At 49.3% G+C, this 70,239-nt stretch overlaps 1 protein-coding gene, 1 long non-coding RNA gene and 4 other non-coding genes across 9 annotated transcripts; all 6 read left to right on the top strand.

Moving 5' to 3' along the window:
* Positions 1–35,488: 35,488 nt before the first annotated feature.
* ACADM (acyl-CoA dehydrogenase medium chain) lies at positions 35,489–50,261 on the top strand. Of its 2 annotated transcripts, none has more exons than XM_086630618.1 (12): positions 35,489–35,521; positions 36,801–36,897; positions 37,719–37,816; positions 37,923–37,992; positions 40,265–40,365; positions 40,451–40,531; positions 41,318–41,448; positions 43,359–43,467; positions 44,348–44,488; positions 44,565–44,660; positions 45,512–45,760; positions 48,730–50,261. In XM_086630618.1, exons 1-12 carry the CDS (start codon positions 35,498–35,500, stop codon positions 48,799–48,801), a joined length of 1,269 nt encoding a protein of 422 aa, XP_086486744.1. In that variant the 5' UTR covers positions 35,489–35,497; the 3' UTR covers positions 48,802–50,261. The 2 variants fall into 2 exon arrangements, with proteins under 2 accessions (XP_086486744.1, XP_086486743.1); XM_086630617.1 differs by having other exon boundaries at positions 36,798–36,897.
* Positions 50,262–52,007: 1,746 nt separating this feature from the next.
* LOC147526018 (uncharacterized) lies at positions 52,008–60,550 on the top strand. Of its 3 annotated transcripts, XR_015222974.1 has the most exons (6): positions 52,008–52,041; positions 52,702–52,841; positions 55,472–55,540; positions 56,807–57,018; positions 58,515–58,654; positions 60,198–60,550. It is a non-coding gene; the product is annotated as an uncharacterized LOC147526018 (long non-coding RNA). The 3 variants fall into 3 exon arrangements; XR_015222976.1 differs by lacking the exon at positions 55,472–55,540; XR_015222975.1 differs by lacking the exon at positions 56,807–57,018.
* LOC147526022 (small nucleolar RNA SNORD45) lies at positions 52,229–52,313 on the top strand. The gene has a single exon (XR_015222979.1). It is a non-coding gene; the product is annotated as a small nucleolar RNA SNORD45 (small nucleolar RNA).
* On the top strand, positions 53,001–53,083 carry LOC147526021 (small nucleolar RNA SNORD45). The gene has a single exon (XR_015222980.1). It is a non-coding gene; the product is annotated as a small nucleolar RNA SNORD45 (small nucleolar RNA).
* LOC147526020 (small nucleolar RNA SNORD45) lies at positions 57,207–57,291 on the top strand. Its single transcript, XR_015222978.1, has one exon. It is a non-coding gene; the product is annotated as a small nucleolar RNA SNORD45 (small nucleolar RNA).
* On the top strand, positions 59,157–59,241 carry LOC147526019 (small nucleolar RNA SNORD45). Its single transcript, XR_015222977.1, has one exon. It is a non-coding gene; the product is annotated as a small nucleolar RNA SNORD45 (small nucleolar RNA).
* Positions 60,551–70,239: the final 9,689 nt, after the last annotated feature.

Here is a 70,239-nt window from a genome sequence, read left to right as displayed (position 1 = left end):
AGGCTACAGGAGTCCCATGTGCAGTTAGGGAGTGCCCAACTCTCCCAACTCACTGTACTTGTGCCCAGGACAAAAAGGTACTGGACTGTTTCAACTCACTGCTCCAGCAGATGAGATCAGAAAGTGCGAGGTGGTCTCAGCCCACTGCACTTGCAGTTGACACAAGAACAATGTTGGCTGATGTTGACATCTCAACGTGGCCTGGGGGCAGGGTTTGTACCACCACATCATCTTTAGTTCTCCATATCCTTTTACTAGTTATCACTTTTCCTACTAGTGTGATTAAAACCATCATGACTAGGATTTCATTGTCCAAGTATAGACAACTATGACAGTCCAAGCAACCTGGACCCCACGTCCCACGTACCTTTACAGTGGCTGTCAGGATCTTCCATATGTCCTAGGTCATATCCTTCAATTCCATGCAGATGTCTTGGACATCTCAGAATACCAAAATAATGCTAAAAGCCTCTGTTTAGCAACTGAATCCCATCTTTGGTACGGAACTCTTTCCAAATATCAGAGAAGAGAGAAGACCATAGTTCAGACACCTGTGCCAGGAGTAGCACGTGTTGGTCTACCCCTCATCTCCACATGCAGGAGAGTTATAATCACTCTCTCAACCGTGCTAGTTCCTGATCCCTGGAGAGGGATTTGTGCCCAGGCATTTAAACATAAGGCACTAAATTTAGGTGTATATAACGCAGAGACAAGAATCAGTTTGAAATTAAGGGACCTGCATTTAGTGACCCAAATGTAGCTGTCTACAAGATAATGAGCTGTCTAAGCCCTTCTCATAGCCGGTACTGATTTGTGGCATGATTCAGCTGTTTAAACAGAATGGTCTAGTGTCATCCAAGCCACCCACATAGAACTGGCAGATACAGCAAAGAAGATTCACTTACAGGAGAGTCACGTTGCTTTGCAGTGAAAGCTGAAGGCCACAACAGATGTTATACAGCATATTTTATGACACTAGCTGTCTGTGTGTGTGGTCAAACTGAAAGTGGAGCCTGGAGAGCTAGTGACCTCGCTATTCAGGTGTCTACAAATAAGTGTCTATTTGGTATATCAGGAATACCTAAGGCATCACATGGAGTTGGCAGATGTGAGACAGAGCCTATAGAAGACCTGTGCCTTCCTGGATGGACAGCTTGAGGACTAGCAAGACACTGCAGTGCATTTAACATGACACGAAATTAGTGTATTTGTGAGCAAGTGAATTGATGGTTCATTCTATTTTATATTACTGGCTGCCAAATGAGGTTGGATGTTGTGATAGGCTCGATGCCAGATTTCAGAAAACTACGACACCTCTGAAAAGCTCTGTTGAGCTACCATGAATCATGAACCTGAGAACTATCCCACTCTCTCCTCCTCCACATGAAGTAAATTCACCATTGTGGTTCAACCCCAGCCGACAACGAAGCACCACACAGCCACTTGCTGGCTCTGCATGTGGTGGGGTGGGGAAGAGAACTGGAAGACTAAAACGGAGAAAACTTGTGAGTTGAAATAAAAATAGTTTAATAGTCAAAGCAAAAGCCACAGGGGCAACCAAAGCAAAACAAGGAATTCATTCACTGCTTCCCATGGGCAGGTCGGTGTTCGGTCATCTCCAGGAAAGCAGAGCTCCATCACGTGTAACGGGTACTTGGGAAGACAAACACCAGTACTCTGAACGTGCCCTCCTTCCTTCTTCTTCCCTCAGCTTTTTACATGCTGAGCATGACATCATATGATATGGAACATTCCTTTGGTCAGTTGGGGTCAGCTGTCCGAGCTGTGTCCCCTCCCAACTTCTTGTGCACCCCCACCCTACTCACTGGTGGGGTGAGAAGCATAAAAGGCCTTGATGCTGCATAAGCACTGCTCAGCAGTAACGAAAACATCTCTGCATTATCAACACTGTTTGCAGCACAAATCCAAACTAGCCCCATACCAGCTACTACGAAGAAAATTAACTCCATCCCAGCCAAAACCAGCACATTCACCTTCTGCCCAGTGGAGGCACAGATTTCATAGAATCATAGAATGGCATAGACTGGAAGGCACCTCAGAGATCATCTAATCCAGCCTCCCTGTCATGGGCAGGGACGCCTCTCAACTAGACCAGGCTACTCAAGGCTCTGTCCAACCTGGCCTTGAACACCTCCAGGGAGGGGCATCCACAACTTCTCTGGGCAATTTATTCCAAAGTCTTACCACCCTCGTACTGAAGAATTTCTTCCTAAGATCTAATCTAAATCTGTTCTCCTTCAACTTAAACCCATTTCCCCTTGTCCTGTCAGTGGACACTCTTGTAAAAAGTCCCTCCCCAGCCTTCCTGTAGGTTCCCTTCAGGTATTGGAAAGCAGCTATTAAGTCCCCTATTGCATTTGTATTTCAACTTTATTGCCAACCATCACCTAGCCAGAGGTTGTTACTTATACCTGGAGGCCACAGCCTACTTGATAGAAAACTACTGTCTTTCCTAGGATGGTTTCCCCATGCTGAAGATATCCCTGCCACGGTGCTTTCCATTCAAGGGACAGCTTCCTCCCCAGTGCTGTGTCTTCTGCAGAATTCTTTATCCTGTTAAAAACATAATCCCTCTTGATGGGATGAGCTTTGGCTGGGATAGAGTTAATCTTGTTGGTACTAGAAACCTGCAGAGAAGAAAGAGTGTCTGATGACTTCTCTAAAAAGTCGATCATGTAACGTCCCAGTTACACCAATGACAAAATAATGATTTCACAGAAATCACGGCCCTGTAGGATTTCATGGCGTTCTGCAGGAGACCTAAGTGAACTCTATTTAAAATCTCTTTCAAAACATTAACCTTGTCATCGTTCTGAATCAAGAATATTCCAGGGAGGGGGGAGAAACCGAAGATCTACAAGCCGATGGCACAAGGGCTGTGTGAATGTAAGCTTTGAACCACACATTGAAAAACTCATAAATAAGTAACCCAACTTTCAAAGTAAAAAAAGTGGTCTTCTATCTCACTGAGAAGTTCCAGAGTATTGAATGAAGTTGTTTTCTACTGAGATAAATTTCCCTAAAATGAAGGAAATTATTTAATTTTTTTAGACATCTACCATACAATGAGTTGTGTACAATCCCTTGACTTGCATTACAAAAGATGAATTCAGGAATTCAGATGTCTGCAGTGGAAGTGTCAAACCTTGACATAGGAATCCGGTCCATTTGGATTAGAATAAAGTACGGATTTTAACAGTGACAGTAAGATGTATATGGAGCGATTAATTTCAGGATACTGCTTCACTTCTGTTTTTTTCTAGATTAGGCAAAATTAAACATGTGGGAATGTGCCCAACAGATTCATTTCAGTGAATGTGCTAGACATGCTGAAGTTGGTGAGAGCATTTCTATAGCACAGTAATTTTAGTAGTATATAGTGTATAGTGTGCAGTGCTGTATTCTACTCCTCCTTCATCCTTACTTGTAGCAACATGTCCCAGATATGCACTAAGAATTAGTGGCCCAGACTGTGCCACATTTTGTAATCTTTCCTGACAGAAACTGTTCTCCCCACCATTGCGTCTTCCCCTGAGTCACACAGATGTCTATAACTTTACTCAAGCTTTTGTTTGGCTTCTCCAGACTACATGACCCTGCTCCACTTTGTCTCCCTCAGTGTTGCTCCTCCAGGTATATGATGTCTTCTATTTTATGCATAACCTCAGCACTGGGAAAGTAAAAGCCTTCTTCATGTCTTCCTGTAATCGTAACCATCTTCACCACCACTTTTTCATATATTCCAGGGGAAGGAGAATCCATCCATTCCATGTTCATTTTTTTATGCTGTGCTTGCTCCATCATTGACCCTCAGATCCGAAGTTTGAGGAACAAGGAGGTGAAGGAGGTTTGAGGAACAAACTGTTGTGTACATAGCTAAGTCAGTGCATAGGCTGAGGAGATGCAGGTTAAAGTGCATTGGGGGAAAACAAATATCCCTTCTGGCAGTATAGCTCAGTAAGACCACTATGACTGTTTTGTATTTGCTGGCTCAGACCCCCTGCTTGAGGGTCTGCCAGCTTACTGTTTTCGCAAGGAGGAATCTTCTATCTCATTGCTTTTGTGTAAAAATGTATCTTTCCTATTCGTAGGGGTGCTCTGATGAATAAACTATATGCAGCATACAAAGACTGAGGGACATTTTTCATGTCAGTCTTGCGGTACCTATGCCATACCTGTTAGCCCTGCATTCACGTGGTCTTATGTTTGTCATATCACAGGTGTCCTGGGACAGAGTTATTTCTTCTTTTTAGCCACTAGAAGAGCTCTGTGTTTCGGTTTGATTCTGGGACTCATTATGAGAAGAGTGTTGATAGTGGGTCACCAGGTGGTGAGCAATGACACTGTGCATCGATTGTTTGTATATATTATTATCATCATACATATGTATATATTCATATATTAGTAGTAGTATTAAATTGTTCTTATCTCAACCTACGGGGCTCTTTCCCTTTTCCCCTTTAATTCTCTTCCCCATCCCTGGGGATGGGGGAAGGTGAGCGAGCGGCTACGTGACGTTTAGTTGCCAGCCAGGCTAAACCATGACAGCAGGATTAGTGATAAACTATCTAGCTCAGTTGGACCAGGAGATCCAGTATATGGATCCTATATACTGTCAAGATATGTGGGAGGAGAGGGTTTTCTTTAAGGGTATCTGGCCAAGGGCCTTTTCAGTGCAAAAGGGGATGACAAGAAAAGGAAGAAGTCATAAACAAGTACATAGAAAGACAGAAATTGAATTGATTGAAAATGATAAGGGAGGCAGTAACAAGCAGTAAGGAGAACCAATCCTGCTCAGTCACCCTAAAGTCCATGTGGAATGTGAGAATATTTATTTCAGTAAAATTATCTGATTGAGGATCTGATAAATGGATACTAGGGAAAAGGGGGAAGGCATAACCAAAATACACAGAGACACAAACCTCACAAAGACAGGAAACAAACCTCATCAGTCACACTGATTGACAAGCTATCATAGAAACATAGAATGGTTTGGGTTGGAAGGGACCTTCAAGACCATCTAGTCCCAAACCCCCTGCCATGGGCAGGGACACCTTCCCCTAGACCAGGTTGCTCAACACCTCACTCAACCTGGCCTTGAATCACAGAATGTCAGGGATTGGAAGGGACCTCAAAGGATCATCTAGTCCAATCCCCCTGCCGGGACAGGACCACCTAGATCAGACCACACAAGAACACGTCCAGGCAGGTTTTGAACATCTCCAGAGAAGGAGACTCCACAACCTCTCTGGGCAGCCTGTCCCAGTGTTCTGGTACCCTTACTAGGAAGAAGTTCTTCCTCATGTTTAAGCAGAACCTCCTATGTTCCAGCTTGTATCCATTTCCCCTTGTCCTGTCATTGGATGTCACTGAGAAGAGCCTGGCTCCATCCTCATGACAGTCACCCTTTCCATATTTATAAACATTAATGAGGTCCCCCCTCAGTCTCCTCTTCTCCAAGCAGAAAAGACCCAGCTCCCTCAGCCTTTCCTCAGAAGGGAGACGCTCCACTCCCTTCATCATCGTCGTGGCCCTGCGCTGGACTCTCTCCAGCAGTTCCTTGTCCTTCTTGAACTGAGGCGCCCAGAACTGGACACAATATTCCAGATGCAGCCTCACCAGGGCAGAGTAGAGGGCGAGGAGAACCTCTCTTGACCTACTAACCACACCCCTTCAAATACAGCCCAGGATGCCATTGGCCTTCTTGGCCACAAGGGCGCATCGCTGGCTCATGGCCATCCTGCTGTCCACCAGGACCTCCAGTTCCCTTTCCCCTGTGCTGCTCCCCAACGGTTCAGTCTCCAACTTGTACTTGTACGTGGGGGTTTTCTTACCCAGATGCAAGACTCTACACTTGCCCTTGTCGTATTTCTTGAGAATTTTAATAATATATTAATCTTTAATAATTTCTTATTAAACCATTTCTTAACTATCTTTCTGCATAATCTCACTCTCTAGCCTGTGTGTATGTGTGCTGCAAGGTCCAAGTGCCAGCTGCTGGGGACACCAGCTCGAGGGGCCTGGGTGCCAGCTGCCAGAGTTCAGACCAGGGGTCTGGGCACCCCACAGCCTGTGCTGTCAGCTGCTGGAGCCAGTGGGGTCTTGGTGCCAGTAGCTGGAGGGGCCACAGCTCCCTGAATGTAAGGAGGGTCCTACAGACGTTGTGTCCAGAGTGCCAGCTACTGAGTGGGCCAGCGTGAGTGGATATGGGATCAGTTACTGGAGTCAGACTGAGGGTGTAGGTGCCTTTGACCCGTGGTGCAGCAGCTGGAGTGAGTGGAGTCTCAGTTCCAGTTACTGGAGAGGGAGGGCGTCTCTTCCACCAGTCACTGAGGTGGGAATGGTGTGTGTCCCAAAAACCAGCTACTGGGGGGGCAACATCAGCGTGAGTATGTCTGTGTGTGTGTGTGAGGTCTTATATCAGCTAGTGCAGAAATAGTTGTGAGTGGGTTCGTCAGAGTGGATTCCAGAGTGAGTGTGGGGGTCTTTACCTTCCAGCCACTGGGGTGGGAACAGTGTGAAAAGGCATTGAGAAGGTCTTTGACCAGATGCTGTTATAGCAGCGGACGCTCTCCTTCCACATGCCCTTACGGGAGGGCTCGGTGTGAGCGGGGCACGCGAGGGGTTCCACGCTGCTGCTGCAGCGAGACCACCGGCCGTAGCCCATACGCCTGGCACTGGCTGCTGCTGGGACAGGTGTCTGTATCTCCCCAGAACTGGGTGTGCATGTGTGTTCACCAGCAAACTTCAGGCTGGACAAGCAGGCGGGCCTCAGATCTGGGTGGGGGTATATAGGCAAGCGGAGGGTCCCGTGCTGGTACCCAGGGTGTGTCCGTGGGACGGGGGTGCGAGTGCTGAAGGTTCGGCGCATTATCTCACTGATAACAACCCTCCAGCCCCACCTGCTCAGTCAGTTCTCCTCACTGTCTGCTGAGCTCGCCCATACCTAATCAGCTTGTCTACAGCGATGTTATGGGAGACAGTATAGACAGTATAGAAAGCCTCACTGAAGTCAAGATAAACAACATCCACTGCTCTTGTCTAACCCAGAGAAACAGCGCTCTGCACTGTATGATACAATTCGTTTTACAGAGTAAGACAGCTACACAAAAGTGTCTACGTGAACATATCTTTGCATAAGATGTTCCACCTGAAGGTTTATGCCTAAGGAGTAGGCTCACTGCCCTCAAAGCTGAGGAGCCAGATGCTCTTTCGGCAAAAGCATCCAGGCCAACTGACTCAGAACTTTGCAAGACCAACAGGAGGAGGTGAAGAATTACAGTATTGGGCAATTCTGTTTTGTGGAGAACAGAGGCACCTGTCTGCTGACCTCACCTGCTATCTAGACAGGTTTACTGCTTGCTGAGGGCCCAAATCTGTGATGCTGTGGAGACACAGCTGAAGCTTGTCCAATCTTCTGACTACTAACGCCTGCTGTTCTTCCATGTGAACACCAATGGTACTGACAGGCACAACCTTGCGAGCGTGAGAAGTGACTGGAGAGCTCTGGGGATGATAGTGGGGAGTACAGGGGCCCAGGTGGTGTTCTCCTCAGTCCTGCCAGTGAAGGCAAAGGCTGTGAGCAGGAGGACACTCGTATTGCATGTCAGCAATTGTTTGCATAGCTGATGTCAGCAACAGGTTTTTGATTTCTATGACCATGGGAGCCTATTCGAGGATCAGTGTCTGCTTGGGGGAGCGTGGAATGCAACTCAACGAAGGAAGCAAACATTTCTTTGCCGTGGCTGACATGGTAAGGAGGGCTTTAAACTAGAAATGATGGGGAAGGGAGAAGTTACCAGCAGCCTTCTGAGAGAGTGATATACAGGGTTGACAAGAACAGGATCTGGAGGAGTGTGAATGAAAGGGAACACAAAATCAACAAAACAGGGAGTAAGTGGGGTCACGTCCAGTGTTTGCATGTAAACAAGGAAGTGCCTACAAGGCACTACTAGAGGGAAGTCTCCCAAAACCTTTCTGGGAAATCTGCACACTGGGGTGCCACTCTGAAATATCTGTACGCTAACACACACAGTATTGAGGATAAACATGAGGAGTTAGATGTCTGTGTGCAGTTGCAGGGCTATGAACTTACTGAGATCATGGAGACGTGGTGGGATGACTCCGTGACTGGTGTGTTGCAATGGAGGGGCGTAGGCTCTGCACGTAATAAAGGCTGGGAAGATGAGGAGGGAGAGTTGCCTTCTATAAGAAGGAAATGCTGGAATGCATGGAGCTCTGTCTGATGATGTGTGAGGAGCCAACTGAGAGATTATGGGTGAGGACGAAAAAGCAGGCAGGTAAGGGTCACGTTGCAGTGGTTGTCTGCTATAGGGTGCCTGACCAGTAAAAATGACTGGATGAGACCCTTGTCCCAATCTGATGTCGGGGAATTTAAATGTCCCGATCCGATGGGGAATTCCATCAGAATTTAGATGTCCCGATCTGAAGTTGGAGAAGGTTTCTATATGATCCTGAGAGTGAGATTAAGACACAAACAAGGTCAAGTTCCGTATACCAGAAACAGCTTTTATTATCAAAAGTAAAAAATAATAGTGATAGGGTAGAGTAGAAGAAAAAGGCAGAAATCAAGCAAGCATTCGAGGTGGAGTTGCAAGAAAAATCACCACCACGGATCCACAGTGTCCCCGGGGTCCAGAGTTTTCGGTGTTCTGGTGGTGGGTGATCGCAGGAGAGAAAAAGAGAGCAAGAGAAGAGAGAGGGGCTTTGTCTCAACCATCCTTTTAACCCTGTGGTTTCTGATAATTCCCATGGCAATGGAAATCCCTGCATTACTGCACTTGGACGCAACTCCAGACGACCCCAGCCCCGCTCATCATGCGACCCCTGCATGATTCAATGGTGCGTGGCTCCAAAAGTTGTTCTTCACAAGCTGGACACTTCCGTAACCCTGTGACCTTTAGGCAGCAGTCAGAGACAGACAATCTTTCTCCACAACTCCGTCTCTCACACAGGCAATCTTTGAGACAAATGTTCAACCATGCAGTCTCTCACACATATGGTCCTGATACTGAGCCATTCTACTTGGGGATGGCCAGTGATGGCCTTTTAGTTCCAGGGCTGCCAGTACTGCGTGTGGAACACAGTGATCTTTTGTCCCATAGTTAATTTTTGAGTTTCTTGGATCAATAACACTGTGGCAGCAACTGCTCGAAGGCACGCAGGCCGTGCCTTGCTTGCTTCAGCCAATTGTTTCAAGAAATATGTTACAGTTCTTTTCCAATCCCCAAGGTCTGGGTGTCCTGGTTCCAGCTGGGACAGAGTCAGCTCTTCTTTAGCAGCCGGAAGAGCTCCGTGTTTGGTTTCAGTCTGAGACTTGCTCTGGGAACGCTGGCAGCGCACTGGTGTTTGTAGTTGGCACTGAGGTCTCAAGGTCTCTTCAGCTGCCGTGTTCTTGCCAGTGTGCAGGAGCACAACAGGATGGGGGGAGCATGGCCGGGACAAGGGGGTCCACGACTCTCCTTATGATTTGTATTTAGACTTAGATCGAGGGCCAAACTGGCTGATGAAGTATTCCATATCATGCATCATCACGCCCCGTATAAAAATGATGGTTAACAAGACAGAAGGGCCTTTCCTCTTCTGGGGCTCTCACTCTCAGACGGCTCTCTCCGTCTCGCTCTCTATTTTCGGGCCTCTCGCTCGTCCGGGATTGTGGTCTCGGGACTTATCTGTTTTGGGATCGTTAGTTCAGGATGAGACAGACTATGGCCAAGGGGTGGTGAGCATCACACCGTACATCACTCGTTTGTATATATTTATCCTTGTACCTATCTGTACATACATATATTGGTAGCAGTAGTAGTAAATTGTTCTTATCTCAACCCATGGGTTTCTTTCCCTTTTCCCGTTTAATTCCCTTCCCCATCCCCAGGGGGTGGTGGAGGATGAGCAAGCAGCTGTGTGCAGTTTAGTTGCCAGAGACGCCTAAACCACAACACTGGGTCAAAATTAATGCAAAAAGTTTGGTCAAATTTGGCAGTCCTAAAGCAGGAGCTTTCACTAAAGTCTTTTTGATACCATCAAAGCCTTTCTGGCCCTCTGGTGTCCATTCCAGGGCTCCTCCAGGTCCTTTTATGGCCTTATACAAAGGTTTGACCATCAGTCCAAAATTCAGTATCCACAACTTGCACCATTCTGCCATTCCCCAAAATCGCCTTAATTCTCTCTTTGACCAGGGGGCAGGAATACGACATATTGCCTCCTTTCGTTCAGTTCCCATCTTCCTTTCTCCTTGGGAATTTTCAAATCCTAGATATGTAACAGTCTTTTGTACCACCTGTGCCTTTAGTAAACTGGTAGCTGCTTCTTTACACTGTCGTCTGTATCGCAAAAGAGTAATAGCAGAATTCCTACCTTGCCCGTGTTCCAGTTCTTCAGCCTATACGTTACCGGACAAGGTAGGACTATTGCAACAGCAATAGGACTATTGCAATGAGCAATTATAAAGTAAATATAATTATAATTTAATTAATGTATAATAATGCAAATATAGAATTATAATGTAAATCAAATAATTTACCTTTCTTTCTAGTCTCATGATCATTTTGCAATGTATAAAACTAATCCACACAGGGTACTACTTCCCACTTACCCATTCTTCGACAAAACAGTATTAATTGCAGAATAGCATTATAATTTAAAGATCCCAATTCAGGCCATTTTCCCACATTATCTAATTCATACAGTGGCCACTATTGTTTACAATAACCCTCCAAATTTGTTCCAATGTTTCAGCATGCATCCTAATGGAGTAAAAGGTGGTATTTCGGTAGAGAAATCAGATCCCATATTAGTTGGCTATCGTATTAAAGTCTCAGACATCAGACTGCAGATTAATTCTGCTGTACCATAAAATTTTGGTGAGAGACTTAAACCTCCTTCTACAGGGGCTTTATGCTGATGAGGCCACCCATCACCAAAAGCTGCAGTAATCCAGTTTGCATGCAATGTGTCATCTGATTAACCCCTTTATGTTCTATACTCCAGGTATCCCTGTATTAGCGTATAGAACTTCCAGATTCCTGATATCCAGAGCTCCAAATATAACTCTCTCCTGCAGGACTCATGTCGCACCTTATGGAGAGGATCTTAACCTATAGGATACTCATAGTATACCCAGAGACTGTGCGACCAGAGTTACCGGACCAGAGGACTGCAGGATCTCCCCAAAAATCCTTCAGTGCACGCTGGAGACCTCTTGATCCCGCAGATTTGTCAAGTCTCAGGAGCAGAGTCCCATCTGGGTCGCCAGAAAATCCGCACAGAAACTCTCTAACACAGTTGGTAGTGTTAGGAAGCAGGCGTTGCTTCATGGCGGTACTGGGTGCATGGGTGATATCACCACCTGGCACGCACACCTGGCCCCTGGACAGAAACTTAGTATACACTGCAATCACACTTATCATAACATATTCCTGAAATTGTTAGCATATTCACATATTCATTGTTACTATCTCTCTCTTTTTACAGGTAAATTATTTTGCATGCTCAGTTTCCTACTTCTATTGTTTGTTTTTGAGTAGGTGGTATGATTAGGGTAGGTGGGCAATGATCCGGTGATCTGCCTCTGCCAGAATTACCTCTCCTTTACCTTGGCATTTCCATGATGTTCTTTCTGGTTTGCTGACCACACTTGGTATTTACCACTTAGAGAAGCTTTTTGTATCAAACAAATCACGTTGTTTAGTACAAACCACGTTTCCAGGCGATCTGCTATTCACTTTGCTGTTCCAGGTAAACCATTGCCTAAGGATGGGGCATCTAAAGGATGGGGCTTTACAGAGGTCCCAGCAGTGAGCACAAACTAAAAGCTTCTGTTGTGTCAGCAATCAGGGTCTTGATTTTAGGCAACACTCCCAGCTGACCTGCCTTGGCCTCCCTCTGCCAGCCGTTCTCCAGGGACAGGGCACCGGCTGGTGCACAGGGCACAGCTCCTCAGGGAGGTTCCTGGGGAAGAGCTGCCCCCAGCCCGGGCAGAGGGCAGCTGGCCTCTCCCTGCACAGCCCTGCCATGCTGGCCATGCCACAGCCCACCTCACTGCCCCACGTCAGCCGGCTCCTGGCAGGCTTCACACAGCCCTCCAGGGCTGCTGGAGCTGACCCCGGCCCAGGATGCAGCACCCCCGGAGCCCCAGCAGCGCTGGCAGCAGGGGCCGGAGCCGGGACGTCGGGGTGACACAGCAGCAGCAGCTGGGGCATCGGGGCGGGCATCGGGGCGGGCATCGGGGCGGGCAGCGCAGCGCTGCCGGCTCGCGCCCAGCCCCCGGCTCGCAGCCACGCTGGTCGGAGCAGAAGGTCGGATCCGAAGCTGCAAGGGTTAAACAGCGAGGTTTGCCTGGCTGTGCCTAGGAATGAGTCACTGGAGCAACTCGCAGTAAAGAGGAATAAAGGGGCTGGATCACCCTGGGGGAGAGAGAAGGGGGCAGGCAAGAGGAGCAAAGGGAAGGGGCACCAGGCACCCAGACCTCGCCCAGGCTGTCGGTGTAATTGTCCCTCGGAAAGCTGCCCACTGGAAGTGCCCCAGGCTGTAACCGGGAAATGGTGCAGGCACTGGAGACCCCTTTCTGGGGGGCTCCTGGGGAGATGGACCTGTTGGGTGAAAGGGAGAGCGGCCCAGTTAGCAAAGCACTGACTGAGGGCAGGACTTCTTGTCTGCAGTAGGAATCCTGTTTCACCAGCGAGTGTTTTTGAGGGACCCCATAACACAACGCGTGTGCTTGCACATTCATGTTCCTGCCTTCCATCAAATCGGGCTCTGAATTCATGAATGTTGGGACCTGTGTGTGCATCTTGTTGGGAACTCAGACCTCAGCCTGCACGCCCGTTGCCTTCGGCCATCATGAGCCCAAGCGTGGGCACCATGTGAGCCGATTTCCCCAAACCACTTCCCTTTTTGCACTTTTTACTGTTTGCTTGACCGAGGAGATTTTTTTTTTTAATTTTGTGTTGGTTGGAGTTTATCCAGGGTTGGCCACATTGCTGGATATGTGTCTCAAGAAATATTCACATGGCAGGAAAAGTGACAATTACCTGGCTAGGTCTGTGGGTTTGAGTATTTGCCTTAACCCTTCACTCTCTGGTGTCTGTGAGACCCGCCCCACACGGCACTGGGTGGCATCTGCCAACAGGGTGTCCCGGGTCTGGGTCACTGGTGGTTTTTTTGCAGCTGGACTGATTGCAGTGAATCTGTGGTGTGGACCCCCCTGCCCCACACTGTACAGAACCGCACGAGGTGCAGTGCATGGGACTGAAGGCAGCCCCCACTCCTCCACGCAGACACTGTTTGACAAATTCACCAGTTTGATTCTGCTGCCCCAAACTTGGGAGACAAGCCCTGCAGCAAAAGTGGAAGGCTCATGAGGAAGGGTGGTCGCTGCAAGGACCAGGAGCACATCCAACAGTCTGGCTCTCTGGGGGCTCAGAAGCAACTGAACTCAGAAAGCAAGGAAATCTGGAATTAGTTCTTACAAGAAACACAGTTAAAACTCCTCTGAAGTCAGCCTGTTGGAGAAACAAAGTCCTGGACAGTGTGTGTTTGTGTGAAGGCAGCCCGGGAAGTGCACAGGCAGAACAGACCAGCAGCTCCCACTAACAGGATGGTACTGAACAGTCTGTGGGTGACTCAAGGAGACCAGTCCCTGGAGGACCAGCTGCTCTAAGGGAGCAGATCCCATCTCTGCAGGCTGTGAGGCTTATGTCAGTCACTGCAAGTGGGCAAAGCTGAAAGGCAGTAAAAAGGCAGCTGTGCCATTCGGACCCTGTGCTGTGCCCCAGGGGAGTCACAGCGTCTGCTAACAGGGAAAGATGGGCAGGTAGAGAAATGGCTAAAAGAAATCCAGAGACTAAGGGAGGAGGAAATTCCCAAATTAGCAGAACAAAACATCATCTTAATTAGAAAAGAGGAAGACTTTCCAGCTGAAGACAGAGTCTCAATTTACAAGTTGCTCAATTAGAGATGGAAGTTGGAAAAGAACCAGATTTAGAAATGGAGGATTTTAGCAGGAGCTAATGACAGCTAGCACGGCAGCTCAGCTTCTGGCAGAGCAACACAAAGCCACGGAGAGAAGTCAGGATCAAGGGAACGCAATCGTTGCAGACATAAGGGAAAAACTTCACTTGCATGAAGGGTTAATAAGCTGCTGTGAAAGCAGAAGAAATTCCCGATGTTTTCCTAAACCTTTAACCTTCTCGCACAATAATTTGTTCTGAACTCAGGAACGCTCTCCCAAAGATGCACTGCCAGAGGTACTGAGGTCACGTCCGCCCAGGAAACAGACAGGCCAGCAGGAGACACACGGCTTTGGCTGGGGCAGTGGTCCTGACCGGGGGACCACCCATCGGACACGCAGGACTCGGCCACGCACATGGCAGCCAGCCCGGGCAGCTGCAGGGCACTGCTGGCACTGCCGCGCAGAGCCCTCGGCCGCGGGACAGCCTGGGCAGCTCAGCGCAGCACAGGAGCCTGTGGGCAGCTCCCGCTCGGCACCCTGTCCGTGCCTTCAGCTGGCAGCGCAGCGAGGAGCTCCTGTGAGGACATCCTTTCTGGTAGACTGTAGAAGTGATAAATAGAGCTGTTTCCTTCCAATAAAGTCCTGTAACAGCTCGGATGACCGAAAGAGGACAACCTCTGCTGTGGTTGGGGTTTGCACCGTGTGCTGCGTGTGGGCTGGAGGTGCGGTCAGTGCCGCGCCGCCTGGGGCTCCCAGCGTCTGGGGGGACAGAACGCTCACTGTGCCGGTCTCTTCTCGCAGCGCTAGCTCTAACCAACAGCAGCCAGTGATACCTGAAGGAGTCTGAGTGTCTTTCTTACTGGGATTGCAACAGACCAGCACCTTGAAGTGCACTACAGTCATAGAATCATAGAATCATAGAATCATAGAATGGTTAGGGCTGGAAGGGACCTTCAAAGGTCATCTAGTCCAACCCCCCTGCAAGGAACAGGGATATCTCCAACTAGATCATGTGTGTGAGGTCACTTCTCCCAAAGGACCTGATCCACCAGAAAGAAGTCTGTGGCTTTGCTTGTGCCTCTGAGGTCACTCCTGCCCCAGGACATGGCAGGCCAGAAAGAAGTTCAACAAGGCCAAGTGTGAGGTCCTGCACCTGGGTACCAGCACAGACTGGGGGATTGTTGTGGTTTTAGGCTGATCCAGCAACTAAAACTCACACAGTCTCTCCTTCTCCAATAAAGTAGAGAGGAGAGAAAAAAAAAAACAAAAACAAAAGGACTGAGGGTTGAGACAAGAACAGAGGGAGCACCCACCAACCATGGTCCTGGGCAAAACAGGCAGAGCTTTTCTCAAAGCAAAACAGTTTATTAATGATTACTTAGAAGGACAAAGGGAAATAAAAACCGATTACTTGAGAGGACAGAAAGAAACAAAACCAGATCTTAAAACCGACACCTTCCCCCCCCCACCTTCCTTTTCCTCCCGGCTCTACCTCCTCCCCCCAGCAGCACAGGGGGCAGGGACTGGGGGAGTGCAGGTCGGTTCATTCCGTGCTGTTACTGCTGCTTCTCTCTCAAAGGAGAAGGAGTCCTTACACCCTTTTCCCCTGCTCCAATGGATCCCCTACCCACGAGGAAAAATCCACAAATTTCTCCAACGTGAGTCCAGCCCACTGGAAACAATCCTTCCCCACAGATTGCTCCGGTGTGGCTTTACCACAGTCTCGGGTACTTAGGGAGCTGTAGCCACTCGCTCCGGCGTGGGTCGTCACGCAGACTCCAGATGCCTCTCTGCCTTGTCGTGCGTCCCAACACGACCATCCTCAGGCTCAGGCATCTTCTCCCCACGGGCTGCGAGTGGGTCTCTGCCCCACCGAGGCCGTCCTGGTTGCAGGGGGGCCGCCTGCCATCTCACCATCAGCCGCAGGGGAAACAGCTCCGGCACCTCCTCCCGCTCCATCCTCACTGACCTGCTGTCGATGCGGCTGTTCCTCTCAGATCTCAGTCCTCTCCAGGTGAACTCAGCCCAGTGGGCACCCCGGGAGTGGGGTGCCCCCGAGTTCCCCAGCCGGCTCTGCCGCCGCCATTCTCCGTGGGCGGCGCCGGCCCGACGCAGGCAGCTGCCCGGCCGGGAGCCAGGGAGCGGGGGCAGTGCCCTCCTCCCTTCTCTGGTCGATCCTGGGCAAAGCACCTTGTCCGGTTCCTTTGTCCTGACTTAAATAGGGCAATTCGCAGAGGCGCCCTATTGGCTCAGCCCCGAGGGGGATGGGGGTCCGATCTGGTGGCCAGAACTAAGCCTAACCCGGATCCAAAACCGGGGAGGTCGCAGGGAGCAAAATCCCTCTCCTGCCACCAGAACCACCCCCCCCTCCACATCAAACCATGACAGGGATGAAGGAATTGCGAGCAGCCCTGCAAAGCACTTGTGGATATTGGTGGATGTAAAGTTGGACATGAGCCAGCAATGTGCACTTGAAACCCAGGAAGCCAACCGTATCCTGGCATGCATCAAAAGCAGCGTGGGCAGCAAGTCGAGGGAGGTAATTCTGCCCCTCTACTCCACTTTCCTGAGACCCTCTACTGCATTCAGCTCTGAGGTCCCCAACACAAGAAGGACATGGACCTGTTGGAGAGGGTCCAGAGGAGGCTACAGAAATCGTCAGAGAGACTACGGAGACAGGCTGAGAGAGTTGGGGTTGTTCAGCCTGCAGGAGAGAAGGCTCCAGGAAGACCTTCTAGCAGTGTTGCAATACTTAAAGGGGGCTTACAGGGAAGACAGACTTTTTACCGAGGCCTGTAGTGATAGGACAAGGGATAACAGTTTTAAACTGAAAGAGGGCAGGTTTAGGTTAGATCTAAGGTAGAAATTTTTCACAATGAGGGTGGTGGGACACTGGAACAGGTTGCCCAGAGAAGCTGTGGATGATCCATCCCTGGAAGTGTTCAAGGCCAGGTTGGATGAGGCTTTGAGCAACTTGATCTAGTGGAAGATGTCCCTGCCCATGGCAGGGGGGTTGGAACTAGATGATCTTGAAAGGTCACTCCCAACTCAAACCATTCCAGGATTCTATGGCTCTAAGTCCATGGACTGAGGTAAGTGCTTCTGAGGTCACTCCTTTCCTGATAGAACAGCAGGTGAAGGGGGTGGTCAGGCTCCTCTCAGACGGTCTTGTGAAGAAGTTGTAGGAAAACCCTAAAATAGCTCTGATGACCAGAGTGGGGTGTGGGACTGTCCATCACAGTCACAGCACCGCTCTGTGCCATTCTCGGGCACAGCGGCAGGATGGTCATGCCTGGCACAAAGCAGCCCGTGGCCACCTCCAAAGCGTCATCCTTCAGGGCCCACTACCAAAACCCTGCTGATTGCACCCAGTGCAGGCACCTGCAGACTGGAGCCCCCATCCCACCCCAAGACAAGTGTGTGCCCATTGCCAACCGAAGCTTATACTGGAGTTTCATACTGGAGCTCCCTCCTCCCCACCAATAGCTGCCCCTGCCAGTCGCCCACCGGAGTTCCCTCCCCTCCCTCCCTCTCCCCTTTCGTCTTCCTTCCCGTCCCCTCCCCTCTCTTTCCCCTCCCCTCCGGTCTTCATTCCCTTCCCCGCCCCCCCCCCCCCCCCCCCCCCCGCCTTTTGGAAGCACTGGGGGGCTCGTGGTGAGTAAGTTCACATTATGCTGGGTCTGCCCAGAGGTTGGTTTGGGGAAACTGATGTCGCAGTCGCGCTTGCTGAGCACAGGTGTGCACACTGAGGGTCAGGGGGTGCTGTGGATGGAGGTGGCCATCTGTGTGCTGGAAGGGGTCAGCCAGAGACATGGCAGCTCAACATAAGGCAGAAGAAGGAGGAAGGAGAAGAAGCAGGAGGTTACTAGTGCTTTTCTTTCTTCTTCTCTGCCTGCTCCCTGGAAAAGGTGCAAAGAAAGCGCCTCCAAAGAGTGAGAGCAGATCTCAAGTCCCAGGGAAAGGGAAGAAGGAGAAGAGCCCAGTGCCATCCTTGCTGGGGGGGATGGCAGGAACCTCCTCCTGCCATTGTCCTACTTGCCCGTTTCAGGGACTGTTGCCATGATTCCTCCCTTTCTCCTGGGGTGCTCTATGCCCTGCCCTGTTGATCAGGTGGGGTGAGTTGTGGGGCACTTATCTCCACTGCATTGCCCGAGTAGAAGGGGTCACTGCAAAAGATATTTTGAAGGACATTTTCATTTGCCCTCCCTGAAAATGCAAGCTTGTTCTTTTTTTTCACTACCCCAGTTCCTGGTCGGAAGGGGTGGAAGGTTGGACGTGCGTTCAGAGAGTCCCAGCAAAGAAGCAGAGGGCAAGGAGCTCGGGCCGCTCTGTTTGCGTTTGGCAGGGGTTAAGCTGCAATCCCACACTTGCCCAGGGCACACGTGCTGTTGACCATGGGCTGTTTCTTCTCCCTTGACCCGTGTGACTCTGCCTTCGCTGTGCAGGCTGGCAGCTCTCCCGAGGGACTCTGCTCACAAGGGGCTGTGCTTGACCAGGCAGAGGGCTCTGAATCCCAGCTGGGAGGGATCTGTTCACCTCTCGGCAGTATGGCCAGGCAAGTGTCCAGGAGCCCTGAGTGGGCTGGAGGAGATGCCCAGCACAGCACAAAGTGAGCCTGGACCTCTGAGACAGGGCGAGAGGCGGCTCGTGCTGCAGCGGGCTGTTCCGGAGTTCGGTGCTGGAAAAACCGCAATGCCTCTAAAATGCAGTTTTTGTCTGTCTCCCCTCTGCCCTATGGGGTGCAACCTTCTCGTTGTGGCGAGGCTTTCTCGTGGCATTGGGCACTGTCAAAGCACAGTCTGCCGCCCTCGGCAGCTCTCTGCTAAATTGGAGCAGCGGCAGCAGCTGCCTGTTCCGCGGCACTGTAGCTGCACCGCCACGGTCAGCAGTGGGACTGGCGAGGAGTATCGGGCACCACTCTGCGTCTGTGTGCCCGTCCGTGTCAGGGAGAGAGTTCCCAGAGTTCGCTCCCCGGCACCAAGGAGGAGTGGTGAGGAACACCTCGACAGCACAAGCGTGTCAGATGCGAGCACAGTGCAAGAGAACAGGTTTGTTGTGCTGCTCCCAAGTGCAGGGATCGGGTGCGGGGCTGGTGGTGGTGCCCCCGAACAGCATGTCCGCCTGGACTCGGCCAGCTGTGGCTCTGAGTGTTCTCAGACCTGCTCAGATACGGCCCCTCAAGGGCTGTATCCCACAGCCAGCCTTCCTCAGGCAGCTTCTTGCCACCACACCAGGGCACTGCGCTACTGCCATTCAGCCGGTTTTAAATCCATCTCACTGTCTGCTTTTCCAGCCAATAGTCATCGCTTTGTCTAAGTGATGTTGCAGAAGACAGTGTCAAAATCCCTTCTGAAGTTGAGCTAAACGACATCCAATGCTCTCTCCACATCCACCGAGCCACTCATTTTATCAAAGACAGCTGTCAGGCTGGTCAGACATGATTTGCCCTTTGCAAATCCACGCAGAGTACTCCCAGTCACCTTCCTGTGCCTCCTGAGTTCAGAAGTGGTTCCTGGGATTATTTGCTCCATCACCTTCCCTGGGATGGAGGTGACTGACCAGCCTGTAGTTCCCTGGATCCTATTTCTTGTCTCTCTTGAAGATAAGGCGACATTTGCATTCTTCCAGACTGCAGGAACCTGCCCTGATTGTCATGACCTTTCAGAGATGATCTAGAGTGGCCTTGCAGTGACACCAGTCAGCTCCCTCAGCCCTTGTGGGTGCATCCCGCCAGCTCCATGGACTTAACTATGTCCCGTTTGTTTAAACATTCCTCAGCCTGATTCTCTGCATCAAGGATAAGTCTGCCTTGCCCTGGACTCTCCCATTGGTCTCAGGGACTTGGAATTACTGAAGGCAAGTCTTACCAGTGAAGATCGAGGTGAAGAAGGCATTCAGTACTTTGGACTTCTGCATGTCCTTTGTGACCAGGTCCCTACTTCCATTCAGCTGCAGGCCCACATCTTCTGAGCTGCTCATTCTGCTGCGGATGTACCTATAGAAAGCTTTCTTGTTGCCCTTCATGTTCCTCACCAGATTCAACTCCCGTTGGGCTTTGCCTCTCCTAACCTGACCCTTGCATGCTTGAACAGCATCTGCATTCTTCCCAAGCCACCTTCCTGTGCTTCCACCTCCTGTATGCTTCCTTTTCATGTTTGATGGATGGTTGTTGAGCTTGGAGGAGGTGATCCTTGATTGTCAGCCAGCTCTCCTTGACCCCTCTTCTCTGGAGGACAGTCTCTCATGGGATTCTTCCATGCAGATCTCTGAACAGGCCTCTCCCTCTCCTGAAGGCCAGGGCTGTGATCTGCTACTTTCTCACACAAAGGGCAAGCCCCCATCTTGCTTTCCCAGCATGTCCTCCCAAAAAAGCCTGTATCCACTCGTTGCAGCACCAGGGTCGTATGAGTTATCCTGGTACGACTCTGTGATCCCAATGAGCTACTCAAGCCCTGTGACTGCACACAGACCTCCAGTTCCTCTCGTTTGTTCCCTGTCCTGCACCGGTGTAACAGCCTCCAGGGCCGGCCCCTCGCTGGCCACGGGATGTGCGCGTTGTGGGTAGAGGTGGGATTTGTGACCATCGCTTTCGGGCGATGGCCTGGTGAGGTGTGTGCCTCTGCCAGTGCACCGCTGTGCATCGGTCATCGCAGCTGTGACAGGACCTGTTGTATTCCCGATCTGCTGTGCCTGCAGGTTGCGGTGGCTCCAGCTCACCAGTGTCTGCTGCGGGGACCTGGCTGCAGTGCTGAGCACCAGCCAGAGCCTGTGGGAGCTCAACCTTAGTGAAGACAGCCTGGGAGACACTGATATGAGGCTGCTCCATGAGGGGCTGAAGCATCCCATCTGCAGGCTGGAGAAACCGTGGTGAGGGAGCCAGGGCTGCTCAGGGCACTTCTCCTGGGCAGCACTTGATGGGGCTGGGGCCAGGCAGCAGCTGCCTGCAAGGGGATGTGGAGAGGCTGCTGGAGAGGTGAGCCTGCAGCACCGAGTTCCTGCTCATCCCATTCTCCATGCCTGCCCGGGGAGCAAGAGGAGTATGTGAAAGAGGTGTCCCTGCAGGCATCTTCTTCCCCTGCCCTGGGTCCTACACCCTTGAGGTGGCTTCCAGGTGTACCTTGTGGGGTGCAGTGGATGGATTTTCACTTGATGCCCAAAGATGTTCACTCAGAGCTCTAACTTTGCTGTTGCTTTGGTCCAGCCATGTGCAGTCATCTCCCGGCCCTGTCAGCATCCTAGCATGGAGAGTCGTGTCCCATCTCTAGAACTGCCACTCAGATGTTTAGTTCTTTCTTAAGGTTGTTGAGAGGGTGAACTGCATTGCTGTTTCACAGTGTAAGATCTGAGGTTGGCCTTAGATGGTTGTCCTGTCCCCAGCCAGCAGGGAGCAAAGACTCCGTGTCTCCAACACTGGGAGATCTTTGCGTTGCGAGAGTGGGTAGGTTGCGTTTCTTCTCAGCGAAGAAGGGTTCTGTTATGAAGGTCCTTATTCTGAAGGAAGGCCAGGGTCTGTTCAGACCACGCTCATTCTTGGGATGCTGATGGAGTTTTCCCAAGGCTGCAAGGTCTTGCACTGTGCTGTTCTGGCTGGAGAATCAACTAAGGTAGGCACCCTGCTTGTTTCCACCGAAGCACAGTTGAGTCTCAATTACTTGCATGAAGGGTGTGCTGATTGTCGTTTGCGTGCTTCGAACAAAGAGGAGTGGCATTGGTGAAGGGTCTTCAGGGGAGCAGAAATCCTCAGACAAGCTCGGCCTTTTAACCTCCCCACTGCCCTCCCCATGACAGCTCCTGCGCAGGGAGAGCAGCAGGTGGGGAATGGGGATGGCAGCAAGAGAGGGCTCTGGCAGGCACTTGGGAGCAGGGTCGGGTGAAGCAGAGGTGCCACTGGTCCCTGGTTGTGCCATGCACGGGGGTGTCAGGTGGTGGTTAGTATCAGGCACGTTTAACAGCTCTTCTCTGCTTCCCTCCAAAGGTTGATCAGATCTGGATTAAATGAAGGAGCACAGCAGAAGGTGGCTCCCTGGAATAGGAGAAGCCCAGGTGGAATCAATGTCACATTTCTTGAGCAGGGCAGTCGGCAGAGGAGGTCTCAGGCCTCATGATGCTCTCACAGAGACAGGCTGAAAGTTAAAAACGAATCAAGAACGAGGGGATGTTTGCTGCAGTTATGGCCATTCCCTTTAATGCCAAAAACTGGTGTGTCTGGTTGGGACGTCACTGCAGGCTTGGCTGACTGTCATGACAAGGGTGGGAGATGCTGCTGGGGGCCGAGCTCTGCTCAGGCATGACGGCGGCTTGAAGGGGTCTGCCTGGCTCTCCATCAGGGCAGGAGGGGAGCAGAGGGAGTTAGGGTAGAGATGCAGAGAGCAGCACGGGGTGTATGAGCATAGACCCTCCTTGAAGCTCCTGAGCGCCCTGTACATAAGGGCGGGTGTTTTTCCTGTTCCAGGGCTCACTGAGGAAGATTTTGATAGTTCTGGTTTGACAGCTCCAAAGGAGGTTCCTTCTGCCTCTTTTGTTTACCTATGCTTTCATCCAGGAGAATTTCTTCTGATTTTGCATAAAAGGCCTGACTTGGGATCTGCTCAGGTTGGGACATTTCCCTCCCCATGGCCGGTGCCAGGCTCTGGACTCTCCTAGTGCCAGACAATCCCCAGGAATGGCACCCAGGGAATCCATCCAGGCTCTGGTCTTCAGTCAACAACAAACAGCATCACAGTGGCAAAGTAGGAGTTCCCTGAGCTGCAGAGACGTCCTCTTCTTTTAACTCCCTTGGACTCGCAGTGAGTCCCTGTAAATACATGTCCACGTTCTGCCTCCTCCTGCCGTGCTCTTCTGTGCACGGAGTGACAAGGTTCTGCTGCAGGGGGACTTTGGCATGAACAGGCAGCAGTTCGTACCTGTCACCACGTAGGTAAGCCAGGCGTGCCTGAAGGTGCCTGGGGGAGGACAGGACTTCCAGGAACACAAAATCATGGAATAGCTGGGCTGGGAAGGGACCAAACTCCCTGCTCACGCAGGGTCAGCTAGAGCAGGTTGCCCAGGTCAGGTCCATCCAGTTGCTGGATTTCTCCAAGGATTGAAAATCCACAGCTGCTCTGGGCAGTCAGGTCTGATAATCGCACTCACAGTAAAAAAAAGGTTTTTCTTACGTTTTCACAGTCCGGAAGTGCAAAGCCCATCCCCTGGGGAGGCACAGCCCCGTGCACCAGTACACGCTGGGGCAGGCTGTCGGAAAGCCGCGTCTGAAGCCCCCTGCGAGGCTGCAGGCTGGGATGGGGGAAGTGGGGGTTGTGTCTCAGCTGGGACTGGTCCTGGCACAGGGCTGCGCCGCGGGTGGGCCGAGCAGCAGGAGCGGGGAACGGGCAGGCAGTGCCCGCCCTCGGCGGGGTGCCCCGGGCTGCCGGGGCACACGGGGTGGGGAAGAGCTGCTGGGCTCGGAGTGCCGGTGCGGTGCGGCCGGGCAGCGGTGCCGTCTGACGCCTGGAGCTGCGCCAGCGGGGCGCCGGCCTGGCGCGGGGGCCGGGGCAGCCAAAGCGGGACCTGCCGGAGCCTGCGGGGGCGAGGGGATGGACCCTGCGCTCTGCTGCTCCGTGGGCGTGGGTGGGACACACGGACAGACACACATGGACACACAGACAGGGCACAGACATGCACAGACACACGCGCACAGAGACACACATACGGACACAAGCACAGGGCACACAGACACACAAAGACACACAGACACACGCACACACAGATGCGCACACACACAGAGACAGACACACACATGCACAGAAACAGAAACACGTGCACACACACACAGGCTTGTGCAGACACACACACAGACACACACAGACACACGCACAGACAGGCGCACAGACGCGCACACACACACACATGCAGACACGCACACACAGACACACACACGTGCACAGACATGCACAAACACACGCACACAGACAGACACACACGCACACACAGAACACGCACAGGGCACATAGAGACACGCAGAGACACGCACACAGACACAGGGAGACACACACAGACACGCACAAAGACAGATGCACAGATACACACACAGACATGCACAGAGACACGCACATGCACACAGACACATGCAGACACGCACAAACACACGCGCAGAGACGCGCAGAGACACACGCAGAGACACACACACAGACATGCACATGCACAGACACACACGCACAGACACGTACCAGGCACACAGACACACGCACATGCACACACACACACACAGAGACACACGCACAGACACAGAAACACGTGCATGCACACACACAGACACATGCACAGACACACGCACAGACACATGCACAGACATGCAGACATACGCACAGATACACGGACACACGCACAGACACATGGACACGCACACACACACACACGCTCGGGTCCCCCAAGCACCAGCACAGCCCCTCTGTCACCCAGACCCCTGCCCAGCCCCCGGCCCTCTGACCCACCTCACTGCCCCCAGCTCACCGGCTGGCCCAGCTCGGTGCTCACTGCCGACAGCAGCACTCGCCCATCCATCCCACGGGCTCCCCACGCTCCTGGGTCTCCCCAGGTACCAGCACAGACCCCAGCCTGCCTAATACCCCAGCCTGGAGCCGAGGCCTCCTTTCTCCCAGCTGGTCCAGCATGAAGTTTGCTGGTGAATACCCATGCACACCCCCGCACACCCAGTTTGGGGGGACACAGCCTCTCTCCCCCCAGCAGCCGGCACCAGGCACACAGGCTGTGACCCGCGGTCCCGCTCCGGCTGACGTGTGGAGCCCCTCACTCATGCAGCCCCCCAGCAGCTGGTTTTGAGGACACAGACTGTTCCTGCCGCAGTGGCTGGAGATCAAAGATGCCCACTTCCTCCAGCAGCGGCACTGGGAGCCCACTCACTCCATGGCTGACACCACAGCCCAGGGGCACCCACACCCCTTGTAATAAGTAATATATTAGAATTTGCCAATCAAATAGAAACCACCATCTCTCAGGAACTAGCTAAGATATACATTAGTTATTGTTTAAATATTAAATACTAACCAATTATCGTTTAAATACTAACTGTTACATCAACTGTTGTATGGATTATTGCTGTAAAATGTTAGAAGTTGCAAAGTGCTGGTCCCTGCTGTAAGATACGAGCTGCCCAGGAGGAGGCTGGTGAGAAAAGACCGATAAGACGGACTCCAGCAAGGCTGTGACTCACGTCTCACACCTCTGCAGGGAAGAAGGGATACACAGAAACTCACCCATGTAGGAAAGATTAAGGACTAACAAAAACTGACATTTGTCTTCAGATAGTGACAGGTAACGCGATCAGATGCCCACTCAAGGACTTTGAGGTGTGGACCTCAAACCACTTTGGCTCTGCAAGCTCAGCCAAATCAGGGATTTTAGGGAAGAGGTGAAAAGTGCACAGTGAGGAAGACCTCCGGCCTTCATCCTGAAGACCCCTGCCCACGACCACCAGAAGGCGTGTCGAGGAGGAGCCTGAGGCGGATCCTGAGGCGGGGACTATGGAAATGATTTCCTGGGAGAGACTGACCTTTTGGGGGGGGGGCTATGAATGTGTCTGTATAAATACAAGAAAACTGCCACGGCGGGGGGGCGTCTTGGTGGAGCGGAGACTCCCGGCGCACCCAGCGCTGTTTGCTTGCTTGCCCTAAATAAATTTTAACTATTAATTTTACAGTTATTGGCTGTTGAGAATCATTTTCTCACCAAACTATTGAAATTAACCTATAACAATTTGGTGCCGTGACTCGGATGCGGGTTAATTTGGTTTGAGATCCCCTCTCTGGGAGGGCGCCCCCGTCTCTAGACGGCCCAGGGTGAGGTCCCTCAATGCCAAATCCCGTACATTCGAACTCGATATAGGGTAAGCAAGCAAAGGAGAAAAGCCGGCAATATACCCCGTAATATTTGTGCACAAAGACCGGATATTGAGTATTCCAGGAAGAGAATACAGGTATTCCAGGGAGAGAATACTGGTAAAATATTCGGTTGGGGTACCATTCGGTATTAGGAGTTCAGGCAGAAACTCCGAGGCTCCAGGCAGAGGGCCTGATACCGACTGGCCACGGGACGATTGCGATAAATCGTCAGTATTCCAGGAAGAGAATACGGATAAAACATTCGGTTGGAGTACCATCGGATATTAGGAGTTTAGGAAGAAACTCCGAAGCTCCAGGCAGAGGGCCTGAAACCAATTGGACTCGGGACGATTGCGAGGAATCGTCAGGAAAAGGTTCTTCAGTAAGTGAGGAAAGGCGACTTCGGGTAACGAATCACAGGACCGGAAAAACGGAATCGGGTAAGTAAATGCGTTTCTGCTCGGATTTATTCGGAACCAAGGTGCGAATGAGTGTGTGTGTCTGAGACGTTCACCGGACTTAGAAGTCCACCGGACGAAGCGAGTGTGGACCTCCTAGTAGTGCGGTTCCCATCGCCCGCGAGGGACTGGGCCACGAACGGAGGGAAGCGAAAGGTTATTGTGTGCAAGAAGGCACCTTTGGAATATGGGACAGAAAAAGACTAAGGCTGCCAGCCCCTTAGAGAATTATAATGCTAGATTACCAGATATTCCCCCAAATAGCCCTCTGGGCCTAATGATTGCTCATTTGGACAACTGGCCATCTACGCAGGGGAAAAGTAGAGAGAAAATGGTACATTATTGTATGAAAGTTTGGGGTGGACAACAGATAAGAGGAGACCATTTGTACTGGCCTGTTTTTGGATCCTCCGCAGACTGGATATGCCAGGCTCTGAATCTGTATGTAAACAGTAAAGAGCCTTTCAGTCAGGAGGAGAGTGAATATGCTAGTTTATGGATTAGATCAGATACCCGTACACATATTTTTACTCTGAAGGAAAAGAATAATAGAAAAAGAGATAGGAGGAATGAAGAGGTCCTTTTATCTCCCCCTCCCTATGTTCCCCCTCCTCCTGCCCCTGCACCCACTGCTCCACACCCAGATTCTTCTCCAACTCCTTCACCCCCAGATTCCCCTCAGGAAATGAGGAGGATCACTAGGAGTCAAGCTAAAAGGGAAACAGCAGATGCACTTCTGTTTCCTTTAAGGGAAATAGCAATGGGGGGAGCCCAGCCTGCTGTGGGGTTCGTATCTATGCCATTAAACCCCGGAGATGGGAGAGAATTCAAAAAAGAAATGGGCAATCTACTAGATGACCCCTTAGGGGTTGCTGAAAAATTGGATAATTTCTTAGGGCCAAATATTTATACTTGGGATGAAATAAAAGCGATTTTGAGAATATTATTCACAGTAGAAGAAAGAGAAATGATTCGGCAGGCAGGAATGAGAAATTGGGATTTACGACACCAACAGGGACCGGCCGCAGACGTAAAATGGCCATTACAGAAACCAAATTGGGATAATCAAAATGCCATGGATAGAGGACACATGGCTGATTTGAGAGATATTGTTGTTCAAGGCATTAGGGAATCAGTTCCTAGAGGACAAAATATTAATAAGGCTTTTAACGAAGAACAAAGAAAAGATGAAACTCCCATGGAATGGTTAGAAAGATTGAGAAAAAGCTTACAGTTATATTCCGGAGTAGATCCGGACTCCTTTGGGACAAGCCTTATTGAAAACTCAATTTGTAGCAAAATCATGGGTGGACATAAGAAAGAAACTCGAAAAGATTGAGGATTGGCAAGGAAGAGGGTTGGATGAATTGTTGTGAGAGGCGCAGAAGGTGTATGTAAGAAGAGAGGAGGAAGGTCAAAGGAAGCAAACCAAAATTTTGGTAGCAGCAGTACGTGAAGGTACTTGAAGAGCTTGGGAGCCAGATAAGCCACGACCCCCTCGGGTTGGCAGGCCACAGCAGACTCTGAAGGGGCGGGAGAATAGGGAAGAAATAGAATGTTACTATTGTCACAAGAAAGGACACTTGAAGAAGAACTGTAAAAAGAGGCAGAATGATGAGAAAATTTTTAAGGAGGATTAGGGGGTCAGGGGCTCTATCTGCTGGGGACTCTGAAACAAACTGAGCCCTTGATAAAATTAAAATTGGGTCCCCAGCAACAAGAGGTGGAGTTCTTAGTGGACTCTGGGGCAGAAAGATCTACTGTCCAAACAGTACCCTGGGGATGTAAAACTTCCTCGGAAAAAGTATCAGTTATTGGAGCTAAAGGGGAGCCTTTTACAGTTCCCGTTATCAAAGATGTACCCATAGAAACTCCCTCTAAATACGGACTGGGATCGTTCCTACTAGTCTCAGAGGCAGAATATAATTTATTGGGAAGGGACTTAATGGTAGACTTAGGAATTGAACTAAGAGTGCAAGATAAAGAATTAAAAGTGAAAATATATGCTCTAACGGCAGAAGATGAAGAACAGATTAACCCCAAAGTATGGTATAGCCCTGACTCAGTGGGAAAATTGGATGTATCACCAATTGGAATAACCATTAAAAATCCTGAAGAGCCGATAAGGGTAAAACAATACCCTGTCCCGTTAGAAGGACGGCAAGGATTGCAGCCTGTAACAGACAGACTGTTGGAACAGGGGCTGTTAGAGCCTTGTGTGTCACCTCATAATAAACCCATCCTCCCCGTAAAGAAACCGGGTGGGTCATACAGAATGGTGCAAGGCCTGAGAGCTGTAAATCAGCGAACAATCACTAAATTCCCTGTGGTAACAAATCCTTACGCTTTACCGAGTCATACACCCCCCCAAACACACTTGGTGTAGCGCAATAAATGTGAGAGATGCCTTTGGGGCTGCTCTCGGGATGCCAGACCCAGGAACCATTGTCCCTTGGAGCGGGAGCCCGGCTGCCCGCGGCTGCTCGCGGAGGTGGCGGCGGGGCCCGGCGCGGCGCACGGCCCCCCCGGGCCGGGCTGCCGGCGGCCGCGGCCCCTCGGCGGGGCTGGCCCTGCCTGGCGCGGCCGCGCTCGGCCCCCCCGGGCCCCCATTGCCGCCGGCGGCGGGACGGGACGGGACGGGGGGGGCGGCTTTGTGGCGGCCGCGCCTCCCCGTGCGCGGGCGGAGCGGGTCCGGGCCCGTTCGGCTCGGCCCGGCCGGCGCCGGGGGCCGCCGAGCCCGGAGCTGTGACACACGTCGGGGAGCGAAGGCGTTGAGCGATCGCTGCCCTGAGCAGTTCGGCTGCAGTGGGATTTACGGAATAACGAAGCAAATTACACAAAACTGCATAACTTGCATAAAGATAAATAAGAAAGTGTTTCGGCAAGTGGCTTCGGAAAAAAAAAAAAAAGAAAAGAGCTTACAGACCTTTCGAGAGAATACAGATTGATTTCACTGAATTGCCCAAGGTGGGAAGAACAAAATATTTGTTAGTAATAGTAAATCATTTAACACGGTGGGTAGAAGCTTACCCTGTAGCACGAGCTACAGCACAGATGGTGGTAAAAATTTTGTTAGAGCACTTGATACCTCGATATGGGATAATCCAGTACATCGATTCTGATCAGGGCACACACTTCACTCCTAAAATAACAAAATTGTTATGCCAATCGTTAGGTATTCAATGGGAGTACCACACTCCGTGGCATCCACAGAGTTCGGGAAAGGTGGAAAGAATGAATCAAACTATAAAACAATTGGCTAAATTAATGATTGAAACTCAAATGCCTTGAACAAAGTGCTTACCTTTGGCACTTTTAAATATAAGAACAAAACCACACAGTGAGACTGGATTATCACCATATGAAATGTTATACGGTATGCCTTATTCCCGAGGAGTGCCCTTGGGAAATAATGTAATTGAAGATGATAATATCCAAAAATATATAATCACTATTGGAAAAAGATTGAAAGAGCTCAGAGAAATTGGAATGATAGCTCAAACACCTTTAGGGTTTGCAATTCACCAAATAAAACCGGGAGATAAAGTTTTGATGAAAGCATGAAAGGAAGAAACCTTATCTCCCCTCGGGGAAGGACCTTTTCTTGTTTTGTTAACTACAGAGATAGCTGTAAGAACTGCTGAAAAAGGATGGACACACACGTTGCGAGTGAAAGGTCCAGTGAAGAAGTGGAAAATAACATCTGAACCAAGAGAAACTAAGCTTACCTTCAGATGAACTTAAAAGGGACTCCACTGGAAAAAAAAATATATAAAAAATAAAATATATATATACATATATGCGCTAAGTTACTGTGGGAATTTCATAGCAGTAACTCCAATAAAGCTTAGCAGGAGGTAATATTTCTATAAGCCTCTGGAGAGAAGTTGGCACTTGTGCCTGTTGATTGTTTAAATAATGTTGTTTGTTTGTTAGTGTTAAGTGTTCTGCGTGTTTAATATTTACACAATTATTCAAATTTTTTTGAGCATTCACTGTGGAGCTACCAATCCCTTGATATAAATGGAGAGTAGGACGACAAAAACTGAGTATAATATACCAATTAAAAAGAGCTAACCTTGTAACCCTGCAGGTGCTAAAAAGGACCACCCCTTTGAATTTAAGGAAGAGGGCAAGACTGGATAGGGAAACAGTGGTGCGGCTTAGAAGGTCTGCCAAGGGCTGCAACCCCTTCGGGCTGTGACCGCCGACCACTATGGCCCTTCCCGGACCTCTTCTAGGCCTATATGGGGTGAGTTTCTGGACTGACTGCAGCAAACAATTGCAGCCGATGTGTGGTCATTACTAGAAGGGGACGGGTAAGCTCCCAAACCTTGGTATATCATATTATTTATGATGGTAAGACTAACCTAACTCAATGTGATTTATGCAAAGAAGGAAACAGAACTGTATGTTATGATCCGAAAGAACTCCCCCATCAATATTGGATGGAAATAAGAACAAATTCAAAAGAAAGCAAATTGATTGGAACAAGTGAGGATCATGAAATAGAAACAAGAATAAAATATGAAATTCCCACAATGACTAAGAATTTATTTGTGAATCTTGGTAAAACATTGCTAATTAGTTACATGTAACTAACTGTTATGTTTGTGGTGAAACAAATCAAAGTGATCAGTGGCCATGGGAGGCTATGAAAAGTAATATAAGTGGTCCCCGAATATGGAAGAATGAAAATATTACAACAAAGAGTAACCGAAAGCAACAATGGATACTCCAAACAAGTATAATTGGAAGGAGTCGTTGGCAAAATCTAAAATACGGCGAAAGGCAAGTAGGTAACCTGGAATGTGAAGGGGGTTACTTACGGAATGAAACAAGAAATAAGTGGGACAAATGGGAAAATCCACTAAAGATGAATAAGAAATTTAAAAATTGGACCAATGGGATGAACATACCAAATGGGTGGCTAACGCCTGAAGGACATTATTGGATTTGTGGCAAACTAGCCTATGCATATTTGCCAAAAATTGGACGGGATCCTGTTTATTAGGAACTATAAGACCCAGTTTCTTTCTGTTACCCGTGAGTCAGGGAGAGCGGTGGGAGTGCAGGTACATGCAGAAGCTGCTGAGTTAAGAGAAAGGCGCCAAAGACGGGATTTACAAATTGGAAATTGGAAAGATAATGAACGGCCACCTGAAAGAATTATTTCCTATTATGGACCAGCTACACGGGGAGAGGATGGATCTTGGGGTTACAGAACCCCAATACATATGCTGAATAGGATAATAAGATTACAAGCAGTGCTGGAAACAGTAGTAAACAAAACTAGGGATGCGCTTGGATTAATTGCTAAACAAGAGACCAAAATAAGAACGGCTTTGTATCAAAATCACCTAGCCTTGGACTATTTGTTCTAATTATTTTTATGATAATATTGACTTTTGGACCTTGCATATTGAATAGAGTCATTGGAAGAAGACTCGAGGCTGCCAATTTGATGATGCTAAGAAAATATTATGAGCCTTTAGATGAAACAAAATTGGATGTGGATAACAGAATGGAAATGGAGGTTCTGTCCTGATTTGATGAGCAAATTAAGAAGGATAAAAAGAAAAAGGGGGGATTGTAATAAGTAATATATTAGAATTTGCCAATCAAATAGAAACCACCATCTCTCAGGAACTAGCTAAGATATATATTAGTTATTGTTTAAATATTAAATACTAACCAATTATCGTTTAAATACTAACTGTTACATCAACTGTTGTATGGATTGTTGCTGTAAAATGTTAGAAGTTGTAAAGTGCTGGTCCCTGCTGTAAGATACGAGCTGCCCAGGAGGAGGCTGGTGAGAAAAGACCGATAAGACGGACTCCAGCAAGGCTGTGACTCACGTCTCACACCTCTGCAGGGAAGAAGGGATACACAGAAACTCACCCATGTAGGAAAGATAAGGACTAACAAAAACTGACATTTGTCTTCAGATAGTGACAGGTAACGCGATCAGATGCCCACTCAAGGACTTTGAGGTGTGGACCTCAAACCACTTTGGCTCTGCAAGCTCAGCCAAATCAGGGATTTTAGGGAAGAGGTGAAAAGTGCACAGTGAGGAAGACCTCCGGCCTTCATCCTGAAGACCCCTGCCCACGTGAGGAAGACCTCCGGCCTTCATCCTGAAGACCCCTGCCCACGACCACCAGGAGGCGTGTCGAGGAGGAGCCTGAGGCGGATCCTGAGGCGGGGACTATGGAAATGATTTCCTGGGAGAGACTGACCTTTTGGGGGGGGGCTGTGAGTGTGTTTGTATAAATACAAGAAAACTGCCACGGCGGGGGGGCGTCTTGGTGGAGCGGAGACTCCCGGCGCACCCAGCGCTGTTTGCTTGCTTGCCCTAAATAAATTTTAACTATTAATTTTACAGTTATTGGCTGTTGAGAATCATTTTCTCACCAAACTATTGAAATTAACCTATAACACCCCTGGTCTGACCCCTGTACTGGCACCAGTTTTCACTCTCAGACCCAGATCTCAGCAGCAGCTGGCACTTAGTCCTTGCAGTACGCGTGGACATGGGGCAGAAAGTGAGATTACACCGAGAGATCCATAAGACGTTTTAAGAGACAGGTATAAAAAGACAGTAAAAATACAGAAAATGACAGGACAGCCTGTGATGATCAGCAGCAGGGCTTGTCGGAGGAGGGGGCTGACTGCCCAGTTTCACCCACAGCTGGCCCCTTTTGCCCCCTTTCTGTCTGTTCTTTCGCTCATCCACTTTCCCCGCTCCTTCCCCCCCACCCCCCACCCCTTCACCAGTTTGCACCCACTGACCCCCCCCCCCCCCGACCCTCCGGTGCATCCTGATCACCATACTTCAATGTGACGACTGATTTAGTGCTAAAATGTCCCGGATGTTTCCTTTACGCAGACAGCCCTTGCTGCACTGTGTTTCTTCTGACGATTAACCCTTTCCTGTTTCACAGGAGTCAAAGCCACGGCTGTCTAAGTAAGTGCTTGCTCCTTAAAGGGCCAGTCCTGAAAAACCCTAAACCAAATTTCATCGTACTTCGGAAAAAGTCAGCACAGGGGACCTTTCTTCTAAGGCACGATGGAGAAGCCATCTTCTGGGCTTTGCACGGACTCTTCAGGAAGTTGTACAAGCCAAAATCATTACCGGATGCACCTGAACGGTTTCATTGGTTCTCAAGCTCTGTATACCTGTCCCTTCTTTTTCTTTATAGTTCATGTTCGATAACCATAGAAATGTAACTCAGAACCTTTTTATGACATTTAAAAAAAAAGTATTTGATGTGAATAAGTACAGTAGTCAAATTAAAAGCCTGCAAGACTTTGAGGAGATATGGCTTTATAATTAAAAAAAAGATTGAAAATTTTAAATGGAGTAATGTTTGTGATACCCAAGAATCAGACAAACTACAAATATACCTGAAAATATTTTAATTGAATTTTAACATATTATTTCCCAGCAATAGCTTCAGTAACTTGCACTACATCAATCCCTGCGTAACATTCAGGCTGCTTTCCTTTTCTGAACTAATGGCTCATTAGCAAATGCTAGAATAGAGTTTGTTTATGAAAATTAGAAAAGCCCCAAATTGTAAAACATTTATAACTACTACTAAAACAATAACCCTCCAGCCTGGATTAGAATTGCCAACGTTAAAGCGGCTGGAAACAGCGCCGGAGAACGGGCAGCGGCGGGGGGGAGGGGGGAGACCACCCGGGCCGGGGCGCGCAGAGCGGGCGGCGCCGAGCCCCGAATCCCGAGCCCCGAATCCCCAGCCCCGAATCCCCAGCCCCAAATCCCCAGCCCCAAATCCCGAGCCCCGAATCCCCAGCCCCAAATCCCGAGCCCCGAATCCCCAGCCCCAAATCCCCAGCCCCGAATCCCCAGCCCCAAATCCCGAGCCCCGAATCCCGAGCCCCAAATCCCGAGCCCCGAATCCCGAGCCCCGAATCTCGAGCCCCGAATCTCGAGCCCCGAATCCCGAGCCCCGAATCCCGAGCCCCCAATCCCGCAGCCCCGAATCCCGCAGCCCCGAATCCCCCAGCCCCAAATCCCGAGCCCCGAATCCCGCAGCCCCCAATCCCGCAGCCCCAAATCCCCAGCCCCGAATCCCGAGCCCCGAATCCCGAGCCCCAAATCCCCAGCCCCGAATCCCGAGCCCCGAATCCCGAGCCCCGAATCCCGCAGCCCCGAATCCCGAGCCCCGAATCCCAAGCCCCGAATCCCCAGCCCCGAATCCCCAGCCCCAAATCCCCAGCCCCAAATCCCGAGCCCCGAATCCCCAGCCCCAAATCCCGAGCCCCGAATCCCCAGCCCCAAATCCCCAGCCCCGAATCCCCAGCCCCAAATCCCGAGCCCCGAATCCCGAGCCCCAAATCCCGAGCCCCGAATCCCGAGCCCCGAATCTCGAGCCCCGAATCCCGAGCCCCGAATCCCGAGCCCCCAATCCCGCAGCCCCGAATCCCGCAGCCCCGAATCCCCCAGCCCCAAATCCCGAGCCCCGAATCCCGCAGCCCCCAATCCCGCAGCCCCAAATCCCCAGCCCCGAATCCCGAGCCCCGAATCCCCAGCCCCAAATCCCCAGCCCCGAATCCCGAGCCCCGAATCCCGAGCCCCAAATCCCCAGCCCCGAATCCCGAGCCCCGAATCCCGAGCCCCGAATCCCGCAGCCCCGAATCCCGAGCCCCGAATCCCAAGCCCCGAATCCCCAGCCCCGAATCCCGAGCCCCGAATCCCGAGCCCCGAATCCCGCAGCCCCGAATCCCGCAGCCCCGAATCCCCCAGCCCCAAATCCCGAGCCCCGAATCCCGCAGCCCCCAATCCCGCAGCCCCAAATCCCCAGCCCCGAATCCCGAGCCCCGAATCCCGCAGCCCCAAATCCCGCAGCCCCGAATCCCGCAGCCCCGAATCCCGCAGCCCCGAATCCCGCAGCCCCGAATCCCCCAGCCCCAAATCCCGAGCCCCGAATCCCGCAGCCCCCAATCCCGCAGCCCCAAATCCCCAGCCCCGAATCCCGAGCCCCGAATCCCGCAGCCCCAAATCCCGCAGCCCCGAATCCCGCAGCCCCGCGCCCCGCAGCCCCGGGGGCACAAACCGCCCCCGGCCCCGCCCCGGCCCCGCCCCCCGCTGCCCGCCCCGTCCAGACGCGCCCGCCCGGGCCCTGCCGGGAGCCGCCGCGATGGCCGCGCTCGGAGCCGGTCGGGTAAGGGCCGGGCCGGGCCCGGCGGGACGCGACGGGGCGGGGGGGCGGGAGGCCTCGGCCGAGCCCGGCTGCCGCCCGCCGTACCGCCGGCTCGAGGGCCGGGCCGGGCCGGGCCGCCGCCGGCGGTGTCAGGCCCCGGGGCTGCCGGGCCGCCGCCGGGACGGCCGCGGGCCCAGGGGCGGCCCCGGTGCCCGCGTTCCCGCACGGCCCCGCTGCCGGCGGCGGTTCTTGGCACGCGGCGGGCGGCCGCCGCTTCCCGGAGCGCCGGCCTCCGCGGGGGTTAGGACCTTGTGCGATGGCGGCGTTTGTTCCTGCGCCCCGCTTTGCCGAGTCGCTCCCGGGCTGGGCAGAGGGGAAGGGCGCTGGGTCTCGGCAGGACTGCCCCGCGGCGGGGGGCGCCGGCGGTGGGAGCGCGGCCCCCGCCAGCGGGGCCGATCCCGAGCCGGGAATGCGGGAGGGGCGCAAGCAGCGCGGCGCGAGCCCGCCGGGTCACGGGCAGGGATGCTGGCGGAGATCCTTAGTCCTTGGCCACCCCGTTACGCCGCCCCCCGGTACGGACCCCCGTCCAGGTGGTGTTTGCGTTTGCTGGGGGCAGCGTCCGGCGCCGGCAGTGACCTCGCGCGGGCCTGGTGCACCGCTCTGGCACGAGACCCATGGCAGGCTTGCACCCATGGCAGGCGTGAGCGCTGCGGCTACGTCTGACAGCCGCTTTCGGGCGGTGTCACCTTCAGAGTCAGTCTGCGTTCAGGGCTTTCTCCAGTTCGGGCAGAACTTTTTGGTGGCAAAGCTATATATGACTGGGTCATCCTTTCTTTTAAAAAAAGTGGCCTTTTCTCAACCTCATCTTCTTGTGTGTTTTCGGATAAGGTATAGAACGTTTGAGAGGATTGAAGCCTTTCTAGATGTTTGTTGGTACTGTTTGATCGTTTTGCCTTGCTGTACACTGGTGGTAGCAGTTAGGTAAGAGCTCGGGCAAGGAGGTGAGCTTAGGTAAGGAATCAAGGTGCCATTCTGCAATGGCTGTGGCTTGTGAAGCCTCCAAACAAGTAATCTATTGCCTCCTGGAAAACACAATCCCGAAATATTAATGCACTCACTTAACATCCAACTTTATGGATGTTTTCACTATTCTCTGAAAATACTTTTTCTCCCTGTGTCGATGCCCGTTATTGCCCGCGTTCCTCACGCTGCGCCGTGCAGTTGTGCTGCAGTCGGGCCCGTGGCTTTATGAGACTTGAGCTGCAAAGAGCTCACACCTCACGCTGTTTTTCTTTAGCAGATGCTCCGAACCCTTGTAGGGCATGGATGGAGATCACGTTCTAGTAAGCCTGCTCAGAACGTGCATACGAGCAAACCAGGAGCTGGCTTCAGCTTTGGTAAGAATTGCAGTTTTTGAGAGAAATGCAGCACTTAAGGACAAATTGCAGAGTTAGGAAAAAACCCCAAAACAACTGCATTGCAGTTCAGTATGAATTTACAATGAAGGTGTTTATGCTGAATAGATTTCTGTTCTTTTTTAAAAAAGTATTTGAAAATCAAAATTACTTTCTTCTCCAGCTCAGAAAAAACAGGTATGTGTAATATTTAGGAGATTTTCTTTTTTTTAACTAATGTCTGTCCTGAACTTTTTTATTGCCAAAGTTGCCTTAGCTTTGAATCATTATACCACATTGGCTTTTAAAATGCTAAAATAACTGTATGTAGTCTTAGTTGAACTTGGTTATGAAGAAATTCATCCTCATCTTGGCATATTATATAAGTAAAAGCAAATTTAGAGGGTCAAGCGCAGGCGTGTGAAAGTAAGTAGCCAGAATCATCAGGTAAGGAAGATGTGTCTGCCTCCATCTCCTCCTTCATTTAATTAACACAGCGTGCTTCTAATTTCTTTTGGTCATGCATTTTATGTTACATGGTACTTCGAACTCCATTTTCAATATTTTGTGGATAATTTTATCAGAAGTAAGTAAGTGCATTGTAGGTGTTCATTAGAGATCTGTGGAGGTTTTCTCTAGAGAGAAAAAGGAAGTTGAGCTGCTTTGGTTTCTGGAGAGGCCCAGGAAGGTGCATCCTGGTGGTTTGAATTGTCCTGGAAGGAAACGAGACTTTTTTTAGTTTTCTCATAGTCTGACAATGGGCAAAATTAAAGAGAGTACAGAATTTGTGACTGGTTTTTTTTTACTTTCTTTTTTTTTAACAGAACTTACTGATGAACAGAAAGAGTTTCAAGCTACCGCTCGTAAATTTGCTGTGGAGGAAATTATTCCTGTTGCTGCACAGTACGACAAAACTGGAGAGGTAAATCTACCATGCAGTAGAGGAAAAAATAGATTATCTTAACCTGTATAAAATGAAAAATGTTAACTGTGATGAATCAGAAGGTGATTCTCCCTGTTTATTTCAGTATCCTCTTCCGCTCATAAAACGAGCTTGGGAACTTGGCCTTATAAATTCACACATACCAGAAAGCTGTGGTAAGTAAACTTTGTTTTTAATATGTAAAATAAGACAAAGAAAAGGCCTTAGGGGAGATTTATTTGTGCAATTCTGGATAAAATGAACAGTTGCATACTTGAGTACTCTAGATTTAATCAGTGGACAGGTTGGCACATACCATTGTTACTAGGGCTGGATGTAATCAGGCAACAAATTAGACAGAACATGATTTCGTAATTTATGACGGATTTTCCACCGTGATTACAACTGCCTCATGTTCCCCTGGTGTGCCGTGTCAGCGGTGAGGCAGAGAAATTAAGAGGTGATATTTTGATCTAGACTCTGACACAGGCTGGAGCAATTCAAGAGTGTGTTCCAGAAGGACAGTTTTCCAGTTTAGATGACCTGCAGTACAGCAGTGCTTTGGCAGTGCTTAGGTATGACTAACTGTGGAAAAAATGATAAATTTCAGATTTTCTTTTTTGCATTTATATGACTTGAAAAAGAAGTTGAGGAAATGTCCATAGCAGACCCTATCTTTTTGGAAGACTCATCACAAGGCATATCTTGTATCAAAAATTTAATTAACGAGGTTAAAGGACAAAGAGACTAAAGGAACAATTGTGAGGATCGCGTTTATTCAGCCACAGATTCTAGGGAAACTCGAGGCTGAAATAGCTGGACTACTGCAGTGTGTAATCGCCTGGCTATGAGACTAAACCTTACAAGTGACAAACGGGACACCATTGCTTTACAAGGAGAGAGCTGGGGCAGGACGTACCAGTTAGCCCGATATGCCGTGTAAATTCAGAGCAAGTAGGATGAAGTACAGGCAGAGTGGACACACATAAACATCACGTGCGAGAGAAGGGGCTTTGTAAAAGGAAGTCATGGCACAAAAAATAATTGGAGTTCTCTGAGGCAGCTAATAAGTGTGTGAACAAGAGACGTCAGATCGGTATAAAATGCTCAAACTTCCACAATGAATTTGAAAAATCATCCGGTTTCATAGTGGAAAAATCAGCAGCACAGTCTTGCTGGCGCTTGTGCTGTTCGGGATGCCTGTGTGTAATCTGGGAAAGGATATCAATAGTGGGGTCAGAGAGTTTACGGATAATGCCGAGTTTTTCAGTGCAGAGAAGGTGAGGCTGGTGTGAAGAGCTGCAGGAGGAGGTAAGAAAAGGGCGACTGTTAAAACGGCAGATGAAATTCAAAACAGGAAAAATGATGCACACGAGGAAGGAAAGAAGCAATCCAAACTTCCCAGATAAAATGGGCTCTTCTGAGCAAGTTACTGCCTCTGGAAAACAAAGATATTTTGGGAATTGTCATATATAGTTTTGTGAAGGTGTCAGCGTAATGCCCAGAAGTGGTCAAACCCGTAAATTTAAGGTCAGAAATGAAGAAGGGAACGAGGAGAAAAGCAGAAGCCGTAATTGTGCTGCCGATTGAATCCAAAGTGCACCTGAATTCACTGTGCGGTCTGATCCTTCCACCTCACAAGGCTGTTGTGGAACTGGAGGAGGTTCCTAAAAAGATGACAGAGATGATAAAAGATACGGAACGGGTTCCGTGTGAGAAACGCCTAAACGGCCGGTGTCCCGGGGCGTGTGACGAGGGGCTCGCAGCTCGCTGGCCCCGTCCGTGCCGCCGGAAGGCATCGCAGGGAGCCAGCAGGCAGCAGGGGCAGAACAAACCAGGTGGTTCTAGGCTCGGTGCACAGGTAGTTTGTGAAAATCCTTGCCCCTGGATGGCATCAGTGCTAAGATTGTACGTAGGTTCAAACCAAGACGGGGCAAATTCACAGAAGAAACATCTGTCGAGGGTTAGCTAGCAAAGAAACCAGCGACACTTTTAGCTGAGGAAGTCACCCGAAGGCTGGGGAAACATTTCGAGGAAGTGTTGCTGTGTCGTTACTGCATTTTCTCACATTTCCCAAAGTGTTGGCTTCCGTCAGTTGCTTTTCTGACTGATACAGACACTTCTTTACTCCTGGGTGCTGTGGCGGCTCACGAGCCCTCGTGGCCCTTTCTCTGCTTCCTGAGAACTCCGTAAGGAAACGCTCAGATGTGAAGTAGTCGAAGGATCCCAGTGCTTGTCCCACATCCAGCACACAGTCACCCTGGGACTGAGAAGTGTCATTTTTGAGTCATGTTACTGATAGGACAAAACTTTATTAAAAAAGCTGGCATGGAAATGTCTAATCAGACACAGTACGTGGGGCAATGTGTTTTTGATAATGAATTTTTGTAACTCACTAATGTGTTCCGCTTTAAACTCATTTTAGTCACTGAAATGCTTAACCTGTAGGTGGCCTTGGCCTGGGCAGCTTTGAAGCGTGCCTTATTACGGAAGAGCTGGCTTACGGATGTACGGGGGTTCAAACTGCCATCGAGGCAAACTCCCTAGGGGTGAGCTCTGTCCTTCCTTACCCCCTTCACACTAAGCCCGTGCCCTTTAAACAGACAGATTAATGGTCTAAATATTTTCTTTCAGCAAATGCCGGTAATCATTGCAGGAAATGAGCAGCAGCAGAAAAAATACTTAGGAAGAATGACAGAGGAACCCATGATGTGTGTAAGTGTAACTTAGCAACACTGCAGAATGTTCCTAAATCATATTAACGAGTTTGGCTTGTTTGTTTAAAACACTGGTATCTACTCACAACTTCGCCCCGTTTGGTTTTTACACAAACAGTGGCATTTACTGGAAGTCAAGGAATATTGGGTTAGATACAGTCAATAAGCAAAGGGAAGGTATTACCTGGAAAACCATCCTAAGCCACTTACTGAAAATGAATGCCTTGTAATTCACTGGCAAGGGAAGGTGTAGGAGTTCCGAAAAATGCCAGGTTTATAAGAGCACAAATGCAACTCAGACGGGCATTAAACTGCCTTTATGAGTGTTAACTGTTACCCAGGCAGTACTTGTTGCACAGAAAGAAGTTAAGATTCATGTGCAATGCATGAAAATCTGAACAGCCAAGCCTCACAAAATGAAGAGCGCGGTTACCACAAAACGTTGCTCTGTGCTGCTATTTTCAGATTTTAAAGACCCTCAGCTTTCATAGTTTGGGAAGCGTAAGAACGTGATTAATTATTAAAAGTTACAGAATGGTTCTGTTTATCATTAAAAGACCATTTTAAGTGTTATTATTGATTTATAAGGAAAAGTAACCCTACATGTTTGGATTCTTGCTCAGACAGTTGTTGAGGATTTTTTGATGTAATATTTTGGAGTTTTCCATGCAGTTCACTTAAAACTTTTACCGATGAGTTTGGTGCACGTAATTTTGCAGTAATTTGTAGTTGCCTAAAAATAGAACTTTTATTCCTCAAGGTTTTGCATTTGATTTTCTTCTAGGCTTACTGTGTAACAGAGCCTGGAGCAGGCTCTGATGTGGCTGGCATAAAAACAAAGGCTGAGAAGAAAGGAGATGAGTATGTTATTAATGGTCAGAAGATGTGGATCACAAACGGTGGGAAAGCAAACTGGTGTGTTGACTCTTGACTCACGTTACACTTTCTGTTATTCTGATCTACACTGAGGTGTGTGCCCCAAGTGAGGTACGAGTGTTTCCTTAAGGATCTGTTACAAATCTGAACGCCCGCTGTGTTTTACCACACTACACTAATCCGTGACCGCTGTGCAGTGCCTGGAAAGGAAACTGAGCCATGACATGACAGCTCTGTCCAGGAATGCCTCTCAGATTTCACTGATACCAAACGAAATTAGTTCTCCTTTCTGTCAGGGAAGGGCAGCAACAGAAAGGGTTAACTTGCAAAGTACTCAAGAGGCTCCTGTTACAAGGGACTTTGTTGTGTGAGTGTGGTGACCCAGATCAGTTGCTTCTGATTCTACTAGAAACATCTCTCACTTTTCATGAAGGCAGAAAAATTCTGAGATTGCAGGATTGTGGTGTTACATTTTATTTTCTTAGGGGACAAATGATGTAACTAGGCACAGGACCTTATTTTGTTGTGAAGCATCTAGCTATTGTATTTATGCAGTCCTGAGAAGGTTGAGAAAAGCTGAAGCAGAGGAATCCACTGGCCACACAAGGACTCTGGCTGTGTTCTTCCTTTGGTAGCTGCACTGGTCAGTTCAGCACAGGAGAGGTTTGAGGGGACAGGAACTGAGGAGCAGAGAAAGAGGTGGGTACTGTATGAGGGACAAGTGGATGGTGGGGGGAAGTGCATGAAACTCAATACAGGAAAGACATGGACCTGTTGGAGCGGGTCCAGAGGAGGGCCATGAGAATGATCAGGGGGATGGAACAGCTCTCCTGTGAGGAAAGGCTGAGGGAGTTGGGGTTGTTCAGCCGAGGGAAGAGAAGGCTCCTGGGAGACTTTATTGCAGTCTTGCAATACTCCAAGGGGGCTTATAAGAAAGATGGGGACAGACTTTTCAGTAGGGCCTGTTGCGATAGGACAAGAGGCAATGGCTTTAAACTAAAAGAGGGTAGATTTAGACTAGATACAAGGAAGAAATTTTTTATGATGAGGGTGGTGAAACACTGGAACAGGTTGCCTAGAGAAGTGGTAGATGCTTCATCCCTGGAAACATTCAAGGTGAGATTAGACAGGGCTCTGAGCTACCTGATGTTGTTAAAGATGTCCCTGCTCATTGCAGGGGGGTTGGACTAGATGACCTTTAAAGGTCCCTTCCAACCCAAACTATTCTATGATTCTATGATTTTCTAAGTGTCAAAGAACCTAGATTTTGCCGTGGTGTCTCTGGAACACGCTTTACAATATAGACCTCTTCCATCATATCTCATATAAGATCATGCTCATCCCCAACACATAAATTCTTTTGAATTCAAGAGGAAAGAACTTTATACATTTATGTATAAAGTCAAATTTTCTCATTATTTATTTCCTTGTTCAAGGCAGAACCTCAAAGAGAATCTACCAGCTGTCTTTTGATGTTACTGGACACCATAATGTGATTTACAACTGTTTAATTTCTAACAAAAAAACTTATTTATGACTCAGAAGAATAAAATTAAGATATTTGAAATCAAGAGGATAGTATCATTTTGCATGCAATACTGTATTTCCTAAGCCATAATTTTTATGTATGGGCTGCGAATAGGTTTCTTTTGTGCTATTCTTGAAGCTGACTGTAACACTGAGATTAGAATACATGGAAAAGGTGGAGAACCTTTGCGTGTTGATCTGAAGTAATTTTATTAAATCTTGACTTTTGCGGTAAGAGATGCACGGACACTTCCTCTCTCTCACTCCCTCTCAGTTTATTTTTGGAAGGGCTAGAAAACAGGGTTGTTAACTGTTTATGACATGGTACAAACACACATAAAAACATTTAACAGCAGCTAAAAAAGTATCTGGTTGTTAGTTGTGAGGATAAACTGACTCCCCTCATCTTTCTTTTACACTAGGTATTTTCTGCTAGCTCGTACCGATCCAGATCCAAAAGCTCCTGCAAGCAAAGCCTTCACTGGATTCATTGTGGAAGCAAATAGCCCTGGAATCCAAATTGGAAGAAAGGTGAACAGTGTATCTCTTATTTGACAAGCCAGGAATTATTATTCGCTTCTAAACCAATAATGCAACAAACTGCCATGAAAGAAAAAAGACTGTTGAGCAACTGACCGTTTTCACGTGCTCATGTACAGTGATATTTTCATTGTCACAGCATATAGAAACTATTCGTAAGATGTACTTAAAAATCATGTTAGTTCAGATAAGGAGTTACTCAGGGTGGTCTAAAGTAAGATGGCTTTGCACAACTGCAAAAGGATCTCTGAGAACCATTTGATTGACCAGTGCCAATGAATGTGACGTGGCACGCCTTGGAAGTGTGAGAAGCAGGGTGGGCAACGTCCACCATAAACACCCGCTGCGCTTTCGTTTGACCTGCTCCTGTTCAAGGAACAGGCCCCGAAGACACTGGTGCTAGTTCTCTTTTGGGGGAAAAAGAAATAAAGAAAACAAAGTACTATTTTTGGTAGCAGGCAAAATCGGACATTGAACATTAGGAAAGGAAATGGAAAACTTGAAAATCTCATTCATTTATTCGTTTCTTTCTAGTACAGCTGTGTTTTACTTCTGCCTGTGTTTTAGGTTCTTTGCTTTTTCCTCTCCCATCTCAAAGGATATAACTGAAAAGACAAACGAGTGATTACTGTACAGAATTAATTTCACGTGTGGAGAAAGTAAACTGCCCAGCTTTGACAAATTAAGGGCATCTGGTCTGTAAATGCAAAACCAGCATTTGTTGTGTATACGGTGATTTTTAGATAAAACCAAAGTGTTTGGAGGAGGTGAGGGAGGCTTTCTTGATGCTTTGAATAAACTAAAGAATGGAAATGAGTTGTACCTTGGAAGAATCCAATTTAATTGCACCTGTGTAAACTTCCTTTTTCAGGAAATGAATATGGGTCAGCGCTGCTCGGATACAAGAGGTATTGTCTTTGAAGATGTGAGAGTTCCGAAAGAAAATGTGTTAATAGCGGAGGGAGCTGGCTTTAAAATCGCAATGGGAGCTTTTGATAAGACCAGACCACCTGTAAGTATCAGAAATAAGTTACTTAAAAAATACAGTAGGAGTGTCTGGTTTTCATTCCGTGCTGTATTTCACTCAGGTAGCAGCTGGTGCTGTTGGCTTGGCGAAAAGAGCACTCGATGAAGCTACTAAGTATGCTTTGGAGAGAAAAACCTTTGGGAAACCAATCGTTGAAGTAAGTTAAATACGTAAATATTATCAAAAAGCTGTGTTTTCAGATGCACTACTAGTGAATTTTCAAGGTTGTTCCTTGATATTTAGGACGTGTGATTTATTGTATCCCTGCCATTGCTTGGGTTTTGAAGTATGTAGGTGAGCACTCAGTAAATCTAGCTATGCAGGAACTCCTGGGATTCCTCAATAACTTATTGATGATAATAGTAAAATCACAGAGAAAACTCCGCCCCAAACCATGAAACTCATGTACTGTCAGGACATTAAATTCCTCAATTCTAAATTCTTAAATTCTTCAATCCTAACGAACAGGGATTTTCAGGGAAGGAAAAACCTCCCTGAGGTTCGTGAAACAAGACTCGCAGTATTAATACTAATAGCATAGTTGCCAATCACACTGCTTACCATGCGTAAAGAAGTATCAATAAACATCAGACTAAATACAGATCTCACAAAAAGTAAAGCACAACTTCATAATGCAGAATTTAATCCCTGTGGCTAAGTGGATTTTAGAATTAAAAGCTTACAAGGCTAATTCCACATACAGTTATGAAAGCCTGATTGAATTCCTGTGGAACTCCCCAAGTACAACTTCCTGAGCGTGTTGAATTCACAAACGCAGAAATTAAGATGACTGTGCTCTTCTCGGATGTCACAGAACTCTAAGCAGGCGATGCCCCATCCCTGGCAGTGTTCAAGGCCAGGCTGGATGGGGCTTTGGGCAACCTGGTGTAGTGGAGCATTTCTCTGCCCATGGCAGGGGGGTTGGAACTAGATGATCTTTAAGGTCCCTTCCAACCCAAACCATGCCATGACTCTGTGATGCTAACCTGGTTTATTCGTCATTCCCAGCACCAAGCGGTGTCTTTCATGCTGGCCGAAATGGCCATGAAAGTGGAGCTTGCCCGGCTGGCTTACCAGAGGGCTGCCTGGGAGGTCGATGCGGGTCGCAGGAACACCTACTACGCCTCCATCGCAAAGGCGTTCGCTGGTGATGTGGCAAACCAAGTAGCTACAGACGCAGTGCAGATTTTTGGAGGAAATGGGTTCAATACTGAATATCCTGTAGAAAAACTCATGAGAGATGCGAAAATCTACCAGGTAAGTAAAAGAGAGTGATCTTTACAGCAATGCGTATGTTTTCTATGAAACAAACCAGTGACTGCTTATTTGAAACCATGAGGTACACATATAAAACAAGTTTGGAGGATGAGACCTCTAATCTTTCCATTCCAAGAAAGGGCATTCTAATTCTTGCCTACAAAACTCTTTGCGCTAGATCAACAACTTAACCTACACAAGAGAAATAACTTCGGTGGTGTGGGTTTGTTTTTCTGAAGTGGTAACTTTTTGAAATCCTTGGACTGCTCATTTTGAAGCTTTTGAACTGAGAAGAACCCACTGTAGGAAACACCGATCAAAGCACCAATGCTTGCTTTGGTGTTCTGTAAGTAGAGATGGTTTATGGATAATGCTGTTCTTGAGAACCTTCCGTGATGGAAATCTCTGACCTTCCGTACGTACCCTGGCCTGGTGCCTCCCTGCAGCTTAGTGTTCCCTCAGCCCAGTACCTGGTGCAAAGAAGGGTCGTTGCCGATTACATCCTTCTACTTGTCACATCCAAAGGAGGCAACTAACGACTGGGAATGGCTACAGTTTACGTGCTTCTACCTGCCTCTTAGTTTAGTCTGGGAGAGGATGCTGAAACAGCTTCTTCCTCTCTCCTGCTCAGTCATGCTGGTGTGGTTTTAGTTTTTTTTATCCTTTGTTTCCCAGTCTCTTCACCACTTCTTGCTGTGCTCTGAACCTTCTGTTCGAAACTTTCTTATCACAAACTGGGCAGATGACTTCAGTTGAGACACCATGAGCTCTGAGTGCCAGGGATTCATTATCCCATATGTTGTATTAATGGAAGTGTGGCACAGCCTGGAGTGATTAGCCTTTTTTTGAAAACAAACAAACAAACCAATCAAACATGCTCGTATTTACTCATGTTTAGCCCATAGTCACCCATAATCCCCAGACCTTTTTCTGTGGTATTATTACCAGGAAATTATTCCATGTCATAATTCTTCTCTTAGTATATACTATGCTACAGTTCTTTATTCAGCAAGAATGATTTATTTATAGCCAGGAAACCCAGTTGTCTTTATCCTTTCACCTCTTTCTGACATGAATAATGACTGGATAAAACATATCAAAATAAACATCAAGAAATGCATGTGGACCATAATCTGTAACGTTAGTTATAACTGCTGTCATTCCCAAGATTCCAGGTAGTTGAAATTTCTCTTACTTCTGACTTTAATTTTAAAAGTATTCTCACAACCCCAAAGTTTTTCTCTAAGAGCAGAAAACTGCTGTTTTGGAATCAAAAGGTTCCTGGTACTTATTGCACTCCTGAAAGTGGGAAGCAAACTGTTGTGATTGGACTTTTTTCCAGGCAGGTTCCGTGTGTTTCTAGAGAAAGAGAGTGAGAGGGTTAGAAGTTTATTTGAAAGTTGAGACTGATTTTACAGGATCTTACTTAGATTTTCCATTATACTGATGCATCACAACTGTGTGGCTAGGTAGACTTTTTTAATTGTTCAAATTAATCAGATCTAGTGTTACATTTATGGTGTTTTTCTGCTCCCTTTCATCCCCAGAAGAATACAGGAAAGGCTTTTCTCTTTAGAATTATTTCATCCATGTCTCTTGATTATGCTTTTCTGTATTACTGCCCAATTCCATACGGTACATGCTTTTGGATATGTTTCATGTACAGAAACTTTGTTTTCCACCTGTTCTTTTCCTCCACATATTTAATATTTCTCAGTATGACACAATTCTGCTACTGTGCCTACTGGTAATATTCTCACATGTCCATGCCTTGCTCTGGGTTTCTGTCTGGCTCCAAATCAGGCTACTAGGATAGAAACTCCTAACTTAGTTTCTCAAATGCAGAAAACTTCCCTTCCTCAATTGCCACGGATTCTTGAAACTGCTGCTGCTGGCTTTCAAACCAAAGCCTTTCTCCTCGTTACGTAAGAGGACTGTGGGTTTTGATGCCTTGACACTTGAGTTTCTTGGCTGTCTTCATCAGGAAGTGCTTAGTGCAGCAGGAGCAGATCAGCAGACGGCAGGAGCTGCTGAGGCGAGCAGATGGGGGGAGCAGCAGCAGTCAGAGAGCTCACTTGGAGGAAGAACAGTTTCCTCTGAACTAAAAAACTGGTGCGACCACAGGTTGTACCGTCTTTATTTGGAAAAGCTTTGTAGGTTCTCAAGAAGATTATCCCTGTTCTGTGACTACAGAGAAAGTGAATTTGCCTGCCTTTGAGCAATCTGCCAAAGCAAGTTTTGGCAGAACTGGGAGCTGAAACACTTGAACCCCTAAACTCTGTTGCCGTGGGATCACGTTACGCTGTGCCCGTGCAGTGTGTGGCCTGCTGTCTGCATTCGATCTACACACGTGGTGTGTGGTGTATCCCTGACTGCTGGCAGCAACCCAGGTAGAACACAGGGACGATGCAGGATGTTTCTAGAGGAAAATGCAAGAATACATGGCAAAAACCCAAAACCAACCAACCAACCCAAAAATCAAAAACAAACAAAAAAAACTCCAAAAAACTGTGTTCAATGGAGCACGAGTTAAGAAGGAGCAGTGGGAATAAATGGATGAAAGGGAGCAGTTGCTATGGCCTTGAAAGGCCAGTCCGAGAACATACACCACTCCGAGGACAGGTCACCTCCTCCCCTCACCCACTGTCTGAAACCTACTTTGTAAAACCTAAGTTACGGACTTTTTTCCCTGGATAAAATGTTTCCCCATCCTTCTTCACTCACTATGCCTGTTAATTTCATGAGAACCTGACTGAGTTTTGGTGAGAGCACCTGAGACAAGAAGACTGTGTCTCGGTGTCTGGTGTGGGATTTGTTGCATTTAGCCCACTGTAGTTACTCAGGTCACGTGGAATTTTTTCAGTTTTCTGCCTTTCTGCATATCCTCATCCACCCTGGATCAGTGCTGCGAAGGTTCACAAGCGCAGAAAGGTCTGAGCAGCTGATGTTATTGCAATTCTCCTTTTCAGATTTATGAGGGGACAGCCCAGATTCAAAGGATGATCATAGCTCGTGAACACGTTGGCAAATACAAGGCGTAAGGAGACATATCCAGCGTGTCTGGCCGCTGCCGTAGGGTTCTGCACTCTCGTGGAAGATGACTGTAGTGTGTTTCCCAATGCAAGTAAAAAGGCGTGGAAAAACTCTTTTCCTTCAAAATCTTCTTATTGTGTACAGAATTAAGGACTACTTCTGTGCTCCCCGTCCATTCTCTCACTTAATTCCTCCTGACTAAGAAATCTGGGATTTTATAAATGTTTCTGAATTCCAAAGGGATTGTTTGTCTTTCCCCACGCACTTTCTTTCACTCATGCCTTTGGCTTTTGGTGGGACAAGAGGTAAAAACCTTGCCTGTAAAATTTGTATGATCAAAAGTGTGAACAAAAATCTGATTTTTAGATATTTTTTTTGCCTGTGAAGGCATTCAGCATGTAACAAGGAATTGGATTTCAGGATTTTCTGTATTGTTTGTAACGACACAGACTTCCTCCCGCTGTTTTAGCACTGGAGTTTGGGTGGATATCAAATTAATGCATCTCAGGGAAATGTAAAAAAGCGATTGTGCTTCCTTGAGAATCCTGCGTTGCAGCATGTGGTCTCCAGGTCCCACATGCTAAAATAAACGTGCCAACGCTGTGGTTTTGTGGCCTTTAGAAACTTGCATAACACACACTGCCTTGTGGACCTTTCCAAAACACACTCGCATAAAGTACAGCACAGGGTGGTGGTACCTTTCCTCCAAGGGTGGCTGGGTGCTGCAGCGGGTTGTCTGTTTCACATGCATCCATGGCTCAGTGTGATCAGAAAGTAGGTTTTGTTTTCAGAGGGCTCCTTTTCAGTGACTTAACTGCAGTATTTGTCATTCGATGCATTCATCTCTGTGCCTCAAGGAAACCTGTGACATTTATGGAGGAAACACCTGTTTTCTCGTGCCTTAAGCAAGACTTCTTGTTATGGATGAATGTTAAGCCCAGCTCTTGAGAAACACAGGTGTGTGTTTTTGTTATACTGGGAAAAAAGGAGCACGATCACTCAATTTTAAACATGTTTCATTTTAACTGATTCCACGTGAAAGAACCTGTGGGAAAATGCTGTATTTTCCATTATAACAACGCTGTTCTGAACTTGGATACTACCCCAATGCAAGCAGGGGCAAGAAATGACAACCTCACAACGCAATGTTTTTTCACTGTAAAATTAATGATCAAAATGTTATTTCTGACAGGCAGGGCTGCATTCTAATAAAGAACTGTTTATAAGCAGAGAGGTGCGGTTGTTTTTCACAGAATCACAGAATGTCAGGGATGGGAAGGGACCTCAAAGGATCATCCAGTCCAATCCACCTGCTGGAGCAGGACCACCTAGATCAGATCACACAAGAACGCGTCCAGGCGGGTTTGGAACATCTCCAGAGAAGACGACTCCACAACCTCTCTGGGCAGCCTGTTCCAGTGTTCTGGTACCCTTACTGGGAAGAAGTTCTTCCTCGTGTTTAAGTGGAACCTCCTATGTTCCAGCTTAGATCCATTTCCCCTTGTCCTGTCATTGGATGCCACTGAGAAGAGCCTGGCTCCATCCTCATGACAGTCACCCTTTCCATATTTACAAACATTAATGAGGTCCCCCCTCAGTCTCCTCCAAGCTACAGAGACCCAGCTCCCTCAGCCTTTCGTCAGAAGGGAGATGCTCCACTCCCTTCATCATTGTCGTGGCCCTGCGCTGGACTCTCTCCAGCAGCTCATGTCCTTTTAACTCGCTCTGCTTGTCACACCTTGTTACTGAATGGTGTTTCGGGCCGGTTGTGCAGTGTCTGGGGTACGTGGCAGCCCGCAGCCCGGCACCGAGCGGCCCTTCCAGCTCCGCACTGCTGCTGCCTGACGGACTGGGATGCTGCCCGGCGGACTGGGATGCTGCTTGATGGACTGGGATGCTGCCCGGCAGACTGGGATGCTGCCTGGCGGACTGGGATGCTGCCCGGCGGACTGGGATGCTGCCTGGCGGACTGGGATGCTGCCCGGCGGACTGGGATGCTGCCTGGCGGACTGGGATGCTGCCCGGCGGACTGGGATGCTGCTTGATGGACTGGGATGCTGCCCGGCAGACTGGGATGCTGCCTGGCGGACTGGGATGCTGCCCGGCGGACTGGGATGCTGCCCGGCGGACTGGGATGCTGCCTGGCGGACTGGGATGCTGCCCGGCGGACTGGGATGCTGCCCGGCGGCCCCGGAGCAGCGAGCGCGGCCTCTCCCCGCTCCGCTTCCTTGAGCGGGTGAAGGTTCCGTCAGGGTGATGGAAGCAGAGGTGTGCAGCTTCCCCTGAAGAATGACTTTCAGCATCACGTTTATCTCAAATCCAGAATATTTAACCCAATTATTCCTTTCCATCAGTAACAGCTAAGTGATACATCTGCAGCAAGAACAGCTGAGAAGGGGGAATATTTGTGGTTTGTTTTTTTTTTTTCACCTTGGACCGGCCCTTCCTCCAGCGCTGGCAGACCGCGGCTTCCCGTTTTTTTTTGGGAAATGGCTCGGCGCCGGGAGCGCTGTGTGCAGCGGTGGGATCCCCATCTCCGGGGCACGGACGCACCGGAGAGAGCCCGGGGCTGGGCCGTGACGACGGTGAGGGGCTGCTCGGCCCGTGGAAGGCCCGGGGGCGCGATCCCCGGGCAGGAGCAGCTGCTGGGGCGGGCGGGGCGGCCCGGGGCAGCGGCAGAGCCGCGGCACACGGGCTGCGCCCGCACGGAACACGCTTTGCTCTCCCGTTCCCGCCGCTGCCCGCCACACCCGCCTCTCCGCAGCCCCCGCTCTCCCGCCGCCGGCACCAGCGGCGCGGGCCGGGCGGGGCCGCGCTTCGTCCCGAGGGCCGCGGCTGCCGGTGCCGGGCGGGGTCCTTCGGGCCCGCCGGGCGCCCCGCCTGACCGCCGGGGGCTGCGCGGGCGGGGCAGGCGAAAGGAGCGGACAGCTATAGCGGGGTCCTGCCGCGGGCCACTTCCCGCCCCGCCCCGCGGCGTGACGCCCTTTCCGGCGGTGGGTGCCGCGGCGTGGCGGGGCGGCGCGGGGGCTCCGGCGGCGCGGCGGGCCTTGGCGGGCCGGGCCGGGCCGGGCCGGGCCGGGCCTGGCCTGGCCTGGCCGGGCCTGGCCTGGCGGCGGGAGGTGTCCGGGGGGCCCGGGCCCCTCGGCGGGGTCTCGGCCTCCGGCCGGCCGGGGCGCCCCGCGCGGTGCCGGCGGCGGAGCACGCGGCGCGCAGCGGCTCCGCTCCGGAGCGGACGGCGGTGGCGGCCGGTGAGTGCCCGCCCGATTCGTTCGGGGTAACGGCCCGCGGGCGCTCGCCGGGACTCGGGGCGGTTTGCTGAGCGCGGTACCGGCCTGTCCAGCGGCTGCCGGGTGTGTGCCGGTCCCGGGAAACAGGGCTCTGTCTCGGCCCGGCCCGTTCGCTGTGCCCATCGCCGCTGCAGGTGAAGCTTCCTCGGGTCGGTGATGAGTGTTGGCATGTATTATCTGATCTGAAGGTGATGTGTGACACCACTTCAGCTCTAGAATTACTCTGAGGCCCAGGAAGTTCCTGTTTCTGCAACCTTTGAGCTTCTCCAGTCTGTGGAACCACATCGCCGCACAGGGTCCGACCTGGTGTGCGGAGAACGGGCCGCAGTTGGAGTGTCTGTCCGCTGCCGAGTCGGGGAGGTGTCGTGCTTGGCCTCATGCTGCTGGCACTGGAGATGCTTTCGGGGTACCGGGCTGCAGCTGTGGGCGCCCGAAGCTGAGCAGTGTCAGCGAGTGCTGGTGCACAGGTTTGGGGAACTCTTTAGTTAGTTGCTGCTGCTGCTCAGTGCCAAACTGGGGGTTTTAGCGTTTTGTTCTGCTTTTTCGATGGTGATTTAAATGAGTTTTTGTTGTTATTAATGCAAATGATATTTGTTTCGTTCCCCACCCCCTGTGTTCCAGGAGAAATAGCTGCCAGGCTCCTTCTGCGCTGCAGTGTGAGGCTGCGAAAGGAGGCGAGAAGGAAACCCGGTGCCCTGAGCGTGTTCCTGTGGGAAAGACCCTGCCCTGTAGCCTGGTTTGGGACAAGGAAGGGTGGCTGTGTAAGTACTGACTTACCTCAGCACAGCTGTGCTTCTAGGGAGAGTGAGACCCCTCGCTCCAGTGCTGAGAGCTGGGGTTGGGCACGTGCTCCCCGGCTGCTCCTCTTGTGCCTTCCGTCCCCGTGGTGTCCAAAGGGGAGCTGCTGTGCGAGTTCCCTGGGTCTGTGATGGGTGCTGGCATGTATTACCTGAGCACAGATCTGAAGACCATCAGTTTGGCTCCAGAATTACTCTGAGACCTGGGATGCGAACTGCTCGGTGCTCCTTTATCTGCCAGGAGCCTGCAGCTGTGTTCCCCGGTGGCTCTTTATTGGGGCAGGTGCTGAGTCCGTCCGCAGCATGGCCTTGTGCTTGCTGGGGTTGATGAACACCCTAACAGCAGCGTTGGTTTTCTCGGCCTGGGTTACCAGGCATAGCCCACGGCAGCTGGTTTGTGGTTCCAGGAGGTGCAAAATGTCTGTAACTGCTTTTATCCAGAAGGGCAACAAAAAGTTACCTTTTTTTTAAGTGTCTTGATAAGAACTGGATTCATAGAATCATAGAATGGTTTGGGTTTGAAGGGACCTCAAAGATCATCTAGTTCCAACCCCTCTGCCATGGGCAGGGAAACCCTCCACTACACCAGGTTGCCCAAAGCCTCATCCAACCTGGCCTTGAACACCTCCAGGGATGGGGCATCTACAAGTTCTCTGGGCAACCTGTTCCAGTGCCTCAACACCCTCTGAGTGAAAAATGTCTTCCTTAGATCTAATCTAAATCTCCCTTTTTTCAGTTTAAATCCATTGCCCCTTGTCCTGTCACTACATGCCCTTGTAAAAGTCCCTCTCCAGCTTTCCTGTAGGCCCCCTTTAGGTACTGGAAAGCTACAATAAGATCACCCCAGAGCCTTCTCTTCTCCAGGCTGAACAACCCCAACTCTCTCAGCCTGTCTCCATAGCAGAGGTGCTCCAGCCCTCAGATCATCTTTGTGGCCTCCTCTGGCCCCGCTCATGCAGTTCCATGTCCTTCTTGTGTTGGGGACTCCAGAGCTGAACACAGTATTCCAGGTGGGGTCTCACGAGAGCTGAGTAGAGGGGCAGAATCACCCTCCTCGACCTGCTGGCCACACTCCTTTTGATACAGCCCAGGACACGGTTGGCTTTCTGGGCTGCCAGCGCACGGTGCCGGCTCATGTTGAGCTTCTCACCCACCAGCACTCTCAAGTCCTTTTCCTCAGGGCTGCTCTCGATCCATTCTCCGCCCAGCCTGTACTTGTGCTTGGGATTGCCCCGACCCACATGCAGGACCTTGCACTTGGCCTTGTTGAACTTCATGAGGTTCTCACAGACCCATCTCTCCAGCCTGTCAAGGTCCCTCTGGATAGCATCCCTTCCCTCGAACGTGTCCACAACACCACACAGCTTGGTGTCATCTGCAAACTTGCTGAGGGTGCACTCGATCCCACTGTGCATGTCGCCAACAAAGATGTTAAATAGCACTGGTCCCAGTACTGACCCCTGAGGAACACCACTCGTCACTGGGCTCCACGTGGACATTGAACCGTTGACCACAACTCTTTGAGAGCGACCATCCAGCCAATTCCTTATCCACCGAGTGGTCCATCCGTCTAATCCATGTCATTCCAGTTTACAGACAAGGATGTCATGTGGGACGGTATCAAATGCTTTGGGCAAGTCCAGGTAGACAATGTCAGTTGCTCTTCCCCGATCCATCAATGCTGTAACCTCATCATAGAAGGCCACCAAATTAGTCAGGCAGGATTTGCTCTTAGTGAAGCCATGTTGGCTGTCACCAATCACCTCCTTATTTTCTATGTGCCTTAGCATAGTCGCCAGGAGGATCTGCTCCATGATCTTGCTGGGCACAGAGGTGAGACTGACTGGCCTGTAGTTCCCTGGGTCTTCTTTTTTCCCCTTTTTAAAGATGGGGGCTATATTTCCCTTTTTCCAGTCATTGGGAACTTCACCAGACTGCCACGACTTCTGAAATATGATTGACAGTGGTTTAGCAACTTCATCTGCCAGTTCCTTCAGGACCTGCGGATGCACCTCATCAGGTCCCATGGACTTGTCCACCTTCAGGTTCTTAAGATGGTCTCGAACCTGATCTTCTCCTACAGTGGGTGGTTCTTCATTCTCCCAGTCCCTGCCGTTGCCTTCTGGGACTTGGGCTGTACAGCTGGAGCTTTTGCCTGTGAAGACTGAGGCAAAGAAGTCCTTGAGAACCTCAGCCTTCTCCATACCCCAGGTAGCCAGATCCCCCGTTTCCTTCCGGAGAGGGCCTACATTTTCCCTAGATCTCTTTTTATCACTGACGTATCTATAGAAGCCTTTCTTGTTGCCCTTGATGTCCCTGGCCAGATTTAACTCTATCAGGGCTTTGGCTTTCCTAACCTGGTCTCTGTTTGCTTGGACAATCGCTCTGTATTCTTCCCAGGCTACCTGTCCTTGCTTCCACCCTCTGTAGGCCTTCTTTTTGTGCCCGAGTTGGTCCAGGAGCTCCTTGTTCATCCATGCGGGCCTCCTGGTGTTCCTACCTGACTTTCTCTTTGTTGGGATGCACCGCTCCTGAGCTTGGAGGAGGTGATCCTTGAATATTAACCAGCTTTCATGGGCCTCTCTTCCCTCCAGGGCTTCATCCCATTGTACTCTTCCGAGGAGATCCCTGAAGAGGCCCAGGTCTGCTCTCCTGAAATCCAGGTTAGTGAGCTTGCTGAGCACCCTCTTTGCCTGCCTAAGAATCTTTAACTCCACCATTTCATGGTCACTGCAGCCAACGCTGTCCTTGAGCGTCACGTTCCCCACCAACCCTTTTTGTCGGTGAGAACAAGGTCCAGCAAAGCACCTCTCCTCGTTGGTTCCTCTGCCACTTGGAGAAGGACGTTATCATCCATGCATTCCAGGAACCTCCTGGATTGCCTGTGCCTTGCTGTGTTGTCCCTCCAACAGATATCAGGGTGGTTGAAGTCCCCCATGAGGACCAGGGCTCATGAACATGAGGCAGCTCCTATCTGTCTATAAAGGGCCTCATCCACCCAGTCCTCCTGGTCAGGTGGTCTGTAGCAGACCCTCACTACTACGTCCTCGTCCCTGCTCTCCCTTTAATCCTGACCCATAAGCTCTCAGTTGGGACGTCATTCGTCCCCAGGTGCAGCTCCATGCACTCCAGCTGGTCTTTGACATAGAGGGCAACTCCTCCTCCTCTTCTCCCCTGCCTGTCCTTCCTAAAGAGCCTGTACCCTTCTGTTCTGACACTGCAGTCACAGGATTCATCCCACCACGTCTCCGTGATGCCAATAAGATCATACTCCTGCAGGTGCACACACACTTCTGACTCCTCTTGCTTATTCCCCATGCTCCGTGCATTGGCATAAAGGCATTTAAGTTGGGCCCCGGATGAACCTGACTTCTGAAGCACCATTGCTGAGGATTGTTGTTGCTCTGCCTGAAAACATGCCGGTTCCAAGTACTGCCTCAGGAAGTGATGCTTACGGTAGGGTGGGTAACCAGAGAGAGGGAGGTACCCATGGAAATGTACATGTACATGTGTGCCCGTGAGAATTCCCCACCCAGTGCCACTGCAGAGCGTGGCAGCTTTGGGACTTGTCAGCGTGTGCCATGGGACGTCAGTCTTGTGTTTGAGGCGCGTTGGGGCGGTGCCGTGGGTGTTGGTTTGGGTGCCGAGATGGTGCCCAGTGATGTGATGGGAGTTGGTGCCTTGCTGCTGGCATGTGCTGAGCTTGGCATTGAGCCTGATCCTTCTGGACCAGCAGATAGTAGGGGGCAGGGAATGCAGCAGCACATGCACACGTGTGTGCCCGTGCGAGTGTCGTGTGTGATGTGTGCGAGCGGTCGGTGCGTCCGCCGTCGTTAACGGGACGGGAAACACGCGGTGCCCTGCCAGCTGCGTGACTGCTGACCGGGGCGTTTTGGTGTGTCTGTGGGTGCTGTGCCTGTCTGGAGAAGCAAACCAGCTCCGTGCCAAGGGGCACAGTCCGTCGCAGCGTTTGAGGGTGAGCAGCATTCCTGGGGCGGACAGCGATGATCCTGTGGGATGGCTGAGCCGAAGGCAGACAGACGGAATTCTGGTGCTCATCAAACGACGTCAGCACGGATGTGGCACAGGGAGTGCGGCGCAGGCCGTGATCTCATCTGCTGTCAGCCCGCAGCACGTCCAGGTACATGTACAGTAACTGCAGAAACAGCCACTTGGAATTATTGCTTATTTTCCCCGTATAACTGGAAAACCACACCAGTCTGTCCAGCAATTGTTTTTCTGTTGTGTGGTGTTCCCCCGGGAAACAGGGCTCTGTCTCGGCCCGGCCCGTTCGCTGTGCCCATCGCTGCTGTAGGTGAAGCTTCCTCGGGTCGGTGATGAGTGTTGGCATGTATTATCTGATCTGAAGGTGATGTGTGACACCACTTCAGCTCTAGAATTACTCTGAGGCCCAGGAAGTTCCTGTTTCTGCAACCTTTGAGCTTCTCCAGTCTGTGGAACCACATCGCCGCAGGGTCCGACCTGGTGTGCGGAGAACGGGCCGCAGTTGGAGTGTCTGTCCGCTGCCGAGTCGGGGAGGTGTCGTGCTTGGCCTCATGCTGCTGGCACTGGAGATGCTTTCAGGGTACCGGGCTGCAGCTGTGGGCGCCCGAAGCTGAGCAGTGTCAGCGAGTGCTGGTGCACAGGTTTGGTGGTGGACTGAACTGGTGTGTGTCACCGAGCCGGCTGCTGCTGCTCACAGACTGTTCAGTTGCCCCTGCGCAGCCGGGACGTTCGGAGGGTCGTGGTGGTCACGTCTGCCTTGGATGGCAGCGCGTGTTCCTGTGCCCAGGTGCGCTCTGTAAGGAGCGTGCTGTGGTTGGGCCTCTCTTCTGTTGAGGTTTGTCCTCTTGTTTTGAGACGCCAGGAAAGCTCAAGTGAGGGAGTGTGACACCTGATGGAGCAGAGAAGAGCGTGTGGTTTTCTTTCTGTGTTTTCTGGATTCTTTTCTAAGGAGAAAAGACTTGCCTCAGTTTGAGCCCAAAATTCCTTTTTTTTTTTAAATTTGTGGCCAGGTTCAAGTGGGAATGTTGACCTTGGGTCTGAATTGGTCGCAGTGTGTGCCAGGAGAGGTCTGTTGGTGGGGACATGCCCAGCAATGGCTCACCTGCAGGTGTGGCTCTTTGGATTTGTCTTGCAGGTGTGAGGATGCAGAACACTTGCAGCCCTGGTCAGTCCTGCCTGAAAACCAAAACGATTTCCTGTTCTGCTCAGACATCTTGAGAGAGCCCTGACCGTGTCAGGCAGCCCAGGAGTTGTGCCCAAGAGTTTGTGAGAGCCCACAGCTCTGCAGGCACCAGTGAAGTTTATAGATACAGGGCTGGGTGCAGGCTGCACTGGTTGAGTTGGTTTGGGTTTGTGTCTGACTGTACACCTGGTGAACAGGAGTTGTTGGCTTTTGTGTGTGGTAAACCCACAGGTCAGGGGTGTGTGATGTGCCCTGGGCAATGGTTGAGGAAACTCCTCAGGCTGGAAGAGGGAGCAGGGCAGGGGAACTCTTTAGTTAGTTGCTGCTGCTGCTCAGTGCCAAACTGGGGGTTTTAGCGTTTTGTTCTGCTTTTTCAATGGTGATTCAAATGAGTTTTTGTTGTTATTAATGCAAATGGTATTTGTTTCGTTCCCACCCCTGTGTTCCAGGAGAAATAGCTGCCAGGCTCCTTCTGCGCTGCAGTGTGAGGCTGCGAAAGGAGGCGAGAAGGAAACCCGGTGCCCTGAGCGTGTTCCTGTGGGAAAGACCCTGCCCTGTAGCCTGGTTTGGGACAAGGAAGGGTGGCTGTGTAAGTACTGACTTACCTCAGCACAGCTGTGCTTCTAGGGAGAGTGAGACCCCTCGCTCCAGTGCTGAGAGCTGGGGTTGGTTGGAATTGAGTAGTCAGTTCTTGCATCGAGTTCCTCAAATGTGCTTTTTTTTCCTGTATAACTGGAAAACCACTCCAGTCTGTCCAGCAATTGTTTTTCTGGTGTGTGCTCTCCCCTGGGAAACAGGGCTCTGTCTCGGCCCGGCCCGTTCGCTGTGCCCATCGCTGCTGCAGGTGAAGCTTCTCCCCGCCTGCTCTGTCTCGTTCCCCTCCTCGTGCCAACTGCGGTGAGAAACACCACCCAACAGGCTCCGCCGCTCCCCCGCAGCGGCGTGACTGCCGGGGCGATGTGCCTCCGGCCCTGTCCCAGGGCAGAGGTGCAGCAGTGGGGCTCCCAGTAACGGAGTTGGTGTCCTGTCCTGGGCAGACAGCGGGTTGTGTGCAGAGCCCTCGGGTAGGGTGGGCAGAGGTTGTGTCCCCGGGTCGGTGATGAGTGTTGGCATGTATTATCTGATCTGAAGGTGATGTGTGACACCACTTCAGCTCTAGAATTACTCTGAGGCCCAGGAATCTCCCCTGTGTCTGCACTGTGACCTTTGAGCTTTTCCCATCTGTGGAATCAAATTGCTGCGCAGGGTCTGACTCGTGTTCAGATTTTCTCTTTAAGGAGAAAAAGCTCTTGTTACCAGCAGAACTCCTGGCAGCCGGGAAGAAAATTCATCTACCCAAAGCAGATAAACAGGCACTTCTGTATTTCAGTGTTCAGGGCACGGGGATAGCTCCGTCCCAGTGTGTCCACCCCAGCATCCAAATCCATAAGGTTTATATACACTTGTTTTGTTTAATCATCAGTACAGAAGTTCTTTTACATGAAATTGCATCTTATTCTCACTCTTAATTTTGACCTTTGACGTGATTGGTTTTGCTAGTTATGTAACCTTATCAATGTTTTTATTCTATAACAATCATTTCACTAATTAGAATCCTTGCTATTCAAATCAAGATGGGAAGGGGCAAGGGGGTTTCCAAGCAGCAGAACTGGTGTCCGTGATGGTTTCCTTAGTTTCTTAAAACAAAACACAGAAAAATGCAGTAGCTGGTGATGAGGTACCCGTGGTTCCTTGGTTTAAAACAATCCACAGAAAGATCCAGTAATTTCCCAGTGAGGTCTCTACAGTTACTCATTAAACTTAACAATTCTAACTTTTACATTTTACTCCTCAGTTTTCTATCTAACTTTTCTACTTGATTAAATCTTGATTATTTTGTCAAAGTTTTGTAACATTTCCCCCCCCCTTTGAAAGTTTTGAAAAGAATTTCAACACTTTCATCTTAATGCTTGAAGTTGAATATTCTCTTTAGTACATTATTAGCGTTTCATTCACTCTATGCTGGTGGGAGCCTTGGGATTGATTCTGTTTCATCTTGCTGTCTGGCCACTGCCTGGATAATCATCTGATTAAATGCAGTCTTGTTGTCTCTCAAACTCCATCCTAATCGGTTAAAAACTTTATCTCTCTAGCTTTCCTGCATGTTTTGCTGAAGTTCGTGAGTGCTCTCCTCCACTTTATCTGGTAAGTCCCAGTCATGTTCTACATCTGGACTCACATCTGGAATGTGTGCACAGCAATGGTCAGTTCTATCTGTCAGGTACCCACAGACCCCGTGCTCTTGGAGTAAGAGCAGATCTAAAGCCATTCTAGTTTGCAAAGTCATATTTGAGGTGGCTTGTAATTGTGTATTCAAATCCTTGAATCCCTTTCTGGTTGTATTTGCCAATTTTCTACCTGACCTGTTGATGTATCCATTCTCTGTTTCTGTATATTGCCAAAGGAGTCAATAAAGATTCCAGTGCCCAACTAATTTTTGCCCCCGATGAAGGTTCATTCAATTTGTCCTGGTTTTAGCTGGGACAGAGCTAGCTCTTCTTTTTAGCAGCCAGAAGAGCTCCGTGTTTTGGTTTTACTCAGAGGCTCACTCTGAGAAGAATGCTGATAGCAAGTTGATGTTCGTGGCTGGAAGTGAAACTCCAAGGACTTTTCAGTGTGCCGGAGTGCAGAAGCACAGCGGGATAAGGGGGGAGCATAGCTGGGGCAAGGGGGACACGATTCCCCTTGTGATTTGTGGTGGAACTTAAGATTGAGGCCAAACTGGCCAATCAGCATTCCATATCATGCAGCGTCATGCCCAGTATAACAGTGCGGGGCAGCCGGACAGACGGGCTTTGGCGCTTCAGCTCTATTGCCTTTTTTTTTTCTCTATTGCCTTTTTTTTTTCTCTATTGCCTTTTTTTTTTCTCTATTGCCTTTTTTTTTTCTCTATTGCCTTTTTTTTTCTCTATTGCCTTTTTTTTTCTCTATTGCCTTTTTTTTTTCTCTATTGCCTTTTTTTTTTCTCTATTGCCTTTTTTTTTTCTCTATTGCCTTTTTTTTTTCTCTATTGCCTTTTTTTTCTCTGTCTCCCAGTACTCCCACTCTGGGAGTACTCTGGGAGTACTCTCTCTCTCTCTCTCTCTCTCTCTCTCTCCCTCTCCCCCCCTCTCTATTTCGGGGCCTCGCGTTCGTCCGGGATTGCAGCTTCAGGACGAGACGGGCTGCGGATAAGAGGGGGTGGTGAGCACCTACCCTGTGTATTAAATCATCTGTATTAAATTGTTCTTATCTCAACCCACGGGTTTCCCGTTTATCCTTTAATTCTCTCCCTCATCGGTGGGGGAGGGGGAGTGAGCGACTGTGTAGGGTTTGGTTGCCAGAGCAGCCTAACCCATGATATATGTATATTTTAGAGCAGCAGCTAGAGGTGGAATATCCTGGATTATTCTGTCACCAGTACTGCAATTCTGTATCTTTTCACATTTCTACTATGATACTGGATTTTCCTTTTCTCGTGTTGTGCTTCTTTTATGCTTTACCGATGGCCAAGTTGCAAAAATTGACCCGTCCCAAGTAAAACACCAAGTAGCCTTTGCCGTGTGCTGGAATTGCGATAAAATGGTCATTGACCAAACAGAGTCCCAACTTGTCGTCTTATTTGATGTTTGATTAGTTTTATCACAGTTCCATTCCATGATCATCTGGTTTACGTTTTTCTTTATTGGCTGATCATAAGAACCATCCGACTTTCCAAAACCTTCCTGTCTTAGTAAAAACATGATTTAGTAGTTTCTCACAATCAGCTTGATTTCTTTAAGTTTTCCAATGTTTTCTAATTATCATAGAATGGCATAGGCTGGAAGGCACCTCAGAGATCATCTAAATCCAACCTCCCTGTCGTGGGCAGGGATGCCTCTCAACCAGACCATAATAATAATCTCCACTTTTTCTTGCCATTTAATAACTGTTTTTTGTTCATATTGTGTAGTTTTATTTTTATGTTCCAATTCAGTTAAATTCATGGTTAGAATTCCTCGGGGAATTGGCTCACCTACTGCTCTTGATATGGGTAAACAAGCAGTGATTTGTGACATGTTTTGCAATTTGGCAAATTTCTTGATTAGAATCACAGAATGGTTTGGGTTGGAAGGGACCTCAAAGATCATCCAGTTCCAACCCCCCTGCCATGGGCAGGGACACCCTCCACTACACCAGGTTGCCCAAAGCCTCATCCAACCTGGCCTGGAACACTGCCAGGGATGGGGCAGCCACAACTTCTCTGGGCAACCTGTGCCAGTGACTCACCACTCTCTGAGTGAAAAATTTCTTTCTAATATCCAATCTAAATCTCCCCTCTTTCCGATTAAACCCATTGCCCCTTGTCCTGTCACTACACACCCTTGTAAAAAGTCCCTCTCCAGCTTTCCTGTAGCCCCTTTAGGCACTGGAAGGCTGCAATAAGATCATCCCGGAGCCTTCTCCTCTCCAGGCTGAACAGCCCCAACTCTCTCAGCCTGTCTTCATAGCAGAGGTGCTCCAGCCCTCGGATCATCTTCGTGGCCTCCTCTGGACCCACTCCAGTAGCTCCATGTCCTTCTTGTGTTGGGGACATTAATTCTATTATTAGTATTCTATTATTAATTCTAACGTTACATTTTCTTCTTGAGTTTTTCTTGGGAGGTATATTAATTGTTCTGCTTCTGTTTGTCTTTTATTTCATTTTTTTTTCTCCTTTGTGACCTCTGTGGGGAGCTGGGTTTTTATTGTAGAGATTTTACAGTCTGATTTCTTGTAACCTGGCCAACAGCGATATTGACTTTCATCTTTCAAAGTATCGTTAATCACCTGCAATTTGTCAAGATTAAAATCTGGAATTTGAGTAAAATCACACTTCAATTTTAATGGACTTTCATATTTCACTGATATTTTTTTGTTGTTCAATTTTCATGTCGAACCAGGCTCCCACTAACATTAGTCTCCACCCCAGTATCCTTTTTTTCAAAAATTTCAGAATGATGCACAAAATGAAACATATTTCCAAGTCAGTTTTGAAGTCTCAGGATCCCTATTCACAATTCTCCACGAGGATGGAGCTTTCTTTACCCTTGTGTCGTGTATCCAACCATCCGATTCAGCAGTCTTGATGATGTTGAAGGCAGTCAGCAATACTTGAAGAGGTCCCTTCCAGGGTTCCTGGAGAGGTTCAGAAGTCCACGTCTTCAGATAGACATGATCTCCTGGTAGGAAGTCGTGCACTGGATTCTCCAACAACAGAGATCTGTTCTGTACAACCGCACCCTGAAGTGCAGTTAGAGTTTTCCTAAAGAAAGCAGATAGTTCTGGACATCTTGTTTTCCTTTCAGATGCATATTCAGATTTGGCTCAGGAGACTCCTAAGGCTTTCCATACAATAACTCATATGGACTGACCAATGTTCTGCTTTTTGGTTGAACTCGAATTCGTAAAAGGGCTGGTGGCAGTGCCTGAGGCCATTTCAAATTAGTTTCCTGACTTATTTTACTAATTTGTCTTTCCAGCATTTGATTCTTTCTTTCTACTTTCTCACTAGATTGCGGTCTCCAAGGTGTATGTAAATCCCATGTGAATCCCAGAATTTTACTAACACCTTGTACTATTTCCACAATGAAATGTGAACCTCTATCCGAGGAAATTCCAATGGGTGCCCCAAATCTCGGGATAATTTCTTGCAGTAGCCACTGAATGACTTCCTTTGCTTGGTTGGTTCGACAGGGAAAAGCTTCCGGCCATCCTGTAAAAGTGTCAGCCCCTGCCAGGATGTATCGATACCCAGGTTGCCGGGGTAATTCTGAAAAATCTACTTGCCAGTAATCTCCTGGTTCCATTCCTGATTTCAGCGTTCCCATTTGAACTTTTCTCTTTATAACTGGATTGTTTTTTAAACATATCTCACATTTTACAGTTGTCATTTTAGCTATTTCTAGCATTTTCAATGAGAGTATGCGTCTCCTTAGGAGAGCTACCAATGCTTCTGCTCCCCAGTGACATTCCTTATGTTTTGTTTGTGTTCTTTCCTTCATTACAAGTGGTGGGATTACTGCTTGACCTGGTATTGTCACCCACCATCATGTCAAATTCTTTGAATTTAGTAACTTACCTAATTTTTCATCTTCCTCTGAGTATTTAGGTGTATCTCTTGGTAATGCAATGGTCTTAGTAGGAATTAATGCCATTTGTAAATTATTCCTTTTTGCAATTTCCCTTGCAATTCTATCTGCCAGATTATTTCCTATAATTGTTTTGGTGTTTCCTGACTGGTGCTTTACATTGTGTGATCGCTGCCGTAGTCAGTTTCTGAACTACTTCTATTACTTGTAAAATTTCTTCTTTAAATTCGATTTTTGTTCCTGGAGAGGATAGTAATCTTCTTTCTTTCCATAGGATTCCATGGACATGTACTACACTAAAGGCGTATTTCGAATCAGTCCAAATATTTACTTTCTGTTTCTCACTTATTTCTAACGCTCTGGTCAAGGCAATCAGCCCTGCCTTTGGAGCTGAAGTTGTGCAAGGTAAAGAATTTGCTTCTATAACAGAATTTTCAGTTGTCACCACATATCCTGCGTAGCGAATTCCATTTTCCACGAAGCTGCTGCCATCTGTGTACAGCTCCCAATCAGGATTTTCCAGCGGTGTGTCCCTTAAGTCTTCTCAGCTGGAACACACGTGGTCGATAGTCGCCAGACAGTCATGTTCTGTTTGTCCTTCTTCCTGTGCAGAGCTTAAAAAGACTGCAGGGTCGATCAGGTTAGTTGTTTTCAAAATTACATCATCCTGCTCTGTCAGGGCTACTTGGTGTTTCACCACCCTACTAGGGGATAGCCAGTGGCCCCCTTTTGTTCTAGCACAGTCATTGCCATCTGTGGCACATACACCATTCTGGTTCTTCCCACAGTCAGTTTCCAGCCTCTGGCACGAGCATCACTGTCGCAGCGACTGCTCGGGGGCGAGTAGGGCACCCCCTGCTTACGGTGTCCAGTGGTTTGGAGAAACATCCAGCTGGTCTTTTCCAGCTCCCCATCTTCTGGGTCAGCACTCCGAGGGTGACACGTTGCCTTTCCTGAACAAACAACTGGAAATCTTTGGTTCATCAGTCTGGGAGCCCCAGTGCTGGTGCCGCCATCAAGGCCTGTTTTAGTTCCCAAAAGGCCCTTTGTTGTTCCGGCCCCGTACAAACGGTACCACCTTCTGGGCCTCGTACGAGGGTTGAGCTGTCAGACCGTAATTCCTGATCCAGGCACCATCCAGCCATTCCCAAGAAGGCTCTCAGTCCATGGACATTTCTTGGCTCAGAGATACCCCAGATTGCTTCTTTATGGTCTGTTCCCAACTGTCATTGTCCTTTGGAGATTTCAAATCCCAGATATATCACAGTCTGGTTCGCTGTCTGAGCTTTATTTTAGACATTTTATACCCATTTAGTCCAAGAAAATTTAAAAGGTCTGTTGTTACCTTTGTACACGTTGATCTTTCTTCAGTAGCGATCGGGATGTTGTCCACATATTGCAGAAGCAGATGGCCAGGTTTTGGGTCTGTGTCATTTTGTTTCCATCGTTCAAGTTCCTTTGCCAGTTAGTTTCCGAAAATTGTTGGACTATTCTTGAATCCTTGTGGTAGTCTCGTCCATGTTAACTGCATTTTTCATCCCGTCTGTGGATTTTCCCACTCAAAAGCAAACAGTTTCTGACTTTCCTTTTCCAAGGGTAGACAAAAAAAGCATATTTTACATCAAGCACTGGAAACCACTGATCATTTTCTCTCCGCGCTGTTCAAAGCGTACCTGGATTTGCAACTACAGGATGTGTGTCTTTAACTCTCTGATATATGGCCCCTAAGTCCTGAACCAATCTCTATTCTCCTGAGGGTTTCCTTCCTGGTGAAACTGGAGTATTATATTCTGATTCACATTCTTCAAGAACCCCATATTCCAAAAATTTATCGATTAATTTCTGAACTCCTTGTCTGATCTCAGGTTTAACTGGATACTGTTGGATTCTTACTGGCTTTGCCTGTTCTTTCAATTCTATTTTCACAGGCTGCGCTGGCTGGGATTTCCCAGGTCGGTCTGTGTTCCAGACCGCGGATATGACAGCCTCATCTATTCCTTGTGGGATTTCTCCTTTGGCTTTTTCTTGTATCATCAATGTTTCCCCTGGTTTGGACTCTGGAATTTTTAAAAGGATTTCTCCTTCTTCAAAAACTATTTGTGCATTTAATTGGATAGCAAATCTTGTCCCAACGAAGGTATTGGACATTCTGGTATGTACAAAATTCGTGTGTAATCACTTTATTTCTGAATTTTATATCTAGGGGTTGAAGGAATGGGGTTTTTTTGTTTGTTTTCCGGTCGCTTCAATCATATTAACCATTTTATTTCCCAGTTTTCCTTTATAAGTGTTCAAAACAGAATATGTTGTTCCAGCATCTACTGAAAATTCAACTTTATTATCTCCCAGCTTAATTGTAACCAGAGGCTCAGCTGGGTTCCCCGCTGGTTTCCTTCATTCATCTAAAGTCATCATCCTTGCAGCTTCTTACTGATTCTTTTCAATTTAGGGCAATCTTTTTAATTTTTGGGGCATTCTCCTTATATCAGGAGCCGACTGCCCCATAAAAATCGGAGCCCACCGTTGTTGTTCTGCCTCTGTCTCCAATTTCACTGCGACTTCAATTCACAGTCTTTTTTTTTTTTTTTAAGAACACAGAGGGAGATTTATTCTTATTTTGTTTTACTTCATATAGTTTAGACCAATTCAAAGCTCTTGGCATTGCATGTTTTATTCCATGTAACACACACTTTGGTATCGAGTTAATCTTCTCCTGTGCCCTCTTTCATTCGGGTCCCACTGAGGGTCTCCCGAAGGAAAATTGTGTTCCAAGCTTCCAGAAAGCACATTAATCATAAGTACTGCCTCTGTCTGTGCTTTTCCGGTTTTTAACACCATCTGCCTTTCAGTACTGTCTAATAAGTTATCCAATATTACCTACAAATCATTCCAACAACTTTTGCTCTTAAACAATTCTCCAAGTCCTGATGCCATCTCACGACAAAATATTTAAAAGACAATTATCAAAGAAAACACTTAAAAGAAACACCAAGCAGAATACCCAAAAGACAAACACCAAGCAAAACACTCTATATTCAAGAGAATATTCATAAAACAAATACAACAGACAGATCACACGATAAACAAACACCGAACAAAATACTCAGAAACTGGTCCCAGACAGGATACACAAATCCCAAACCAAGTGCTCCAAGGAGTGAACAGCCCAAGTACTCAAAGAGTCACCAAACCAAGTCCGACCCAGCAACAGCTTTTGCCTTTGACTCACGGGCAGATGCCGGGGCGTCAAACGCAGCCCAGCAGGTGCCCTCCGAGCCCAACCCTGCCCCAGCGGGTGCCCTCAGAGCCCAACCCTGCCCCAGCGGGTGCCTTCTGAGCCCAACGCTGCCCCAGCGGGTGCCTTCCAAGCCCAACCCTGCCCCAGCGGGTGCCCCCGGAGCCCAATGCTGCCCCAGCAGGTGCCCTCCAAGCCCAACGCAGCCCAGTGGGTGCCCTCTGAGCCCAACGCTGCCCCAGCGGGTGCCCTCCGAGCCCAACCCTGCCCCAGCGGGTGCCCCCCGAGCCCAACGCTGCCCCAGCGGGTGCCCTCCGAGCCCAACCCTGCCCCAGCAGGTGCCCTCCGAGCCCAACCCTGCCCCAGCGGGTGCCCTCCAAGCCCAACCCTGCCCCAGCGGGTGCCCCCGGAGCCCAACGCTGCCCCAGCAAGTGCCCTCCAAGCCCAACGCTGCCCCAGTGGGCACCCTCCGAGCCCAACCCTGCCCCAGCGGGTGCCCTCTAAGCCCAACGCTGCCCCAGCGGGTGCCCTCTGAGCCCAACCTTGCCCCAGCGGGTGCCCTCGAAGCCCAATGCTGCCCCAGCGGGTGCCCTCAAAGTCGAATGCTGGCCCAGCGGGTGCCCTTGAAGCCCAATGCTGGCCCAGCGGGTGCCCTCCAAGCCCAACCCTGCCCAGCGGGTGCCCTCCGAGCCCAACCCTGCCCCAGTGGGTGCCCTCCCAGCCCAACTCTGCCCAGCGGGTGCCCCCTGAGCCCAACCCTGCCCCAGCAGGTGCCCTCCGAGCCCAAACCTGCGCTCAATATTCTGTAACCATCATTGGTTATTTTTACTTCATTTTACTAATTGGAATCCTTGATGTTCAAATGAAGATGGGAAGGGGCAAGGGGGTTTTCAAGCAGCGTAACTGGTGACCGTGACGGTTTCCTCAGCTTCTTAAAACACAGAAAAATGCAGTAGCTGGGTGAGGAGGTATGCATGGTTCCTTGATTAAAACAATACATGGAAAGATCCAGTAATTTCCTAATGAGGTCTCTAGAGTTACTTATTAAACTTAACAATCCAAACTTGTACATTTTACTTTTCAGTTTTTTATCTAACTTTTCTACTTGATTAAATCTTGATTATTTTGTCAATTTTGTGACACTATGATGGTGTATTTTCTGTTGGGTTGTACGTTTTTTTTCGTTTGCAGATGGCATTTCCTGGAAGGGTCAGATTTGTTGTGCATTTTCACATACTCCTTAAAATGCTGTATGTGGCAAGGAATTTTCCTGTACAGCCGTTCACAAACCTCCTGGTAGTATCACAGGTACCTTGCAGTGTTCGTGGACAGGCACATCTGTGTTGTGTTTGGGCTTTTGGGCAGCTGAGGTGGTGGTTTGTGTCAGGAGATTGTGGTTATGAGGAGGCTTCAGCTGTTTCCTGTGGTTTGTAGTTTCCTGATGGTGACCCTCTGAAATGTGGCCAGGAGCACCTCAAATGTTATTTCCCAGGGAAAACAGAGGCATTTCTCAGTGCCTGTGTATTACACGACACATTGTAAGTGAGCCTGGTGGTAGATGTGTGTGGAATTGCCAGGAACATTAATGATCCATTTGGTCCGTAAGCCTTGAGGTGGGAGGAACATACAGGATCAAACCACAGGCTGGATGTGGAATTGTCCCAACGGCCGTATCCAGCCGCAGAAAGCAGTTGGAGTGCTCTGTGGGCTTTGTTTAAAGAAAACAGCAGTGCTCTGCATGATCTTCTAGGATCTTTTTCCAGACTTTGTGTTAGTGTAATACATTAGTTAAACATATAATCACAGAATGGTTTGGGTTGGAAGGGACCTCCAAGATTATCTAGTTCCAACCCCCCTGCCATGGGCAGGGACACCCTCCACTACACCAGGTTGCTCAAATCCTCATCCAACCTGGCCTTGAACACTGCCAGGGATGGGGCAGCCACAACTTCTCTGGGCAACCTGGTCCAGTGCCTCACCACCCTCTGCGTGAAAAATTTCTTTCTTAGATCTAATCTAAATCTGCCCTCTTTCAGTTTAAATCCGTTGCCCCTTGTCCTGTCACTACACACCCTTGTAAAAAGCCCCTCTCCAGCTTTCCTGTAGGCCCCCTTTAGGTACTGGAAGGCTGCAATAAGATCACCCCGGAGCCTTCTCTTCTCCAGGCTGAACAGCCCCAACTCTCTCAGCCTGTCTTCATAGCAGAGGTGCTCCAGCCCTCGGATCATCTTCATGGCCTCCTCTGGACTCGTTCCAGTAGCTCCATGTCCTTCTTGTGTTGGGGACCCCAGAGCTGAACACAGTATTCCAGGTGGGGTCTCACGAGAGCAGAGTAGAGGGGAAAAATCACCTCCCTCAACCTGCTGGCCACGCTGCTTTTGATGCAGCCCACAACACGGTTGGCTTTCTGGGCTGCCAGCGCACGGTGCCGGCTCATGTTGAACTTCTCATCCACCAGCACTCCCAAGTCCTTTTCCTCAGGGCTGCTCTCGATCCATTCTCCGCCCAGCCTGTACTTGTGCTTGGGATTGCCCCAACCCACGTGCAGGACCTTGCACTTGGCCTTGTTGAACTTCATGAGGTTCTCACAGACCCATCTCTCCAGCCTGTCCAGGTCCCTCTGGATGGCATCCCTTCCCTCCAGTGTGTCCACAACACCACACAGCTTGGTGTCATCTGCAAACTTGCTAAGGGTGCACTCAATCCCATTGTCCTCCTAAAGAGCTTGTATCCTTGTGTTCTGACACTCCACTCACAGGATTCATCCCACCACATCTCCATGATGCCGATAAGATCATATTCCTGCAGGTG

This window comes from Tauraco erythrolophus, unplaced genomic scaffold (genome assembly GCF_009769465.1).
Source record: "Tauraco erythrolophus isolate bTauEry1 unplaced genomic scaffold, bTauEry1.pri scaffold_40_arrow_ctg1, whole genome shotgun sequence".
NCBI classification, from domain to species: Eukaryota; Metazoa; Chordata; class Aves; order Musophagiformes; family Musophagidae; genus Tauraco; species Tauraco erythrolophus.
The sequence above is the reverse complement of the archived record's forward strand: the minus strand, read 5'-3'. Positions and strand labels throughout refer to the sequence as shown.

Bases quoted from the DNA above. Each gene is read 5' to 3' on its own strand.
- ACADM (XM_086630617.1), top strand. From the start codon at position 35,498: ATGGCCGCGCTCGGAGCCGGTCGG. The intron at 37,817-37,922 runs GTAAATCTACCA...TGTTTATTTCAG, and splicing joins AGTACGACAAAACTGGAGAG to TATCCTCTTCCGCTCATAAA. The intron at 41,449-43,358 runs GTGTGTTGACTC...CTTTTACACTAG, and splicing joins AACGGTGGGAAAGCAAACTG to GTATTTTCTGCTAGCTCGTA.